A 72,089-nucleotide genomic window follows, 5' to 3' on the forward strand; every position below is an offset into this window, starting at 1 on the left:
AATTTCCACACCTCCATTGGGACTCTTTTCTTGTATTTGACTTTCTTTTTACGGGAGAACCATATCGGACTCAGACCTTTGATAATAGCAATCATCCAACCATATTCTTTCTTGTACTTGTTCATTAAGGTGACCAACTCTTCCTTCTTTTCTAAACTCTTGGACATGGTTTTTGAGTAGGTGATCGGTTGGGCGTCTTCTTTCTTGTGATACGTATCCTTTGAAGAGTCCGACAAATTTATCGCTTCTGGCTCTTGTGGTTGGTCTACCAATGGAGTTAGTTTCTCAATGGTAGTGGGCGGCTCAACCTCTCTTTCATTAACCCATATCACTTCCTCTATAGTTTCATTGTCAGCTTTTTCAATTTCTTCTTCTTCTTTAACAACCTCTTCCACTTCTACTTCTTCTTCCTCTTCTTCATATAACACTCTTGGGCCATCAAAAATTTTCTCATCATTCAAAGGAATGGAACATGCGCTATGCGATGGGCTCTTTTCAGATGGTATTTTTTCTTGAGCTTCCATTATACTAATTGATTGAGCAATTTGTGTTATTTGTTGCTCTAAGCTTTTGAGGCTAGCTTGAGTTGTTTCCTGGAAAATTTGGGTAGAAGTGGCAATGCTTTTCACAATGTCCTCTAAGGACATGCTTGGCGTTTCAGTTTGTTGAGGAGGGTAAGGATAGGGTTCTTGGAACAGTGGAGTTGGTTGGTATTGGTTATTTCCCCATGTTTGGTATGGGTTTTGGTAATGGTTATTTTCCCAAACTTGGTTGTTGTCCCACCATTGATCATGTTGAGGCTGATCATAACTCCATTGGTTTGACCAGTAGTAGCTTCCTTTCTCTTGCACTTCTTCCCATTCTCCTTGTAAATATGGACACATGTTAGAATGATGTCCATTTTGGGCGCAAAAATCACGAAGAAGAGGTGTGGGCTGTACACTTTGGTTACTTTCAATCATCATAACTAACTGAGCTAGCTCAGAAAGTTGGTCTTCGGTGCAAGGAGTGTTCATTTCCAAACCATACTTCTTTTTTCTTTAATTTCGGGATTTTAAATTTGAGTACCTGCACAATGAGATCTAGGCATAGAGAAACAAATTGATTAAAAATAAACCAATCCCCGGCAACGGCGCCAAAAATTTGGTGGTTGTCGAGGCCAACACAAATAATAACCCTAAATATTACACACTAAAATAGTGTATAGTGGTAAAGGGATCGAATCCACGGAGATTGGTTCAATTTATAACTCTATGAAAAATCGCTTTGTAAAAATACTTGTAAAATGACAATTAAAATAAAATGGGGGGTTTTGGTGTTTTGAAATACTTGAAACAAACTAGAATTAACTATGATTTAAATAGACAAATGCAACAAAAATAAGAGTTTGATGTAAAATCAATAAGGGAGAGATGGTTGACTTAAAGTTTCCTCACTTTGACTTTTGATGAACATATCATTAGAATCCAATGGTGCAATACTTTGATTTAAATCCTTAATTTGGCTATAGTAATCCAAGGAGCTTGAGATTACCTAGACTTTTCTTAATTGTTGAAATGGCTAGAGAAGCTCATAACAATTTCCTTAGTCAAAGTCACTAATTCCAAATAGCATGTAATTAGTGAAAGTCAACTAGCATTAAGAACCAAAAAGTCACCAAATCCAAGAGGGGTCAAATGCTTTCCCCACCATGTTGGAGGAAATGTTTTTATGATTGTGTGAAGCAAAAACAACACAAAAATCATTTGTTGCTTGCTAATTTGAGGATCCTTTACTTAATCAAGAAATTAGCCAACTAATCACCACAAACACATTTAAACTCATGAACTAAAACATACAAGTAGTGATAAGATGTTAAAACACAAAACATTCCCATAAAGATTTAAGAACATGTTCATGGATTCTTCAACATTCAACAAAAGTTCAAAGGATTAACCATAAGTCAACCAAGATTAGTTTAGCCAAGCATGGCTAAACCCAAAGAAACAAAGTAAGAGAAAATTGTACCAAACATTAAGCAAGAATCAAGAGGTAAAAATATGATGTTCTTCAAGTGTTCTTGGCCTTCAAAAGTCTTCAAAACTCCAGAGAGAATCTCCAAAAATCGGATGTCCAAGAGTCTCCAAAAGATGGGCACCAACCTTCCTCAAATAGCCTTCCAAATGGATTTCCGAAATTGCCCCTGCAAGAGGTTGCGCGACCCGCGTGCTGTTGCGCGGGTGGGTTGCGCGGGTGGTCCCTGAATGTAGCATCTTTGAGGTTTTGGGCCTCCATAGCTTAGCCCACTTGGCCCAGTGCGAGCCCAATCAGCTCCTAGCCCATTTTTCTTCAAGTTTTCTTCAATTTAAGCCCAATTTGGCTTCTCCAAATGATTCATAGCTCGCAAACTCGCCCGATTAATAATCTATGCATGCTTGAATATACTCCCGCATCTTGCAAATTTAAATGTTTATTTCTCTCCAAGCCTTCAAATAATCATCAAGCTCGCTCCATGCATCATCTCCACCACCCATCAAGCCTAAGATCCTTGTTTTCCACCAATTGCCATCGCTTTCCATACGTCCCAAACATTCCCGCTCCACTAGTCTCCATGAAATCTGCAATAAAGCTCACGAAACTAGAAAGTGCCCGAAATAGTCATAAAATAACAAAAAGTAAAATATGCATGAAAATTAACTAGATTATGGATGAAATATGCTAAAATAAACTATAAAAAGAAGTAAATAAAATGAAACTATCAGGGGATCATTGAGCTGATGGAGGATCGCCTCCGAGCTTTCAGGAGTGATTTGGCGTCTGGCCAGGCAAGTACGCGCACACTGTCCTTCAAGGACTTCAGAGGGTGTGGTGCGCCGGATTTTCACGGGGTGAAGAACCCCGTTGCTTCCAGGAGATGGATCGCAGACATTGAGTCTGCACAGTTGACGAGCTTCTACCCGGATGGGTCAAAGGTCCGCTTTGCGGCGGCATGTTTGAGAGACAGAGCTAGAGATTGGTGGGAGTCAGTTGGAGACTCAATGGGAGCCTCGGTCGTCGAGGCTATGACCTCGTCAGACTTCGTGACCAGGTTTAAGGCGGATTTTGCACCGGCAGTGGAGCTTCAGCAGCTGGCCAGAGAATTCCTAGACACGAGACACACGACATAGTCGGTGGAGGAGATTACCGCCAAGTTTTGGGAGAGGGCCCTATTATTTCCTCAGTATGCAGGGGATGATGAGATGCAGAGGACCCGCTATCATGACATGTTGAGAGTGGAGATTCGGGAGCATGTCAGCTTCTCGGCATGCCCGACCCTGGACTCTATGATTGCCAGAGCTAGGGAGAGGGAGATCGATCTGGAGCACATTGCGAAGAGGAAGTCAGATCAGACATTCACTTTGGAGGGTCCCGGGAAGAGACCCAAGACTTCAGATCAGCGATTAGTGGGTCGGCAGGGCTGAAGTCAGTGCAGCACGTACGGGAAACCGCACGAGGGAGTGTGTCGTTCCAGGGGTTCCGGCTGCTACAAGTGTGGCAGTGATGGTCACGTCAGCAAGGACTGCCCACGGGGGGCAAGCCCATTATGTTTTCACTGCAATCAGGTAGGCCACAAGAGGACCGACTGCCCGACGATGAGGGGAGGAGCAGGGAGTGCGCCTGCCCCCAACGACTATGAGGTTTACGGATGGGCGAGAGGGTAGTGCCTTGCAGTGACATATGCGGAACATCTGGATTACATCAAGGAATGTTGCGGGTATGTATCTATGGCTATTTTCATTCCTATGTGAATTATGGAAGTTTTTACCCTGGACTCAGGCGATTTTATGTATGATTTGTCTCTCTGCTTGTATTTGGATTGTATTTTGGATTTGTCATATGCCAATTGCATACCAGGAGCTATTAGTAGCTAGTGTAGGTCATCTTCCACTTCGGGTTCGAAGTGTCCAGTATCATCTCGGTTACGGTTGAAAATGGTTCGGGAGTGGTCAGCCACCATCATCAGGGTTTGATGGTTCTAATCTGGGCGTTCGGGATGGCTTTCGGAAGCATCAAGGAAAGTGGCTTATCACCAAGGAGTCTGTGCCCAGTTATTCGGACTATAAGGACAGTAGTCAGAGCTTAGGGGATTTTTTTAGCATCAGGGATGCGGGAGGTGTTCATCTAGTATTCGGTAATCATACGGTAGTTGGAGTGGGCTAGAGACGGATCGCTAGCAGGGATAGGGAGATGGTGGTTATCATGCTTATCGTGTAAGGAAGGAAGGAATGGAAATCTTCGGGTTTTCGCAGGCAGTAAAGACTTAGCTGAGGCTAAGTGGGGGGAGAAACAATCAGGTTATGGGAGTAGAAGGGGTTTTGAAACTAGGTTAAGTTTCGCTCGCCTGTTAGGAAGAAAGACGGCTCAAGTGACTGTATGGTTGGAGGATAGTGTAAATTGGAAGTTGGGAAAACTTGTCAATTGTGAGACCTCATTCTCGAAATTGCTGGTCGCGGATAACATAGGAATCGGTTGGGAGTTCCATTTGGGACATGAGTACCACTTGGGGGTACTCGATTGTGTTGTATGATCGACTATGGGTTAGTCGTAGCATCCACTAGCAGCTAGTCGGTGTGGAAAGGTGTTGTCAGACTACCAGATGGCCGTAGCATTCACCAGTGGCTAGATAGTAAGAGAAGTATATTAAGATTGCGGTGTGGTCCGTAGCAATCGTATGTGAGGATAATTAGTAAGACTGCGGTGTGGCCCGTAGCATTAGATTAGTAAGACTGTGGTGTGGTCCGTAGCATTAGATTAGCAAGACTGCGGTGTGGCCCGCAGCAATTGTATGTGAGTATGGTTAGGCTACGGTGTGGCCCGTAGCACTGGTTTAGCAAGACTGTGGGGCGGACCGTAGCTTTGGTTGGCTGGCAGCGTAGAAGTGTTGTAAGACTACGGGGTGGCCCGTAGCATTCATCGGTCCCTATTCCTTAGAGCGAATGTATCAGGTGTATGATTTAGTGGCAGAGTGGATTGAGCGGTTATTGGTGAAGTTTCTTCAAAAGTCGCTGGGAGCGACTAGGAGTTGAGTTGGGGCTAGCGACCGGTGGGAGCCGGTAATCCAAATATTGGTAGATTGGTAGGGACCAGGGTGGTCTCAGTTCATCCGGAAGACAGATAAGGAATAGCAGAAATTTCCAGCCAGTAGCAGTGCTGGTAAGCAGTCTATGGTGAAATTCAGATAGTTGGTCGTGGGGTGCTCGACACCAATTATAGTAGAAAGAATGCCCAGTGGATACTGGCGATAATGACCCGTACTGGAAGTAGCGGGAGTAATGGATTTGGAGAAGATAGGATCTTCCCAGTGGCAGGGGAGATAGTTGTTTTGGGGCATCGCCTTGGGAAGGCAAGGGAATCACGTGAGGAAAGAAGGGGTAAATCCCTATGGGTTCAGTTACGGTACTCGGAGAGTACTAGAAGGTTGTCGGCTAAGTAAGTTGTGTTTCCAGAATGATCAGGGTCAGAATTGACCCGAAATGATTATCCGCAAGGATTTGTGTTAGTCGGAATGACCGAGCGGAAGGCCAACGAAGGTAGGCAACTGGTGTTGGATTAATTGGTGAGTTATTGGAGGCAGATCGCAGGCGGTGGGCCATAGCAAACTTCGAGGACGAAGTTTAGTTTAAGTGGGGGAGAGTTGTAACACCAAAAGTTTTGAAAGCCAAGAAAGGAAAGAAAACCCTAATTTTTAGGGGCGACTCGGCGAGTCCAAGGAGGAACTCGGCGAGTCCGAGCGGGATCCGGGTCGAGGTGTAAGTGACCAACTCGGCGAGTCGGCCAAGTGGACTCGGCGAGTCTGGTCTGTGCGAGGAAAACCCTAAATCCGAGACTTTGGGTGCTATTTAAGCTCCTTATTCTCTCCATTAGGGTTCCTTAGAGCCTCCCTCATTTAGAAAGCGAATCCTAAGCCTCCATTATTGTACATTCAAGCTTCCAAGCCATTTTTGGGTGGATTAAAGGAAGAAGAAAGAGGGGAATCAGTGAAGCTTCAAGGATTGGCTTCAGATCTAGAGTTTGTGGAGCCTTTCTGAGATATTGAAGGTAATAAGTCGTTTCTCTCCTTTAGATCTTCCATGGTTGTGAGATTTGGGGCTTTTAAGCCATGGTTTATCACCCATTTGAGTTAGAAGCCGGATCTGGAGTTGCTACTTCAGATCCAAGTGTGTTGTGGACTAGAGAAGCATAAAGTATCAGCCCTTGAGTCAATTTTTGAAGCCCCTTGGCCTTAAACCCTATTTTATGGTGTATTTTGCCTAGATCTCCATCTCTACACGTAAAGTTTGCAACTTTACGTGAGGAATAGGCATGGGAAGGGTGGATCTACAGTTTGGAGTCCATGCATGACTAAAAAGTCCTCTGCATGTTGGAAGATATGAATGGAATCGGCGAGTCCTTTGAGTGGACTCGACGAGTAGCATGAAGACGAGGAGGAACTCGACGAGTGGGATGAACAGCTCGTCGAGTCAGATGATGTTGGGCAGGAACTCGGCGAGTTGGATGAACAACTCGGCGAGTCTGTTGAAGGTTGTCCTGGACTCGGCGATTCTGTTCTTGGACTCGGCGAGTCAGGTCGCGAAACCCCAAACCCTTCGATTTGAGACTCGAAACAGTGAGTCGAATGGAGACTCGGTGAGTTGGACAGGTCAGGACTCGATTATCGGTAGACTCGGCGAGTCGAGTCGCTAAGAGGAGGACTCTGAACATATGAACTCGGCGAGTCAATAGGGTGACTCGGCGAGTAGGGTTGACCTGGAAGGTTGACTTTTGACCAGGACTTTGACCTTGACCAGAGTTGACTTAGTTAACTTTCGGGAGATAGTTAGACTAAGTGTTGCATTGATATTGGTAGCTCGGGGAGCTAGTGGAGCAGGAGTTCAGAGAGCTGTCGGTCAGCAGCCAGAGGATTATCATCAGAGTTCAGCAGTGCGAGGTGAGTCTCCTCACTGTTTGTATGGGTCTAAGGCACCAATGTGGGCCCATTTAGAATATGCATGAAAGACCAGGGGTGGCTCCTGGCACACAGTATGTTATTATGTATGGTAGGAAGACCCGGGGTTAGCCCTAGGTAATATGCATGAAAGACCAGGGGGAGGCTCCTGGCACACAATATGTTATTATGGATGATAGGATGACCCGGGGGTTAGCCCTAGGCAATATGTATGAAAGACCAGGAGGTGGCTCCTGGCGCATTGTATGCTATTATATATGAAAGACCAGGAGGTGGCTTCTGGCACACTGTATGCTGTTTAGCTAAGTAGAGTAGTATGTACGGTTGTCTTTGTGATACTTGCATAAAAGACTAGGGGGTGGCCCTTGCCACATGTCTGTAAGACCAGGGGGTGGCCCTTGGCACTTGTCTGTAAGACCCAAGGAGCGGCCCAGGCTTGACCAGGAAGACCACGTGCGGCCCGTGGCATAATGGCAAGACTATGTTTGGCACATAGCACCTTACATGATTATGGATAAGTCGGTTATGTATGGTTCTTGGCCATGAATGTTTGTATGGTATGTGGTATCTGGGGAAATCACTAAGCTTCGTGCTTACGGTTTTCAATTTTGGTTTCAGGTACTTCTGGTAGCGGAGGGGAGAGCTCGGGGTGATCGCATGGCACACACCATAGACTAGACAGCTTGGGAATGTTTTACTCTGATAATGAACATGTGTTTTGGGAGTTAATACTCTGATTATGTTTTGGATTGAAGTTTTTGCTCTAAGTAATGTTTTATTAAAAGAAATCTTTAGTCTTGAATTTTGGGTCGTTACAACGGAAGGAGGGCAGATGTTCGACTGAAGGATGAAGACATTGACCGAAGGAATAAGGTGGCGATCTTGCAGTGATTGAACCTGTCGAAGGGGAGAAGAGATGAGGCTGCCATTTTTCTTTTTAGGTCACCAAGAGAAGAATATACTGAGGGTAGGGATGTCTTTTTTCCCAGTCAGATGGACCTTGCAAGCTGACCTATTCAGCCAATTCACCCAGACCTACTGACCGAATCAGCACACATCAAACAACTTCCCAGCTGACCAAGTCAGCCAAAATCGCTGACTCAGCCCGGTCAGACGGGTTTCAAACGGGGCCTTAATGTTCTTTAAATAAGGTGAAAACCCTAAAAATTAGGGTTTCATCTCCCAGCTCGTACTCGTCGAGTCCGGGTCCTCTGACTCGTCGAGTAGATCCAATAATCCACACGGGCTAACCTGCCTTTAAACGACGAGTCGGGGGCAACCAACTCGTCGAGTAGGTCCATTAATATGTATATAATTATTTAAAACTTGTACCTGGGAGTCGGGGTGTTACAATAATGGAAGCTCAATACAAATTACCATCTAAAGAGAGTCCATGGCATAGCGCATGTTCCATTCCTTTGAAAGATGAGAAAAGTTACGATGGCCCAATAGTGTTATATGAAGAAGAGGAAAAAGAAGTAGAAGTGAAAGAGGTTGTCAAGGAGGAAGAATACATTGAGAAATCTCACAATGAAACAATAGAGGAAGTGTTGGGGCTTAAAAAAAGAGAGGTTGATCCACCCACTACCATTGAGAAACTAACTCCAGTAGTAGAACAACCACAAGATCTAGAAACGATAAATCTGTCAGACCCTTCAAAGGATACGTATCCCGAGAAAGAAGACGCCCAACTGGTAACCTACTCAGCCACCATGTCAAAGAGGGATGAGTTGGTCACCATACTGAACAAGTACATGAAAGAATGTGGTTGGATGATTCCTATTATTAAAGGTCTAAGTCTGATATGGTTCTCCCGTAAAAAGAAAGTTAAATACAAGAAAAGAGTCCTAATGGAGGTGTGGAAATTAAAAAATGTCGACACGGGGCAAATTTGCAAGGTTAATGGTCATCGATTGAATCCGTTCTATGAAGGTTTTGATTCAAATGCCCTAGATGTCGTCCATCTGGACGCCCCGAAGTGCTAGAGTGAAGTTTGGAGGCATCTCGCCAAAGACGTTAAAGAAGGGCGCTTTTGGAAAAGCATTGTGCTTTCGTTCTCTTTCACGTTTAGAATAAATGTTTTGGTTAAAACCATTTTTTCCGTTTTTAAAAGCTTTGATTTTTTTAAAATCCAAGCTCTCGTTCCTTTTCAAGTCAAGTTCTGTTCAATTTTGAAGTCTCGGGGTTCATTCTAGTCAAATGCGGAAGCTTTGAAACTTGTCCCAAAAGAGCCTACAAATGGTCCGCGTCTGATTCTTTTGTCCGCATGAGCCTGATCGCATGAACATAAAGATTCAGCAACTTCTCAGCGTGATTCATGTGGTCCGTGTGTGCTCAAGAACTTGTCTGCGTGTACTGCGAATGGTATGCATGTACTCCATAAACTGTCCGCGTGGATTTGTTGACCAACTTTGACCTCCATTGACTTTTTGACCAAATAACTTAAGTGACATGCAACCCTTCTTCTTCATTAGCATGTCGGTTGTTTCCCTCTATCTATGTATTATTTCTCTCTCAAGAAACCATTAACCCAAATCGTCCCCCCGCTCATCCTTATCCCCCAACACCTTACCCTTACCCCTACCCTCCTCCCGACCCTCCGATTTAGGTACGTTCTCCTTGCCCCAAGCATTGAGCAAAATGCTTATTTCTAATATTGGGGTGGGATATTCCATTTTATTTTTGATTTCTCGTGCACTTTAGTTAGGTTGCATAACGTTTTAGCCTGAATTTGCATTTATTTTTTTATTTTATAAAATTCCAAAAAGATTTTATTTTCTTCTGTTTCACATTTTTATTTTTGCATAACATTTAACTTAGGGCATTATCATTCATGCATTTTTGTTGTCTGTTTATTCTCACCCCCCCTCCAATGCCATGGAATAGGTTCATAATTATTGTATCATTATTAGTCCAGAATCTTGTTGTTATCACACAAATCGAATCGGGACCTTTAGCCACAGTTTGGGACTTCATACTTGGGATCAACTGCTGGAGCTAAAAGGGGTAAGTGATCATGGTCATGTAGTTTTCATGAAGAATTATGCATGCAATACTAACAACTGTAGGATATACTATAGGAATAGATGTTTTTAGCCCTGTGGTCCATGCCGCTGAGAGGATCACTCTTGATCATGTTAGAATCGTTAGGATGAAGCATTGGTGCTTGTCCCTGGGTAGAATCCATATCCGGTCTCTTTACATCACCATTTTTTTGCGATTTCCTTAGGTTTTTAGAGAGTCTTTTAGCCCACGCTTGGGCATTTTCATTATATTTGGAAAATCACAAGTTTAAAAATGAGCCTACATCTCTATGCTCCATACATGGTCATTTTCACACTTAGACCATGGTTGTCAAAATCACGATCCTGATCGTAGGATTGTACGTTCCTTCGATCCTAGGTATGAAAAATGATCCGGATCGTAAAAGGATCGTATTTGGGGTAGGATTGCAGGTAGGATCGTAAGATCGTAGGTAGGATCATAGGATGAGATCCGATCCGATCCTACCTTCCCTTGATTTTTTTTTTTGCAAATGAATTTTTTTTCCACTTTATGTCTTTTACCCTTTACCAATTTACCATTTATCATTTTGTATTGTGGCTTATGACTGATATTTTGAAGTTTTTATAACTTTTGAACGAAAAATTGAATGTTTGAAATATTTTTCATGATTAAAAATTAAAAATTAAAATTATATTTTAATTTGTGGGATCTTAGGATCCCGATCCTGATCTTGCAAACCCAAAAAACGATCCTAGGTAGGATCCCGATCTTGACAATCTTGACTTAGACCATTCATATTATTATTATTACCTTTCGGTTCCACTTAGATACTTTTGGTAACCAAATTTCGAGTCAAAAATTTTCTTGATAAAAATTTCGATATGTTAGCACATTACCTTCAAGTATCCCCCTCTTAAAAATAAAAGAAAAAAAAACGAGAAGCTCAACAAGAAAATTCCAAGCAGCATTTATCCTAGATGGGTGACCGGTTCAAATATTGAACATAATTTTCTTATATTTTGGTGGCGTTTGATTACCCATTTACTTAGGAATGTTTTATTGTATATAGATCGAGTTTTTTTCGCAAATTGGTGATGTTAGAGAGACTGTCGATTCGGATGCTACGGGAGCTTTATGCCAACACTAAGTGAACTAATTCCCACAACAATGCCAGAGCGATGAAACCCAATCACACCTGAGAGTAGCCGGCAGACATGAGATCATGAAACTTTTGTGATAACAGTGTATACTTAAATAAGAGATCCACACAAGCATGTTCATCTGCTTTCTCCCTGCTACAAATGTTCTTCATTGTATGCATGTTCCATTGGGGTCGCGACTGACTGTCCCTCCTTACTCAACTAGAGGAGTTGTCTTGGTTGTGGTTTATGGTTCCATTGTCATCGGATGAAAAAATCTTGGGATAACAGCGAGTTCAATTCTGTCCATGTTGACTAACGATGATCAAGTTATATGGTTCTATCCATTCTTTTTTATTTTCCTTACAATAGTTCATTTAGTCTTGTCTTACTTGAGGACAAGTAAGGTTTTAGCTTGGGGTGATTTGATAGCTTCATTTTAGTACTTATTTTCCTAGTTTATTTTAGTTTATCCCATCTCAATTTAGTTAATCTTCATGCATATTATCTCTTTTTGTTATTTTTCTCCTTTATCGGGTGCTTTTCTAATCTTTTGAGCTTAGCGAAGACTATTCGACTTGGAGGTATGTAAGGAGTGTGAGACCTTTGGAAGCTTGTGGACTTGAAGTGGTGTGATTGGGCCTGTTGTCAACATAATCAAAGGAGCAAGTTGGTCTTAATTTTATATGAAGATTGATGATGATGTGAAGAGAATTTTGAGCTATAGAAGATCAAGTAAGCAATGGCCCATATTGGGAGCGTCAAGAAGACACAATTGGGCTATCAAGAACCTTTACATGCGGGCTGGACCAAGAAATAAAGGATCAAACTAGAAGGCCAATCAAATAGGCCAAATGGCCCACTCAGCAGAATCCACGCCGTCTGCATGGATTTACAAATGGTCTGCGTGGATCCCACTATGAAGAATCCGGATTTTAGCCTTTTTCCTCTATTTGGAGAAAGTTGGTGGAATACTTTTGGGTAACTTTTGGATCCGATTTTTGACCACTTTTACTGAAGTTTTGAAGCAAGAAGGAAGGGAAGAACACATCGAAGAACAACTCTTTTTACTCTCAAGAAGGTTTTGGAAGAAATTAAATATTTTGAAGATTGGTGTAATTTTCTTTCATCCTGCAACTTGAATCATGTTTGGTACCTCTAAACTATATTGTATTTCTTTTATTTTGGCCATGAATGGCTAGACTTATATTTGGTTGATTAGGGTTTAGCCCATGGATGATTGGTTGTTTTGAAGACTTGATGTTATCTTGTGTTTGAAGTTTATGGAAATGTTTTCTAGCCAAATATATTGTTGTGTTTGTTTATCTTTGATCATGAGCTTGGATGAATGAATGCTTATTTTGTTGACTAGTTTCCTGGTTAAGTAATGGACTTTGAAATTGGTAAGCAACAAATGGTTTCTATGCTTGTTTTCATTTCATATTAAACCATGGAAATATTTCCTCCATAATGATAATGTAAGCAATTGATTATCTTTTGGACTTGGTAACTCTTAAAACTTAAAGCTAGTTCATTTTCACAAGATTATATGCTTCATTAGTTTTGTGACTTCAATTAAGGGAATGTGTTAAGAGCTCCTCTAACCATTTCAATAACAAAGAACAGTCAATGTAATTCGTGCTTATGAATTGCTATAGCCAAGTTAGATTGATTCACAAGTGTTGTCCCATTGAGTCTAATGATAAGTGAATTATATCATCCATGTGGTATATCCCAAAGTCAACCAATTTCACTACATTAAATTTAATCAAATCATCTACCTGTTTACTTGTCATATTCACATTCTAGCTTAGTTCTAATTTTCCCAAACAATCAAAAAGATTTAACCCCCCCCCCCCCTCTTTATTTTTACTATTGTTTTACAACTACTTGAACAACTGATTTACATAGAGATTTAAATTGAACCAATCTCCGTGGATGCAATCCCTTTACCACTATACACTATTTTTGTGTAAAAGATTTAGGGTTATTAATTTTGTTGGCCTCGACAACCACCATATACCAAATGACAATAGAACTGAAAATTTGAGCGGTAGTTTAAAGAAAGAATAAATTGATTATCCTCAATTGGAAGGGCAAAGCCAAAATTACACATAGATGTTTTGAGCGGGAAAAATAATTAAGGGGGTGTTCAGCTATTGTCACATGGAAACCGGGTATTGTTTTATTAGGATAGAGGATATTAAGTATGACTTATGGTGTGTTTCTTTTTTACTTAATTCACTTGATGTTTAGAAAACTTAATGGGTTAAGTTATATATATATATATATATATATATATATATATATAACTTGATCTTAAGAAAATATCTTAATAAATTAAATTAGAAAAATGATAGCATTAGCATTAAGTGGTAGTTTTATATCCATTTTTCCAAAAATATGTTCCTAAAAAATCGCATTTTGTGTGTATAATCCTTGTACTTTTATGTATTTTTTTAAATGAGGGTAAAATAGTTGTTTTTTCAGATTTAGGTAGCATCCAGTTCAAAAAAAGAAACATTTATATCAGCAAAACTTTATCAGTTCAGATATCATTATCAATTCAACGACTTATAAATTCAGGACTTAACGAAGAAAAAAAAAGAAACGGGGCCTTAATGAGGTTTGTTAAGTTACTAAGATACATATAACTGCTTGTTCACCAAAAGAATATCATAATGAACTTTTTGTTATTCATCTACTTCAGTTAGTATAGATCTGGCAATTCATGTCTATGTGCCATATCGTCATACATGAATTTTATTGGATACAAAATTTAAAATATGTCTATTTATAATAACGCAAACACGACAGGAAATTAATGTGTGTAACACATGGAACGATATGAACACAACACATTTTTAATCGTATTACATGAAAACACAAATTTATATGAATTTACAAATGCGTTTACATAAATATTTATACATGAAGCAAAAACTAACATGTAAAAAGATATTAATTAATGTCTTATGTGTGTCTTATTGGTGGTTGTCAAGGCCAACAAAAATAATAACCCTAAATATTACACACTAAAATAGTGTATAGTGGTAAAGGGGTCGAATCCACGGAGATTAGTTCAATTTATAACTCTGTGAAAAATCTCTTTGTAAAAATACTTGTAAAATAACAATAAGAATAAAATGGGGGGTTTTGGTGTTTTGAAATACTTGAAACAAACTAGAATTAACTATGATTTAAATGGACAATTTCAACAAAAATTAGGGTTTGATGTAAAATCAATAAGGGAGAGAGGGTTTTAAAGTTTCCTCACTTTGACTTTTGATGAACATATCATTAGAATCCAAATGTGCAATACTTTGATTTAAATCCTTAATTTGGCTATAGTAATCCAAGGAGCTTGATATTACCTAGACCTTTCTTAATTGTTGAAATGGCTAGAGAAGCTCATAACAATTTCCTTAGTCAAAGTCACTAATTCCAAATAGCATGTAATTAGTGAAAGTCAACTAGCATTAAAATCCAAAAAGTCACCAAATCCAAGAGGGGTCAAATGCTTTCACCACCATGTTGGAAGAAATGTTTTTATGATTGTGTGAAGCAAAAACAACACAAAAATCATTTGTTGCTTGCTAATTTGAGGATCATTTACTTAATCAAGAAATTAAGCCAACTAATCACCACAAACACATTTAAACTCATGAATAAAAACATACTAGTAGTGATAATATGATAAAACACAAAACATTTCCATAAAGATTTAAGAACAAGTTCATGGATTCTTCAACACCCAACAAAAGTTCAAAGGATTCAACAAAAAGTCAACCAAGATTAGTTTAGCCAAGCATAACTAAACTCAAAGAAACAAAGTTAGTTAAGATTGTACCAAACATTTGACAAGACTCAAGAGATGAAAAGAACATATTCTTTAAGTGTTCTTGGCCTCCAAAAGTGCTCCAAACTCCAGAGAGAAAGTATCAAAATCGGACCTCCAAGATAAGGCTGAAGAGGCACACCAACCTTCCCAATATAGAGCTCTAAGTAAAATCCCGAAATTGACCTTGTCAGGAATTCACGCGGGCCGCGGGGAATCTTAAGTGGGTCGCGTGACTGCGACGGAATTTTTGGGCTTCTTCAAGTCTTGGGCCCCCACAGCTAATCCATTGGCCCAGTTCGAATCCCATCAACTTCTAGCCCATTTTTCTTCAATATTTCTTCAATTAAAGCCCAATTTGTCTTTCCACATCACTCAAAACTTCCGCAAACTCCTAAACATTGATCTTGCACACTCAAGAATTCTCCCGCGCCCTTTCAAATTTAAAGTTCAACACTTCTACGCCTTCAAGCAATCGACAAGCCTACTCCCCGAATCACCTCCACAGCTATCAAGCATGAAATCCCCACTGCTCTTCAAGTCCAATCGCCTTCCAAAAGATCCCGCACACTCCCGCTCCTCTAGTTTCCTTAAAATCTGCAATAATGCTCAAGAAACTAGAAAGTACCCGAAATGGTCATAAAAATAACAAAAAGGAAAATATGCATGGAAATTAACTAAAATGTGAATGGAATATGCTAAAAAACTATAAAAAGAAGTAAATAAAATGAAGTCATCACTTATACAGGTTTATAAGGTTTGAATGTCACACAAATTTTATGTTTCTTACACTTGTTTAAATGGGTAAACTAATGATTTTCATGTTTAAAACACAAAACACTAATACATATGTTTTATAAATGGGAATTTTACATCCATTAAAGTTTTATTAATAGATAAAAAACAATATAATAGTATGTTAGGGACTCCTCAGTTGTGGACATGAGAGGGCCTATGGTACAAGCCATAGGAACCATAAGCATGGAGAAAACTAGGAAAACAAAATCAATGAGGCCCAAACAAGCTCTAAGACCAATGCATATACATAAGGAAACATATACAACATAAACAAAAGATAAAGCACAAAGAGAAGGGAAGAGATAAACATTTGGACGAAGGGTCTAAGCGAGTGTTTTATGGCAATAAATTCATTATGCAAAGGAAGTCTTCAAATGACCTTAACTTTAGCGACATTAGGGGATGGGTTTAAAATAAGGCTCATAAGTCTCAAAAGAACATCATTAGTAATAGTCTTAACCATCATTTCATATGATCTTTCTCTTATTAGAGAAGATAATATCATTTATTTCAATCCATAGGTGGTAGACAGTACCTGCAATCACTAAAAGAAAAATAATAGACGAATGGTCATACTTTTTTTTGTCTTGCTTGAGGATGGCGATGAAGTCGATCTACTTGCCAAGAACATTGCTAATATTCATTTTGGATTCATCATTTGTCAAACATAAGAAGGGTAGATGCATTTGAAGAAGATGTGGTTAAGAGAAATGGGGCAAAGGTGACAAAAACTACAAATGAAATTTTGATAGGGCACCCATATATGGATCTAATCATGTGTTTTGAGACGGTCTTACAGGGCCACCATAAGACGTACGCATGATAGAAAGGCCTTTTGAGAGACCCACACAAGATGATGTCAATCGGTAACAAATTCCCAGAAAACGGATACAAAGTCTACCGCCTTCACATAGAAAGAAGAGGAAACTCCAACCTTATTTCTACACTTGAGTTTATTAGGGGGAGGGGGATAGAATATGACAGGAGTGGACACAAAGAGCGTCATGGGAGTCACTATAGAGGTGAGGGATATCCCTGATCTCATTCCTGACAATGTCTTTGACTATAACATCAAAGGATAAAATCAGTGGAAAGAACAATGGATCAAAAGTTTGTAAAGGGGACCAATATGGGATCATATATCATACACTACATATCGTTCTTCTATCACCAAGCTATAAAATAATGAAATATCTAATCTTATGTCGATATCACTCTCAACCGTGACATCCCAGGAATTACATTTGGTGAGATGATATGAGTGGATCCATTTTACCTAAAGGAAATCTTATTTATATGGATACCCCAATTATAAGCAGACATGAGAGCGGTGTTTTGAGAAGTAAGGCTCTTTATGCCAAGACCTCCTTGAGTCTTTGTGAATCACCTTGATAGAGGCTAAGCTCTCAAATCACATGCAAAGCATTAGGGTTTTTGTTTTTTTCATCTCACTTTGTGTAATTTTAATCGATATAAGAAGCTTTTGGTTGTTTGTCCTTGGTTTGATTTTATCTTTAAAAAGTCACTTCATAGCATTTTTACTTATGCATGCTCGATTTACATCTTCTTTTTTCGGATAAGTATATCGGCCCAAAGAAAACTCCAAACTCACATAATACCTTGCAAACCATGTGAACCAAGCAATCGTGTCCCAAATGGAGGCAAATGTCACCCAGATTCTTTTGATGCAAATTCATGGTTACCTTTTATCTCATTATCTCAAATATTAATTTGTTTTTATTTTTATTATTTTTTACCTTTTTAGTATAACAACAATTATTATTATCAAGTACTATTGTAATTCCACTTTTACTTTTAGTTTAAATGTTGAATCTTTGTTTATACAATGATATTTTACATCCTCCCCCTCCCCTCCCGGCGAATTTAAGCGAAAAATGTTTCTTTAAACGAAATATACAACCAAATTTTATAGAACTCATCTAACCGATTGTAGCATAAGCACAACTTGTGTCCAAAACCACGTCTTGCATAAATCCTTATAAAATAAAACATTGTTTGCATCAATCATCAATAAGCATTTAACCAGTGTCATGTCACATCCTGAGAAAACTAGATTTTGGTTACAATGTTATTACAGATGTGACATTGCCCTTCATTTTCACACACACACACACACATAAACACACAAACTATGTGCTCCATACCACAAAACTTTAAGTAAGAATCTTTTGAATTTATTTGGGCAATGATTATGGCCCATAAGTTGTCACATAACACATGAAAATTTGTATTTCTAAGTAGACTATCTTATTATATCATAAAAAAGCAAAGCATAGGCAAAAAAGCTAACCTTGATTGTAGGAAATGGATTTAAACATAGTAACCAGTAATAGTAAATCCTCTTCCCACAATCTCTCCAGCACAATACCAAGCAAAACATTCCAACCCAAAAAGAGCAGCAATTCCCATATCTTCAGTTTTAAGCTCATGCCTTGTCTTTACCAGTTGCTTCACATACTCAAGCTCTTTCCAGAATGCATCATAGCGACTTGGAATACTGATTCAACAAGATAGGTGTTCATCAACAGAACATTCAGGATGACGAGGAATTTATGTCTTTTTGCCTAGTTCATAAACAAAACAAGATATACATATATTGTGGGAAAGTTGGGAACCTGGCAAGACGAGTGTAAAGTAGCTGATTTGATAACTGCTGACATTTTTCTATAGTTGGTGGATCTTGAATGTATTTCTTGTTTTGCTCTAGTGTGTGTTTGTAGTAGGTGTTTCCATTCTTGGACAAAAACTTTGAGGCTTCAGCTACCTTTGAACGTAAGACATTCAACTTTGATGCCATAACTTCTACATTATAATTGTGTATAAAAAGAATCAAATCATTTGAACATACAAAAGAAAATGCTAAACATAGGTTGCAACTTGCAACCAGAAATTAAGAGACGTCGATGGTTGTATTTAGCCGGTAAGATAAAGGATCAAGAAATTCAGAGTGTTTAGCTTTCATTATTTCTAAAAGATTACAATTGGAAAGCATAGATAAAATTACTCGAGATAAAGAGTGTTTGAATTACAATTAATCCACATAATCATCCATTTTAACAATAGATAAATATACTCACTGAAAAATGAACCATACATGTAAAACCATGTGAATATTGAGCGTAGGCTTGATGAATTAAGAAGATCGAAGCAGTTGCATACCAATTGGCGATCAAAAGAACGATTTTAAAGAACACGTTCGCAAATATTTCAAATATTACCCAAAAAACGAATCGTTTTACAGTCTCTGAGACATTTTACGCATACAACCATCCATTACAAAGAAAAATCGAAATGGAATATATTGAACGTAAGATCCGATATGATTAGGAATTGATCGAAAATGTTATATAATAAATAAAGAGAAATTCAATTTACCTTGTTCTTAAATTTGGTGTTGTTACGGAGATGGTCGAGAGTGTGGTGAAAAGGGTTTTGAGCGTCCATGGATGAGGGTTATATACCAATAAATTTCACCCTTACTTTTTTAATAAATGACAACAAGGTCCATGATTCTTTTTCTCTAATACTAGGCTAAATTATACAAATGGTTCCCATCAGTTTTGTCCATTCGCATATTTAGTCCCTTTGGTATTTCTGTTAGGTGGAAGCTCACTAGTTGTTTCTTTCCCCCCCCCCCCCCCCCCCCCCCCCCTGAATGGTGATAGGTGCGAGTTGCCTAATTACATTAGGTTGTGACGGAATTAAACCAAGTTATATGACAAGTTTTTAGAATTGTTTGATAATATGATAAAGATGTCATTTGTATATTTTATGAAGACAAAAGTTTGATAGCGGGTTACAAGTTTTTTTTGTATGGAACAAAAAATTACAAGTGTTATACTATTAACATACGTCTTAGTCCCGATCTAATACGAGTAATATGAATTACATGTATCAATATTCAGTCATGTTTTATGTAACAAGTATCGCATTATAATTTCTAAAAGCTATGGATGGCAATGATACACATCGGATCTAACAATTCTATTCACCATCTTGTCTCGATCTTCAATCCTTGGAATGAGTTTATATCGTCATCTGATGAAAATTTAAGGATTTTTTTTTCAAGTGTTAATCTTTTAGATATGTTAAAAACATAAATTTAATCAGTCAGTATTATTATATACATCTTCTCATTTCTTATGTAATTTGATAATTTGTATTAAAAAAAAGTTACATAACTAATATAAGTGTTAATATATACATCTTCTAAGTTCTTATCAAATCATATTTGTCTCATTAAGCTTTTGAACGAGTGCATTGTATTCATTTGCGTTGTGTGTGAATTGTGATGCTTTATTTATTTTTGTGCAGTTGAGTTTTGTAGAACAAGATGTATGATTTCATAATTTCATATTTACTTGCTTTTAAAATTATGTACTTTATTATATGATAATTATAGTCATAAGCCTTAGCATTAAGTTCCAAAATCGAGTTTAATGCACGGATAATATGTAATCCCATTCCAATCTGGGGCCAGTTCCGGTTTTTTTCAAGTTCGGATCAAATGGCCACCCCTAAATTCTTCATCAAAGTTTTTGACACCCAAAGGTAAATTTGCTTTATTAGTCACATTTACTTGGGGATCTTTCGCTTAATTACCCTTCTTATTTTAGCCTTATATTAATCTCCTTATTGTATATTTTATTGTTCTCATGTTTTAAATATGATATAAATTCTATCTACGATAATTATTTTCTTCACCTCCATAGCTAAGAATTCACTAAAATCCATGCCATTATCGATCATAAAAGGGGAAACAAGTTGCAAAACCAGGTTACTTGTCAACGATTAACTTAAACAATCACCAAACATGACTCAATCATATGATGATCATTATGTTAGAAAATCACAATAAGAAAACTGTATCCAGCATTGCAATATGGAATATGGAACATGTGAAATGTCTAAAAAGGGCATATCCAAGTATCCAACAAAAACATGAAAAAATATTCAATTAACATGGAAAGAAAAGATCATCTGAGTTACCACTTACCACAATATTATAACCAACATTCTACTCTTCTTACCTGATCATCAACTTTGCTGAGGTGAAGCTTTAGCAACCGCACCACCACCACTGCTACCCTGACTTGCTTGGGTTGCCGGAGCAGCTGCATCGCCGGCATATGCAGGAGGTTGCTGGGGGTAACCACCGCCATACGAGCCTCCATATGCTGCTGCTGCTGGCTGCTGCCCATATGCTGCTTGTCCATACCCAGCAGCAGCACCACCATAAGGAGGACGTTGACCGCTTGCATCCGCCTGCCCATAACCACTATAAGGAGCTGGTTGGGCATAGCCACCACCTTGCGGGGCAGCATTCGGAGACTGCTGTGGCGGCGGCTGCCCGTAAGCCGGTGGAGTAACAGGAGGCTTCTGTCCATACCCACCATATCCAGAAGGCGGCTGAGCCCCATAGGAACCATATGAAGCAGCAGCAGGCGGAGGAGGCTGAACATAACCAGATTGAGCTCCAGATGCAGGTGGTGGAGCTTGAGCAGCAGTGGTATCACCTTGTCCACCATATGAACCAGTTTGACCATCAGCGGTTTCATTATATCCAGCTGCCGGATTACCATAGCCTTGTTGATCGTATCCTTGCGCATAACCAGATTGCGAGTACCCACCATACCCATCTTGACCGTAACCTTGACCTTGCTGACTGTACCCGTAACCAGACCCGTCTGCTGCCGCCACGGTGCCGCCAGGTGGTTGGGTTTGGGGAGCTTGTTGCTGGTTGTAGTAATCATAACCACCACCAGCACCACCACCAGCAGCAGCTCCCGGTGCGGTTTGCTGACCGGACTGGTCCCAGCCAGCAGCATATCCGCCTGAACGAGGGTAGCCGCCGTATTGGGGCTGGGAGTATTGAGCGGGCTGACCGGGGTATGCACCAGGTTGCATGTAACCATAGCCTTGTTGTTGCATTTGGGGTGCGGGTGGGGCCCAGGTGTTTGTCTGGGGTCGAGCTTGGTAGCCTTGCTGTGAATATCCTCCTCCACCGCTTCCCATTGAGTTTCTCGGACGATTCTGCATAAAAAAAAGTCATCATCTCAAATTAGCCAAAAAAACATTTTTATAAACATGCATGGTAAAAACTAATTAACAAGCATATACATTCATATAGATATGGTAAGCAGAAAAAAGCATGGAAAGCAATTACATATTACAAGTAAGTAGTAGCACAGATATTAATATTATTATTATTCTTAAAGCACATTAATTATATATCAAGACGGGGTTTAGTGGCCTACATACCGTACTGGTCGGGTGGTATTACCAAGCTTACTCCAGCAGAAGAGAAGTGAGAAGAAGACCATCCTCTCCCTATTCGAAGTGAATGGGTATAACAACAGCAACAAAAAAAAAAAGGAGGCAAAAAACTATACAATATATGATAGCAGTGTATCATTCTTGTCCAAAGAAATACTTATGGTTTATAAAAATGGTGAATAACACCTATAAATAGTGTGTTAGGAATTAGGCAATTAATATCATCCTCAATCAAACCCCAATCAATCAATATGTATGCAGAAATCTCTATAGCAATCATATATTTGCAGTTCTTCTGGAAAGAGATTTAGAGCCATACCAGTTTCAAGTTGGTGTCACCAAAACTCCAACTACCCCAACACCCACTGAATCATCCTAACAGCAATATCAGCAACAACACATATATTCGAGTCCTTAAACCCTTTGTATGCTTAATAACTATATCAGATATCCATATAAACCCTAGATTTATCATATTCATAACCAGGTATGTAAAATAGATATATATACATATATTTCATTGTTAGAACCCCAATAAGACACAGTCATCAGTTGATTCTAACAGCTGTAAGTATAGATGACAAAGTTCCAACTTCCAACAGCCCTGCAGAGGCAATCCAATCCAATATACAAATATGCTCTCTTCTTTTCATTATGCAATATATGTATCTGCATGCATTTACCATTCAGACAGCTGTTCATTCCAAAGAGCAGCACCAACAGAAATCTGCAACCTCAGATTGTACATGTAGAGAATATAGCGAATAGAAGCAGGTGGTGGCAATTTATCAAGCTTATGGATTATGGTATAAGATGACCTCAAAAAATATATATTCTACAATAACAGACCAAATAAGAAGGGCAGAAATGGGAGGTATAAGAACCTTTAACTAAAAGATACCCAATTTGTCCTAAATTAGCAGAAAAATCTTAATAAAAAGCCCATTTTAAAGAGTTTCAATTTGAATCATGCAACCATTGGATTCACATATTGAGCAATCAAAGTATACTATGTTATCCAGGTATGAATAAAGATGCGATGTATACTGAAAAGCAAGTGCAATCTAGCATACAGTTTCTGAAACCAAGCTGATGCTTGGTCTCCTTGTATAACTGCACATACCTCACTGATTACTTCATTAACCAACTGTTTTGCAGCCTCAATCTGTTCACTGGATCCATCTATCTGTACTGTCCTCTCTGTTGAAGTATCACCAGGGGGTGGGTGTAGTGGTATCACCTGATAACAGGTACAATAATCTTTTCAGCTATAATCATTTCTCTTGTCAAGTGTAGTCCTCAAAAGAGAGACTTTAAAACTCAATATAGAAGATAGGCTCATAGAGAACAGAGAAACTTAAATAGACCTGAATACGAGCTCCTGTACTAGCTTGCATATTCTTTATGGTCTCCCCCCCTTTACCAATAATAAGACCAACCTAGAAGCATGAACAAAGATGGAATAGTTAAAGACCAGTTGCAACAAATGACTAGTAAACTTAAACCAGCTTTAACCATAAAATACCTTGTTGTTAGGTACTTTCATCACAAATTGTTCAGCACCACCCGACTCACCAGGCATTCTTCTAGAAACTATGCCAGAACCTCCTGACTCGGCCTGAATAACAAAATCAAGAATTATGATCATCTAAATGTATACATGTTAGTCAAAGCATGTCACAACTAAATGGAAAGCATATTATGTTGATATCAACTATACCTCAGCAAGCACATCCTTAATCAACTGCTCAGCCTTTGCTATTGATTCTGAAGTACCTGTTAGCTCTACAGTTCGGGTGAGTGAATGAGGATCTGAATCCATGTCTCTGGTAACTTGGATCTTTGCTCCAGATTGCATCTGAAGATATTTTATAGTCTCTCCACCTTTACCAATTATCACACCTACCCTTCCATTTGGGATGTCGATCTTTTTACTTGGGTTGCCATAACCATAGGCGGAAGATACAGCAGTGGTCGAATAAGTCTTTTGTCCATAATCTGCACTTACAGAAAAGTAAACCATAAACAGGTGATCTGAGGACGTATATAAATCATTATTGATTTCAAACCACAAAACACATCTGTTTTCAAATCTTGTACACATTAAGTACTTCACACATTTCGTGCACGTGTATCTGTGAGTGAAAGCACAAATTAAACCTAAACTGTTTGTTACAATTTATTCAACCCACGTAATCATAAAACAGAATTCTTCCTAGTCCTATAATAATCCCTTTCTAATTGCTCTGAAACAATTAGAAGATTCATTTTTCAGTATTACCCAACTTCAGTCAAATTCACTCAAATGACATGCTCGTCTTAGAGATCAAGACGATGTTACCAAAGCAATAATCACAGTCACAAACCCTACAGCGGAAAGGTAGATGAAAAATGAGATTAGAGCAAAGAATCGAACCCGGAGGACCGGAGCTGAACCCCTTGCTATCATTGGAATCATATCCGCCGCCGCCTCCGCCATTATCGAACTTCGGGCGTTTGGCCTCGGCGCTGCTGAAGATACGAGCAGCGATCTCCTGTGCTCTCTGTTTAGCCAGCTCGATCTCATCTACGGGTGGAGGTACGCTGTTGTAAGCCGGGGCGGAGTCGGGAGACTGTGAAGGGATTATGGGAGCGGAAAATCCAGTGGCTCGACGGGTGGATGAAGGCGGAGGTGGTGTAGTTGAGTCATCATACTTGCGTTTCGTGGTGGCGTAGTCCGCTCCGGACGAATACTGTGCTTCCTCAGCCATCGAATGGTGCAGCGATAAAGAGACGCGAAGGGTTACGAAAACCCTAAAAAGTGAGGATTGAGAGAATGAAATCGTGGGGCTGGAGTGGAAATAGTATATATTTGGAACAAAGAGGTGCGAGCTAAGCATCTATTTACCAAAATACCCTCGCGGAATCTAAATACAACACCATTTTCTCATTAAAAGATAAAGAGTAAATTACAATTTTGGTGCCTATGGTTTACATGAAATAGCAGCTTTGGTCATACTTTTGGAAAAGTAATATCACTGGTCACTATAGAGGGTTTTGGTAACACCGGTAGTCCTCCCCTCCAACAGCCAGGGGATGTTGAACTTTTTAAAAAAGATGAAATTGCCATTTTACCATTGCTTCTACCACTACTCGCCCACCATCACCACCACCTACATGTCACCATCAGCAACATCATTATCACCAATCACCACTATCTCTAACCACCACTATCATCACCATCATCCCCTACACCGCCAATCCATTCTCATCTTCTCCAAGTCTTAGATTCTTCAACCAACATCTTTAATTAAAACAAAGATAAAAAAAAAATCTTTAACCAAAATAAAGAATCAAACATATATGAATAAATTCTATAAAATGGAATTAACAAGAAGATATGGAAAAAAAAAAAAAAAAAAAAAAAAAAAAAAAAAACCACATAGATGCTAACCAAAGGCATTTGACAAGAACACTTTCACTTCAAGTAATAAGCACCAAAATTTAATATGAATTGTATAATTTTCATAAAAACCAATCAACACAAAAAGATTCTCACAAAAATCAATCAAAATAGTACAATTGCAACATCAAAATCTTGATCCCTAAATCTTTATTAGCATCAAATTCAGGGACATCGACTTTATAGTCTCGTCTAATTTGAACCTATTTCTAGGGGAATCGTTCAGTAAAGAGGATGGAAACATAGGCTTCTGGTGAAGTTTGATCTAGAAAAGAAAAATGATGTAGTCTCTGGTAAAACCCACCACCACAATCATCTCTACAACTTGAATCAAGAAAAAAATTATGATTGTAATATCTGGTCCATGTATGAATCATCTTTCTTGTATTTATTTTAAAATAATGGTCATGACGTGATGGAGCATCACCACGACGTGGCGTATCAGTTTGGATCGCGTGATTTTAATGATCCACCACGGCGTGGTCTTGAGGCACCACGACGTGGCGAGTGCTTTTTAGTGACAACTCTAATTTTCGGGTGTTGTACCCTATTTAAGAAACATTAAGGCTAGGGTTTCAACCTCCATTTTCCTTCCAACCTCAAAAACCCTAACTTTAGCCTCCATTGAAGTTGTGAGCTCATTCTTGGTGCATTTTGGTGATTTTAGAAGGAGAATGAAGCTTTTGGTGAGGTAGTTTCGTGGAAAGCATCGTTTCTTCAGCTAAGCTCATCTTTTTTACCTTGGTGAGTGCCCAAGACTCAACCTTTTCTTGCCATGTTGCTAGATCTCTTGTTTTGTCCATTTTTCCATGATTTAGACGAGCTTAAGTAATGGGATCTCATAAAGTTTGCAACTTTATAAATATGCAGGTCAATGTGAGTAAGTAATGTCTTGGATCTGGATTATAATCAAGTTTTGATGTCATGCATGGGATTTTAGTCATTAAACCCTATTTTTGCCCTAAAATGGAAAATTGATGTTTTGGACATGCAAGTCCCTAAAAGCCGCAATTTTCAAGGTCGCTTTGGAATTTGAAACCATTCTGGAAACATTAGAGGTGCAACTCTAAGGATTTGGTGCTTAATGAGAATCTTGAAGCATTAAGTCACCATTAATGGTTAGGTTTGAGAGTTTGGCTTATGGAAGGGTTTGAGGGATAAAGTTGGAAACTTTACCCATCAAGACCATGGGAAGGACCAGATCTGAGCCTTGGAGTTTTTGGTAGTTGAAGGAAAAATGACTTAATGGTTTAAACTGTCCAGACGCATCACCACGACGTGGTTGAGGTCGCAACGGTGTAGTGACTTGGTCCAGACCCGTATGTTTTGGTGGTTTGCAACCACAACGTGGCAAATGAGGCCACGACGTGGTGGCTAGTTGGGTTGAATTTTAACATTTGATTTTGGCCTGGATTTTGACCAAAGTTTGACCTAGGGGTATTTAGGGTATTATGATTTGTATTTTGAGTTTTGGTCACTGTATTTATAAAGTTAACCAGTAGAGTTCATTCTGAAGCAACGTGTTGTTTCATTTTTTCATCTATTTATAAAGTGAGTATTCTCTCTGTATCCATGGGTTGAAGGCACCAATGTCGGACCATTATTGTGTTATCTAGGGTGATAGTTGTTATGTGGCCTATATAAGTTTGTATGATGGGTTGAAATCAACCATATGACGGGGCCTACTATTATATGTTTGGGTTGTAAGATACCCCATGGCGGGGCCCCAAGATAGGGCCCATGTTTATTGATCCGATTGAAATACACCCCAAGGCGGGGTCCATATGTATATATCAGATTGGTTTATACCTCAGGGTTAAGCCCAGTTGTATGTTTTGGTATGTGGTACTTTGGGGAAATTACTAAGATTTGTGCTTACAGTTTATGTTTATGGTTTCATGTACTTTCGGTTCGAAAGGGAAGGGCTCGGTGTGATGGCACAACATCCTCCCCTCATGATTTCCGCATTTTGAATAATTGTACCCTGATGTTTTGAATATTACATTGGCGGTGGTTTTTGGAACAATTAATGAATGAAATTGATAGCCTTTAAATGAAGAAAAAATTATCATCATTTTTTTACTGTTACAAGTTGGTATCATAGCCTTGGTTTGAGGGATTCGGGAACACTTTCGGGTGTGTCAGAACTCAAATTGAGGATATGATAATCTTTTTAAAAGAGAAACGAAACTGAATTTCTAAAAAGACTTTTACTAAGTAAAAAGGGGTGTGATGTGTGCAATCAGTCGAGCTCAAGTAAGTGGTTCCCAAATTACCTATACTTATGTGTTTTGAGTAGTATGCTTAATATGTGAATTGCATGCTAGGGTAAGGCTAAGGATACTTTCAGGAAGCATATGATAGAATTTCCTGATTTGTGTGCGGCCTTATAGAATATAACCTATGGAAATTTAGTGTTATATATTACTTGGAATTGATATTGGCGTAGTTAATTGCTAAGTGTATGCTTCCAAAGTTGTATACAACTAGGATCATATAGCCTTAGAATGATTGACTTAGCCTCATTTCATGTTCCTTGTTTGGTTGTGGACTTAGGGTAGAATCATCATTTGATACTCTATGTGATTCCATTTGTGTATAACTTGTATGCATAAGGCAACCAGCAGTGTTGATTGAGGTTCTTGGTACTACGAGCGGTGGGAGTTGTGGATTCTTAAGAAAGCCTAGGATATGTATGTTGTTCAGCATAGGAATGGTGTATATTTTTAGTGTGGTGTAGCACCTGATTCCTGGTACGTAAAATTTATCTGAGAATTTGCTTTTTAGCCTGGGACTCAGCGAGTTGTAGGTCCGACTCGCCGAGTAGGGGCGGGGTCCCGGGGCACGTTTAAGTTGGCGACTCGGCGAGTCCATATTCTGGACTCGGCGAGTCACCGCTGTTTGATGAAACCCTAAATTTCAGGGGTTTGCACCCTATTTAAACCCTCACTTCCGCCCCAAGCTCGCCCCCATTCACCCTCAGAGCTCCCAACATCGTTTTACCCTTATTCCTTGTGAGATTGAAGTGTTTTGGTGTGTTCTTGAAGCTTTTGAGGAGAAAGAATAGTAGATCAAGAAGAGGAGAAGGAGGCCAAGCATCTCTGTGTCATCCCAACGTTTTCCTTGAGGTATAGCTTGTTTCCCCTCTGCTTTCAAGCTTGTAGTCTCTATTAGCTTCATGAAAGTCCTTCTTGAGCCATTCCCCAAGCTTGTTTGTGCATTGTGGGTTGTGTTAAGTGGATAGCCTTTAGATATAGGCACTATTTAGTCCCTGGAGCTTGGATCTACTGCCTTTATGGAGTCTTATTGCATGAAAGTCATAGATCTCCCCCTTTTGGTGCACTTTGAGCCCTACAACCTTCATCGGTGATCATCTACACGTAAAGTTGGAAACTTTACGTGTAAACCATGCCCTAGGAACCCAGATCTATGAATGGCATGGACTGGATTCAAGCAAAATCGCGTGTATAGTTTTTGCATGAGGCAGACTCGGCAAGTCGAGTCGCGAGTCCCCGAGTTTTTCCCTTTTTCGTTGTGCCTAGTAGAGTAGTGAGTCCTGAGTAGACTCAGTGAGTTGGAAGCCGAACTCACCCATGAAGGAACTCGGCGAGTCAATGCCCTGACTCGGCGAGTTCAAGGCAATCTTCTTAGATCAAGAACAGACTCGACGAGTTGTTCATACAACTCGGCAAGTCACAACATAAAGTATTCATTGGATGAAGATGAACTCGGCGAGTTGTTCATACAACTCGGCGAGTAGGATGAAGGTCTTGGACATCAGTTTAGAAGGAGAACTCGTCGAGTCAACGCCTAACTCGACGAGTAGAGTCGGGATTCAGGACAATCGATTGGATAGGGACTCGGCGAGTTGGAGAGCCAACTCGGTGAGTCGGGTCAACTGAAAGTTAACTCTGACTTTGGCTTATGACTTGGCTAGGGGTAAAATGGTCATTTTACCCAAAGGTCAGTTAGCAGTGATTGATTGAGTGTTTTGTGGGAATTATAGCCGAAGGATTTCCGGAGCAGCAGCAGCAGCAGACAATCCATTCCCACACAGATCAGCAGCTTTTTCGAGGTGAGTTTCCTTCTAGTAGGAACGGGTCTAAGGCACCAAGGTCGGCCCATATAGACGAGATGTTAGTATTAGAGTGTGGGCCGAGCCCGTATCTCTTGGTTGAGTTGATTATGATATATGCCAGTATGATAGAGTTGTCTATAGTTGTTGTCTGTGTGATACTTGTATATTATGGGTTAGCAGTTGAGTGTTGGCAAGGCCCGTATCTCTCCGAGAGTGGAGTGTGGGCGAGGCCCGTATCTCCCAGATAGTGGAGTGTGGGCGAGGCTCATATCTCCCGGCTAGCGGAGTGTGGGCAAGGCTCGTATCTTCATGAGTGTGGGCAAGGCCCGTATCTCCTAGCTGTATGTTGTATGCTTGCATGGTATGAGGTATCATGGGGGAGCATACTAAGCTTCGTGCTTACAGTTTTCAGTTTTGGTTTCAGGTACCTCTTCAGCTAAGGGAAAGGAGCCGGCGCGGTAGCGGCATATCACACACTCTTCTTTTCCGCACTATGGATTTTCTGGGATGTACTCTGAAATATTACGATGATATTACCGGTTTTCAGACATGGAGTATTATTATGAATGTTTGGTAATGATGTTTTATGTATTAACCTAAATTAAAAATGAAATTTTTAGCCGGTATTTTTGGGGCGTTACATGTGGTGACTTAGAGGAATCAGGACGAATCTTGAGGAGGGTACATATATGTGTGAAAGTTAGTATTGGGCCCGTACTGCTGGAAACACGGGATCTATACCTGATACGAGAGCAAACCTGGAGACTATAAGGAGACTTGTGTAAGGAGGTTCCTACCTCGAGTATTATATTGATTGTTTATATGTTTGTATTTCAATTCGAGCATGGTGATGATTACTCGAGGAGATTATGGCTCTGGTTCTGGTTCAGGTTTTGGCTCAGGCACAAAACCGATTGATGAGAGGTTGCACGAGTTCATTTCGGCTGATGTTACTCGTGGTATCTTGGATGTTACTCCTGCGATTTTCGGTACCGTTAAGGAAGGGATTATGAAGTTGATGGATGAGAGGCTCATGTATTTTTGAGTTGAGATTGATGCGGGTCAGATAGGAGCTTGAACTCCCTCATTCATGGAGTTTAAGGCCTGTCGAGCTCTTGAGTTATTTGGAGCTAAGGACCTCATTAGTAGCCGACATTGGATCGCTGACATGGAGAATGGTCAACATACGAGTTTTTCCCTGGGGGGAAAGGTGGGATTTGCATCCTACGTGTTGAGGGACCAAGCACGAGACTGATAGGAGGAGGTTAGCCGAGTTGTAGGGTCAACGGAAGTGGTAGTCACGACATGGGAGGATTTTGTTTCGAGGTTTTCAGAGGGGGTTTACACCAGCTATTGAGGTGAAGCAGTTGGCGAGGGAGTTTCAGGACCTTCGCCAGACTACTGAGATTGTGGCGGAGATTACCACCAAATTCAAGGAGAGGGTTTGTTGGTTCCACAGTACATCGCAGATGAGGAAGATGAGATACCATGATATGTTGAGAGAGGATATCAGGGAGTTTGTGAGCTTCTCAGGGTGCAATACCCTGAATGATATGATCGAGAAGGCCCGCGAGCGGGAGATTGAGTTGGAGCTTCGGACGAAGAGGAAGCCGGAGCAGGTACAGATAGCGTTAGGCCAAGCTAAGAGGCCCACGACTTCCAATTCACGCATAAAATGCTCGCAAGGTCGGAGCCGTTGTGACAAGACACAAGATGGGGCGTATCGATTGATGGGTTCAGTATGTTTCGATTGTGGTCAGTTGGGCCACATGAGTAGGTATTGCCCCAGGGGTGCTCTGATTTGCTTTCATTGCAATTAGACCGGTCATAAAAAGGCTGATTGTCCAAGATTGTAAGGGAGGGTAATGGCGGCGCCTACACCAGCCACTTTGAGGATTACTGATGGCCACCAGGGCAAGGCGGAGGCTCCTGTGGTGAAGAGCAAGGCATTTCAGCTGACCACCGGTGAGGCTTGTGCAACACCGGACGTGGTTACTGGTATGTGATTTATCCTTATCTTTATTTTTTTCCTTATTTATGTTGGTGATTATATGTGATCTTGTATAGGGACCTTTATGGTCAATGGTATGGTTGCTCATGTTCTGTTTTGATTTAGGTGCTATTCGATCCTTTGTAGCTTTTGCACTTAACAAGAAGTTTTGTGATGCTCCCAGGACTCTGGATTTCTCGTTAGAGGTTGAGATTACGGATGAACGTACTATGAGTGCGTTGATGGTTTATCATGGGTGTGTCTTGAATCTGTTTAGTGAGAGATACTCTATTGATCTGGTGTTGATTCCTCTGTGAGGATCGAAGGTTATCATCGGGATGGATTGGTTGGGACCCAATGGGGCCATGTTGACTGTGAGCGATATCTAGTGAGAGTTTGAACCCCAAGTGAGGGGAATTGTTCATTCTATTTGAGGGAGCTCTGCATGGGTTTTCAGTTGTGAGGGTTAGGAGATATCTTCAGCAGGGTTGTTTTGGGTTCCTAGCTTATGTTGCAGACACTCGAGTTGAGGGCACGACGGAATTGAGTGGGGTGCCCATCGTTCGAGATTTCCTCGATGTATTTCCTAAGGATTTTCTAGGAGTGCCTCCCGAGAGGCAGGTTGAGTTTTTGATTGATCTGATTCCTGGAGCGGCTCCAATAGCCAAGGCACCATATCGCTTGGCTCTACCAGAGATGCAGAAGTTGTCTACACAACTTCAGGAGATGCTAGACAAATGGATTTATTCGACCGAGCAGTTCTCCATGGGTAGCATCGATCCTATTCATGAAAAAGAATGACGGTTCAGATAGGATGTGCATTGACTACTAGGATTTGAATAAGCTAACGGTGAAGAACCGTTACCAGCTCCCGAGGATTGACGATTTATTTGACCAACTCCATGGTGTATCTTGGTTTTCCAAGATTGATTTGTGATCGAGGTACCATCATATGAGGGTCAGGGATGATGATGTGCATAAGACAACATTCAGGACTCGATATGTTCATTACGAGTTCGTGATGATGCCTTTTGGGTTCATCGATGCACCGACAACGTTCATGGATCTGGTGAAACGGGTTTGTAGGCCGATGTTGGATTGGTCCGTGATAGTATTCATAGATGATATCTTGGTCTACTCCGAGACCAAGGATCAACATGAGGAACACTTATGATAGGTGTTGGAGACCCTGAGGATGGAGGGATTTTTTCCAAATTCTCCAAAGTGAGTTCTAGTTGCGCGAGGTGTAGTTCGTAGGGCACATCGTCAATCAGAAGTGCATATTGGTCGACCCGACCAAAATCAAGGTTGTGATGTGATGGGAGGTTCCGAGGACCCCATATGAGGTTCGGATTTTCCTGGTCTCATGGGGTATTATTGGATATTTATCCAAGATTGTAGTGCCCTTGACCAGTTTGATGAAAAAGAATGTGACTTTTTGATGGGGGTCAAATCAGCAGTTGGCTTTGAGACTCTGAGGCAAAGATTGTGTGAGGCCCTAATTCTCGCATTTCATGAGGAATTTGATGATTTTGTGGTTTATTGTGATGCCCCTGTTTCATGTTTCGGAATTGTCTTTATGCAGAAGGGTCATGTGATTGCTTACGCATGATCAGTCGAATTTGAATATGCGGCAACGAATGTGGTTGGATGTGGTTAAGGACTATGAAAGTGAAATTTTGTACCACCATGGGAAGGCCAATGTGATGTCTGATGCTCTGAGCCTTCAGGCGATGGGTGATCCTATCAAGGATATTTGTTTGAGGATGGTTATTACTTCGTCTTTGTTGGATTTGATCATAAAGGCTCATGTGGGGGGATTGAAAAAAAAAGTTGGAAAGTCGAGTGAATAAGGGGTCAGATTCCTTTATTCGTCAAAGATAGTTGATGGTTGTTGACTCAGTGTGGTAGATTCTGGGTTCCGACTACTAGTGGGGTGAAACAAATAGTTATGGAGGAGGCACATAAGTTAAAGTTCTCAATCCATCAGGGGACCACAAAGATGTGTCAAGATATGAAGTTGAGTTATTGGTGGCCATGTATGAAAAGGGAGATAACATGGTTTGTCGAGCGGTGCCCGAGCTACAAGAAAGTCAAGGTCGAACATCAGAGACCCCACGACAAGATGCAGTCGTTACCTAATCTCATGTGGAAGTGGGAAGAGATTACCATGGATTTCAACACAAAACTGCCAAGGACGACACATGGAGTTGATTCTATCTAGGTTATTGTGGATAGGTTGACCAAGAGTGCTCATTTCATACTGATTGCTGAGAGTATATCTACTGAGAAGCTAGCTGACATATATATATTCGGGAGGTAGTAGTTATGCATGGAGTGCCAGTTTTAGTGGTTTCATATCGGGATGTTTGTTTTACTTCTAGGTTTAGAGGGAAGTTTCATGAGGAGTTTGGTACTCAGTTGCATTTTAGTATAACATATCACTCGCAGACCGAAGGTCAGAGCGAGCGGACGATTCAGATGCTTAAAGATATGCTTTGTGCATGTGTTTTAGATTTTGGAGGAAGTTAGGATACTTTTATCCCACTGCCCGGGTTCTCATACAATAACAGTTATCATGCCAATATTAACCGACCACCGTTTGAGATATTGTATGGGAGGAGGATCAGAACCCCGATTTTGTTGGGGTGAGGTCGAGCATTGGGTCATGAGGAGTATTGAGGTAGTACTCAAGACTACAGAGTTGATTCAGCAGGTGTGCGACAGGTTGCGATTCGCACAAAGCCGACATAAGAGTTATGCTGACCGACGACGTTTGGACCTCAAGTTTCAGGTAGGAGACTTGGTGCTTCTGAAGGTGTCACCTTGGAAAGGTGTCATTCGATTTTGGAAGTGGGGCAATGATTATTGCTCCCTTCAGGATTTCCATCCAAGTGGGCAAGGTTGTGTATCGGATGGATTTACCTAACGAGCTCAGCCATATCCACAACACTTTCCATGTTTCTCAGCTTCGAAAGTGTGTGGCCGACGAGTCCACAGTTGTTCCCTTGGATAACATTCAGGTTAATGATTGCATGAATTATGTGGAAGACGAAGGCCTTACACAACAGGGTGGTATTTTTGGTCAAGGTCCAATGGCAACATCAGAAAGGTTCCGAATGGATTTGGGAGCATGAGGCAAAATGTAAGAACAATACTCTGAGTTATTTGTAGACGGGGACTTCTAGGATGATGTCTAATTCAAGTTGGGGAAATTTGTAACATTCGGTTTAGATATGAATCATCTTTCTTGCATTTATTTTAAAAGAGTGGCCACAACGCGGTGGAGCATCACCACCATGTGGCATATCAGTTTAGATCGCGAGATTTTAATGACCCAACATGGTGTGTTCTTGAGGCACCACGATGTGTGTAACATCCGGATTTCCAGGTATATTATTTTATTTAATTAATTTTGGAGTTTGTGGAGGAACTCGGCGAGTTGGAGCCAAGACTCGCCGAGTAGGGTCGCGGATGTTCATCCGGGTTCACGTCCGGACTCGGCGAGTCCATTTATGGACTCGGCGAGTCGAAATGGACTCGCCGAGTCCACGCTGTTTAATGAAACCCTAATCCCCCGGGTTTGGAGCCTATTTAAGGGCACTTATAGCCTCCCATTGCGGCTACCAGTCCCTTGAGAGAACCCTAAGTGAGCCAAATCGTTGTGAGGAAGAAGAAGTCACTTTTGATCCTTGTTCCTTTGGTTTAGCAAGAAGGAGGTGACCAAGAGCAAAGAGGAGGTGCGATTCTAGTAGTTCCAGAGTTCAGAGACTTCATTTTGAGGTAATAGTTCGAACCTCCTTCAGTTTTGGTGTTGATCATTAGAGTTAGGGTTTTCTAACCCCTTTGGATAGTGATTATGTGGAGCAAATGGTCCCTCTTCGAGTTTGTGCCTTGGATCTGGACTCAAAGAGGTCCAGAGACCTTAACCCTTGGAGCTTTATGGATCAGTTTGGGGTTATTGGACTTAGGTTGCCCTTTTTGGGACTAAATCTCCTTTTGATGCCTTGTTGTTGTTATACAAGCATCAAGTTTCGGACTTTACGTGACATTCATGCTTGGGAAGGCCAGATCTATGGTTTAGGGAAATAAATCTAACCTCAGGAGGCTAGGAGAGTTTGTGCATGGCATGAACTCGCCGAGTTGTTCTTGGGACTCGGCGAGTAGGGTTAGGGTTTCACGTAAATTGCTCAGTGAGTAGACTTGTCGAGTTGGGGGCTGACTCAGTGAGTCAGAAGGGGGTTAGAGGACTGGAGTTCAAGGCGGTACTCGCCGAGTTGTTCTTGAGACTCGGCGAGTTGAGTCAGGGTGGCCCCGCGATTCATGCCTGGTATGACTCGTCGAGCATAGGGAGGGACTGGGCGTGCCAAGCGGGACAAAGTGTTAGAGAACATGTGTGAACTCGCCAAGTCACCAGGGTGCACTCGGCGAGTAAGGTCAAAGTGTGACCGTTGACTTTTATTGACTTTTAGGGTTTGGTCAACAATGGAGTACTTGTGTCGAGAGGGGGGTAAAATAGTCTTTTACCCTTCTGAGGGTGCCAATGGCAGGTTGAGTCTAGTCTCGAGAGTTATATTTATAAGAGTATTTACTTTATGTGAATAGGCGGAGACTAGGCAATATTTCCACCGAGTCAGAGATTTACCAAGACGCCTGAGGTGAGTCTTTTCACTATACTTTACCTTGAGTAGGTAATCGGAGTTATGTGATACAGTGTTTGTATGCTATATTTGTGTTATGTGTTGCACTGCATTATTCTATGTGATTTATGCTATGCATGTTTACAGAGTTAGAACCGGAAGGTTCACAGAGATAGAACCTGAGGGTTCACAGAGTTTGGGTGCACGGACCCACAAAGTTATAGCCTCGAGTGGCTAATATGTGTTATATATGGTATTTTGGGGAACTCACTAAGCTTTGTGCTTACAGTGTTTAATGTTATGTGTTTCAGGTACTAGTGAGGATCGCGGGAAGGCGCCGACTTGATCAGTACACACACACGGGATTTTTATGTTATGAGATCTTGGGATTGATATATGTTATGAATTGAGTTTTAAACAATTATGTTTTTATAAATAATGAATGAATTATGTTTTTATAAAATGCGAAAAATTGTTTTGAAATTTACGATGTTACAAGTTGGTATCAGAGCCTTGGTTCGAGGGATTCGAGTACACCTTCGTGCGTATTTGAACTCAAACTGAGGATTTGAGAAATATTTTCAAAAGAGAACCAAGTTTTCTAAAAAGAGTAAAGGATTTTTGGAAAACGCAGAGCAGAGTCGTGTGTACGATCAGTCAGCACCCGAACGGTGATTTCCCAAAATACCCTTATGTTATATGCTTATGAGATTGATATGATGTATTCTCGTGCTAGAGTGGGCTAGGTATTCCTATTAGGACTAGAGTGGCCTGATTTGTGATGCCTTAGCCTAGGAGGAGGTGAGCTGCTATGAGATGCTTAAGAGTGAGTAGGTAGCAGTGAGGAGCTTATGAGAGATCTGTTAGAGAGTGGATTATGCATAATAGAGTACTTGGGACTTGGGATCCTAGGAGGAGGACTTGGGGTGTATGTTGACGCGGTGCGGACGGTAGTATTGGGCCCGTACTACTGAAAACACCGGGACGGTGTATAGTTCAAGTAAGAATCTTCGGGATGCCAGGGATCAAGGAGAGATGAGTTATCGAGTGAGTTTCTAATTTATTATATGTTGTATTTCAGAGGTAGATCATGGTGAGGACATGTCATGCGCTAGAGAGTAGCGAGACTAGTGATGAGGAGATCCGCCGGATCATCCATGAGGAGGTGGCTGCGGCCATCAGGGCAGAGATACTAGAGATGTTCGGGTCTATTAAGACCACGCTGATTGACACTTTTGACGAGCGTTATGCCGCTCTTTCTGAGGCTGCTGTTGCAGCGGCCAACGCAGTCGTCGCTGCTGCTAGGCCGCAGGGGGGTTACTCGTTGTTGTTCAGGGAGTTCAGCAACACGAAGCCACCAGAGTTTGATGGGACGCAAGATCCGATTGCAGCGATGAGATGGGTATCTGACATTAAGGGGTGTTTCTATAAATGCTCGTGCCCGGAGCACTTGAGGTTTCGGTTTGCGCTGAACCATCTTTGCCTGGGGGCGAAGGACTGGTGGAAGTTCGCGACAGCACACTGTTATCCAGCAGAGCTTGCTGCGGTGACCTGGGAGAGGTTCACCACCATGTTTCGTGATGAGTACATTCCCTCGGTGGAACAGGATCGGTTGGCATAGGAGTTTTTGACCCTCAAGCAGGGTACGAAGTCTGTTTCGGTTATTACCAGGATGTTTCATGAGAGGGCGATGTTCTGCCCTGAACATGTGTCTACTGAGCAGGCACGTATGAGCCGTTATTTGAGTATTTTGAGGAGAGATATTCGGGAGTTTGTGGCGAACTCCTCGTACCGGACATTTTCCGAGCTTCAGAAAAATGCCCAGAAGAGGGAGATCGAGCTAGAGACTCAGGCTAGGGAGGAGGCGGAATCTCAGGGGAGGGATCGGCGACCGACACAGTCCCAGCCGGCAGCCAAGCGGGCCAAGCCCACTGATTCCAGAGCAGGGAACCAGAAGAGCCGCACTTGTGGAAAGTGCGACAAGGGTCATGATGGAGTTTGTAGAGCTGGATCTTACTACAAGTGTGGCAAGGAGGGGCATATGGCCAAGGATTGCCCCAAGGGGTTTGCGGTGTGTTTTCACTGCAACTAGACCGGACACCGGAAGGCCGAGTGTCCGCTACTGCGAGGATCAGCACAGGGAGCTTCTCAGGGGTCTGCCCTTGCTGCTGTTAGAGCTTCTAATAGTCGTTCGGTGAAGACCGAGACGCCGAAGGCTCGGGGGAGAGCCTTCCAGTTGACTGCGGAAAAGGTCCGCGCAGCGCCCGATGTCGTGGCTGGTATGTATTCTTTCATGTATTTATTTTAATGTTTGAGGTTTTGTGCTTATATTATGATATGCGTAGGTACTTTTCTTGTGAGTTCTGTACCTGCTTTGGTGTTATTTGACTCGGGTGCGAGTCGGTCTTTTATATCGTTGGCTTTTAGTCAGCACATCAGTATTAGTCGAGAGGCATTGAGTCGACCTCTGAGAGTCTCCATCGCTGATGAGAGAGCAGTGTATGCCACGGAGGTGATTCGAGGATGTGTACTCGAGATTTTCGGTGTAGGGTTTCCTATTGATTTGGTCCCGATTGTGATGGGGGACGTCTGTGTCATCGTAGGCATAGATTGGTTGAGCAGATTTGGAGCAGTTATCGATTGCGAGCGGCAGCTGGTGACTATATGAGACCCAAGTGGGGGAGTTTTTATGGTGTACGGCGAGGGTACCCGTCCCGATTCAGCGTTTTGTTCGGCTGCTAGAGCGAGGCATAGTCTACAGCAGGGCTGTAGTAGTTTTGTAGCGTATGTTATGGATAAGAGAGTTGGTGCAGGGAGGCCGAGTACGGTTGAGGAGGTTCCGATAGTGCGTGAATTCCCGGATGTCTTTCCCGAAGAGTTACTGGGTGTGCCTCCCAAGAGGCAGGTTGAGTTTCGCATTGATTTGATTCCAGGGGCAACACCTATTGCCAAGGCGCCCTATCGCCTTGCACCTCCAGAGATGCATGAGTTATCCTCGCAGCTTCAGGAGCTGCTGGGGAAGGGGTTTATATGGCCGAGCAGCTCGCCGTGGGGAGCACCGATCCTTTTTGTGAAGAAAAAGGATGGTTCGCACCGAATGTGCATAGATTATCGAGAGCTGAACAAGTTAACGGTCAAGAACCGTTATCCTTTGCCGAGGATCGACGATTTGTTCGATCAGCTGCAGGGAGCGTCTTGGTTTTCCAAGATTGATTTGAGATCTGGATATCATCAGATGAGGGTGCGCGAGGAGGATATCCAGAAGACCGCATTTAGGACTCGTTATGGGCATTACGAGTTCGTGGTGATGCCATTCAGACTCACCAATGCGCCTGCAGCGTTCATGGATCTCATGAACAGGGTATGCAGACCGATGCTGGATCGATCAGTGATTGTGTTCATTGACGACATTTTGGTGTATTCGAGATCCAGGGAGCAACATGAGGAGCATTTGCGAGAAATCCTCAGTATGCTGAGATCGGAGAGGCTTTACACCAAATTCTCCAAGTGCAATTTTTGGTTACGATAGGTGCAGTTCCTTGGTCACCTCGTTAACCAAAAGGGGATTTTGGTCGATCCGGCCAAGATCGAGGCGGTGATGAGTTGGGAAGTGCCGAAATATCCTTCTGAGATCAGAAGTTTTCTAGGGTTGGCAGGCTATTATCGGAGGTTCATCAGGGATTTCTCCAAGATTGCTGTTCCTCTCACCAGGTTGACCCGGAAGGGTGTAGTGCTCAGCTGGGGCCCAGAGCAGTAGGCCTCATTTGAGACTCTTTGCCAGAGATTGTGCGAAGCCCCGATGTTGGCTCTTCCAGAGGGAATGGAGGACTTCATGGTGTATTGTGGCGCATCGATATCTGGGTTGGGCGTGGTGTTGATGCAGAGGGGGCATGTGATCGCGTACGCATCAAGGCAGCTGAAGCCCCATGAGGCAAGGTATCCCACCCACGATCTAAATTTGGGGGCTGTGGTGTTCGCCCTAAAGATTTGGCGCCATTATTTGTATGGGGTTCGGTGTACGATATACACGGACCACAAGAGTTTGAAGTATTTGATGGATTAGCCAAACCTGAACATGTGTCAGAGGAGATGATTGGACGTAGTAAAAGATTACGACTGCGAGATCCTTTACCACCCGGGTAAGGCTAATGTTGTAGCCGATGCATTAAGTCCAAGCGCGGAGAGCGCCCCGATGTGAGATGTTTGTTTGAGATTGACCGTGATGGCTCCAGTGTTGGATACCATTAGTGGGGCCCAGGCTGAGGCCGTGAGATCAGAAAACCAGAAGAGAGAACGAGTTGTCGGGTTGGTATTAGAGTTCATTACCGATAGCCGGGGGCTTATGACATTCCAGGGTCGTATCTGGGTACCGTTTGTGGGCGGGACGCGTACCATTTTGATGGAAGAGGCTCATCGATCGAAGTTCTCGATCCATCCTGGGGCCACTAAGATGTATTTGGACCTAAAGAGAGAGTATTGGCGGCCCTGTATGAAGAGGGATGTCGCGTGGTTTGTTGAGAGGTGCTTAAGCTGTCGTAAGGTTAAGGCCGAGCACCAGAGACCGCATGGTAAGTTGCAGCCGTTGGAGGTTCCCGAGTGGAAGTGGGAACAGATTACCATGGATTTTATCACCAAATTGTCGAGGACTACTAAGGGAGTCGATGCAATTTGGGTGATTGTGGACAAGTTGACGAAGAGCGCCCACTTCCTTGTTATTAGTGAGAGCTCTTCCGCTGAGAGGTTGGCAGAGTTGTACGTGAGAGAGGTGGTATCACAGCATGGAATACCAATCTCGATCGTCTCAGATCGAGATGTGCATTTCACTTCCAGATTCTGGAAGAAATTTCATGAGCAATTGGGTACGAGGCTGCATTTTAGTACCACATACCACCCACAGACTGACGGGCAAAGCGAGCGGACGATTCAGACGCTCGAGGACATGCTTCGGGCATGTGTATTGGACTTCGGAGGGAGTTGGGACACGTACCTACCTTTGGCAGAATTTTCATATAACAACAGCCATCATTCGAGCATCGGTATGTCGCCATTTGAGCTGTTGTATGGGAGGAGGTGTCGGACTCCCATCTGCTGGGGAGAGGTAGGGCAACGTGTGATGGGTAGTACGGAGATACTACTTCAGACGATGGATCAGATTCAGCAGGTCAGACAGAGGTTGTTGACCGCTCAGAGTCGCCAGAAGAGTTATGCGGATAGGCGTCGGTCCGAGCTTGAGTTTCAGGTCAGAGATTTTGTGCTCCTAAAGGTATCTCCTTGGAAAGGAGTGATCCGATTCAGGAAGAGGGGCAAGCTAGTGCCCCGGTATATTGGTCCGTTTAGAGTGATAGCGAGGGTGGGCAGGGTAGCATATCGTTTGGAGCTACCTGAGGAGTTGGGGCAGATTCATGACACTTTCCACATGTCACAGTTGCGGAAGTGTATAGTCAATGAGTCGGCAGTGGTGCCATTAAAGGATATTCAGGTGGATGCGAGTCTGAATTATGCTGAGAGACCGGTGGTGATCAGGGATCGGAAGATCAAGGTTTTGAGGAACAAGGAAGTGCCTCTGGTTTTGGTTCAGTGGCAATATCGGAAAGGGTCCGAGATGACTTGGGAGTCAGAGTCGGAGATGCGTGAGCAGCATCCAGAGTTGTTTCCAGAATGAGACTTCGAGGGCGAAGACTGATTCAAGTGGGGGAGAATTGTAACATCCGGATTTCCAAGTATATTATTTTTTTAAAGTAATTTTGGAGTTTGTGGAGGAACTCGGCGAGTTGGAGCCAAGACTCGCCGAGTAGGGTCACGGATGTTCATCCGGGTTCACGTCCGGACTCGGCGAGTCCATTTATGGACTCGGCGAGTCCACGCTGTTTAGTGAAACCCTAATCCCCCGGGTTTGGAGCCTATTTAAGGGCACTTATAGCCTCCCATTGCGGCTACCAGTCCCTTGAGAGAACCCTAAGTGAGCCAAATCGCTGTGAGGAAGAAGAAGTCACTTTTGATCCTTGTTCCTTTGGTTTAGCAAGAAGGAGGTGACCAAGAGCAAAGAGGAGGTGCGATTCTAGTAGTTCCAGAGTTCAGAGACTTCATTTTGAGGTAATAGTTCGAACCTCCTTCAGTTTTGGTGTTGATCATTAGAGTTAGGGTTTTCTAACCCCTTTGGAGAGTGATTATGTGGAGCAAATGGTCCCTCTTCGAGTTTGTGCCTTGGATCTGGACTCAAAGAGGTCCAGAGACCTTAACCCTTGGAGCTTTATGGATCAGTTTGGGGTTATTGGACTTAGGTTGCCCTTTTTGGGACTAAATCTCCTTTTGATGCCTTGTTGTTGTTATACAAGCATCAAGTTTCGGACTTTACGTGACATTCATGCTTGGGAAGGCCAAATCTATGGTTTACGGAAACAGATCTGACCTCAGGAGGCTAGGAGAGTTTGTGCATGGCATGAACTCGCCGATTTGTTCTTGGGACTCGGCGAGTAGGGTTAGGGTTTCACGTAAATTGCTCAGTGAGTAGACTTGCCGAGTTGGGGGCTGACTCAGTGAGTCAGAAGGGGGTTAGAGGACTGGAGTTCAAGGCGGTACTCGCCGAGTTGTTCTTGAGACTCGGCGAGTTGAGTCGGGGTGGCCCTGCGATTCATGCCTGGTATGACTCGTCGAGCATAGGGAGGGACTGGGCGTGCCAAACGGGACAAAGTGTTAGAGAACATGTGTGAACTCGCCGAGTCACCAGGGTGCACTCGGCGAGTAAGGTCAAAGTGTGACCGTTGACTTTTATTGACTTTTAGGGTTTGGTCAACAATGGAGTACTTGTGTCGAGAGGGGGGTAAAATAGTCTTTTACCCTTCTGAGGGTGCCAATGGCAGGTTGAGTCTAGTCTCGAGAGTTATATTTATAAGAGTATTTACTTTATGTGAATAGGCGGAGACTAGGCAATATTTCCACCGAGTCAGAGATTTACCGAGATGCCTGAGGTGAGTCTTCTCACTATACTTTACCTTGAGTAGGTAATCGGAGTTATGTGATACAGTGTTTGTATGCTATATTTGTGTTATGTGTTGCACTGCATTATTCTATGTGATTTATGCTGTGCATGTTTACAGAGTTAGAACCGGAAGGTTCACAGAGATAGAACCTGAGGGTTCACAGAGTTTGGGTGCATGGACCCACAAAGTTATAGCCTCGAGTGGCTAATATGTGTTATATATGGTATTTTGGGGAACTCACTAAGCTTTGTGCTTACAGTGTTTCATGTTATGTGTTTCAGGTACTAGTGAGGATCGCGGGAAGGCGCCGACTTGATCAGTACACACACGGGATTTTTATGTTATGAGATCTTGGGATTGATATATGTTATAAATTAAGTTTTAAACAATGATGTTTTTATAAATAATGAATGAATTATGTTTTTATAAAAATGCGAAAAATTGTTTTGAAATTTACGGTGTTACAATGTGGAGGGTGATTTTTAGTGAAAACCCTATTTTCCGGGTCTTGGACCCTATTTAAGGAACATTAAGGCTTAGGTTTCAGCCTCTATCTTCCTTCCAACCTCAAAACCCTAACCCTATCCTTCATTGAAGTTGTGAGCTCATTCTTGGTGCATTTTGGTGATTTTAAAAAGAGAAGGAAACTTTTGGTGAGGTGGTTTTGTGGAAAGCATCGTTACTCTAGCTAAGCTCATCGCTTGGACCTTCGTGAGTGCCCAAGAGTCAACCTTTTTTTGCCATGTTGTTATATGTATTGTTTTATCCCCTTCTTCCATGATTTAGATGGACTTAAGTGATGGGATCTCATAAAGTTCGCAACTTTATGAATCTATAGGTCAATGTGAGCAAGTAGTGTCTTGGAACTGGACTATAATCAAGTTTTGATGTCATGCATGGGATTTTAGTCATTAAACCCTATTTTTGCCCTAAAGTGGAAAAGGGGTGTTATGGACATGCAATTCCATAAAGCCACAAACTTTAAGGTCACTTTAGAGTGTCAAACCATTCTAGAAAATTTAGAGGTGCAACTCTAAGGATTTGGTGCTTAATGATAATCTTGATGCATTAAGTTGCCATTAGTGGTTTGGTTTGGGAGTTTGGCTTATGGAAGGGTTTGAGGGATAAAGCTGGAAACTTTACCATCAAGACCATGGGAAGGACCAGATCTGAGCCATGATGGTTTTGGTAGTTGAAGGAAAAAGGACTTAATGGTTTAAGTTGTCCAGAAGCATCACACAGCGTGGTGATTTGATCCAGACCCATATGTTTTGGCGATTTGCGACCACGACGTGGCAAAGGAGGCCACAACGTGGTGGCTAGTCGGGTTCACTTTTGATTTTGGTCTGGATTTTGACCAAAGTTTAACCTAAGGGTATTTAGGGTATTGTGATATGTATTATGAGTTGTGGTCACTATATTTATAAAGGTGACCAGTAGAGTCGATTTCGGAGCAACGTTTTGTTTTGGTTTCTCATATGTTTATGAGGTAAGACTTCTCTCTGTATCCATGGGTCGAAGGCAACAATGTTGAACCATTATTGTGTTATTTAGGGTGATAGTTGTTATGTGGCTCATATGAGTTTGTATGATGGGTTGAAATAAATCTGAGTGTGAGGCCCACTATTGCATGTTTGGATTGAAAGATACCTTTGGGCAGGGCCCAAGTATGTTGATCAGGTTGATATACACCCCAAGGTGGGGCCCATATGTGTATATCGGATTGGTTTATACCCCAATGTTAAGCACAATTGTATGTTTTGGTATGTGGTACTTTTGGGAACTCACTAAGCTTTGTGCTTACATCTTACGCTTATGGTTTCAGGTAATTCCGATTCAAAAGGGAAGGGCCCGACGTGATGGCACAACATCATTCCCTCATGATTTTCGGATTTTGAATCATTGTACTTTGATGTTTTGAATATTACATTAATAGTGGTTTTTGGAAAAATTAATGAATGAAGTTGATAGCCTTTGAATGAAAAGGTTTCATCACTGTTTTGGGACTGTTACAATGATGTTCTGGTGAATCTGTGTTGGGAATCAGTTACATCTTTCAGATATATAGGAACTATTGCAGTTATAATATTTTCACGTAAATCATAATTTCATTATATATATATATATATATATATATATATATATATATATATATATTACATGCATACAATGGGTGTAACCTAAAAGGATTATATCAAATACGATACATGGTTATCAAATATCATATCAAAATATCAGAGTAAAACTCCCAGGCTGCAGACTGTGGTGTGTGTCATGCAATCATCCTGAGTTATTCCCTTTGCTACCGGAAGTACCTGAAACCAAAACCAAAACTGTAAGCACGAAGCTTAGTGATCTCCCCCAAACTACCACATACCATACAAAGCACATATAACAAATAACATAACTTTGGGGCTACTCCCAACTGCATCGGGACTAATCCCGACATCGGCTTACCCGAAATCGGACTCCTGTCCGACATTGGGCTCACCCCAACATCCGACTGTATCGGGCATTGGGCTCACCCTGATACATACATAACATAAACACATAATTTGCATCGGGCTTGCCCCGACATCGGACCAAAGCCCGGAAAAAATAACAAACACATAAACTAGCATACATCGGGCTTGCCCCAAAATACATGACATGGCATAATGAGTAACATACATCGGGCTTGCCCAAGCATCAGGCTTACCCCGGAACACTTACCACATAACATATAACATAATCACATATACAACATCGAGCTTGCCCGACATCGGACCAAAGTTCGGGACACATAACACATAGCACATATACATGCATGAATCACAAAGACATCAAGCATACTTAACTACTTCTCGGGACCGCCCCGGCATCGAACCAAAGTACGAAAACATATAAACCGCATCGGGCTAACCCCAACATCAGGCTCGCCCCGACATACTCTACTACTTAAACAGGCTGACATTGGTGCCTTAGACCCGTTCCTACTGGAGGAAAAACTCACCTTGTGTGACTGACTGTTGCAACTCTGGGTGAGGAATCTTTGTCTGCTGCTCCGGCGACTCTCCGGCTATAAATTTCCATAAAGTTACTTAGTCAGAAATTGATAACTACTCTTAGGGTAAAATGACCATTTTACCCCTGGCTAAAGTCAACATCCTGGTCAAAGTCAACACCCACTTGACCTCACTCGCTGAGTTGACCAACTCGTGGAGTCCCTATTCTTTCATTTGTTCCCAACCCCGACTCTACTCGTCGAGTCTAGCAAGAACTCGACGAGTTTCCTTTAAACATAACATCAAGACTATCTTCATCTGGCTCGCCGAGTTCATCCTTGAACTCATCGAGTTCATCTTCATCATATGAGTGTGACTAGTCTGTGACTCGCCGAGTTGTATGAACAACTCGTCGAGTCCATCTTCATGGGTTGGGAGATTGCCTGGGACTCGCCGAGTGTGTTCATCCACTCACTGAGTCCTATGGTTTCCAGGTCCATAACTACGTTTATTTTGTTGAGTCCCCCTTCTGGACTCATCTAGATCCCTTATAGACTCAACTAGATCCCTTCGAATCAGAAAAGGTTGGGAAATCAAACCCCCGACTCGTCGAGTCCCATGAACGACTCGCCGAGTCAACTAATGCCCATGCCCATAACTCGATTTCTGTTGTGCTAATCTCATCCAAAGGGTAGATCTGGGCTCATAAGGTCGATATAACACGTAAAGTCGTGAACTTTACGTCCATGCATGGGACTTTTAAGCTCAAAAGACCAAAATTAGGGTTTATTACAAGCATGGGGTTCTCATGGCCATAGAGTTGGCACCTTTATGCCACGAGAACCCTCTAAGGTTCCAGATCTAAAGCATTTACCCTATATACATTCTACACTCTGAAATGGCTTGGAAATGCCCCCCCCCCCCCCAGATATGTCAACATTCAAGCCTCAAAGTAGATCTAACAAATAAGGAGTCAAGGTATGAGCTCTTTACCTCAAATAACTGGAAGTATAACCACAACTCTGGATCCACCGACTTGCTTCTTGATTCACCAAGCTTTCCCTTCCTTCTTCTAACTTCAAATCACAAAGAAAGGCACAAATTGCTCAAGAATGCTCACAATTAATTAGGGTTTTGAGGACAGAGCTTGAAGGTGATGGATGCTGGGGTGGAAGCCTCATAAGATGTTTAAATAGGGTGCAAACCCTCCAATTTAGGGTTTCACTCGGACATCTCCTACTCGCCGAGTCGGTCCTCTGACTCGTCGAGTAGGCCACTTAATCCCCGGACCCAGAGTCGATCCTACTCGACGAGTTGGGCCTCCAACTCACCAAGTCCAAGGGTAAAATATGAAGTTTGGCTTGAATTTAAATGCATACGTAAGACCGGGTGTTACAATTCTCCCCCACTTGTCTTAGACTTCGTCCTCGAAGTTTTTTTGTCTCTAAAAACAACTCTGGGTAGTGATCCCTCATTTCCTCCTCGGGTTCCCACGTCCACTCTGAACCCTTGCGGTGATGCCACTGCACCTTCACTAACTCTACCCTCTTGTTCCTCGGCTTCTTCGACTTGCGATCCAAAATCGCCATGGGTCTCTCGATGTAGTTTAGGCTATCGTCAACCTGAATGTTCTCAAGGTGTACCAATGTTGAATCATCCACTAAGAACTTCTACAACTGAGAAACACGGAAAGTGTTGTGGATCTGGCTGAGCTCTGCTGTAAGATCTAACCGATATGCAACCCGACCCACCCAAGCCAAAACCCTAAATGGACCAATGAACATGGGGCCCCGCTTACCCTGCTTCTGAAACCTGATAACACCCTTCTAGGGTGACACTTTCAGGAGGACCATATCGCCTACTTGAAACTCCAAGTCCGAACGCCGCTTGTCGGCGTAACTCTTCTGCCGACTCTGAGCAGTTTGGAGCCTGCTTCGGACTTGTTAAATTTGCTCCGTGGTCTTGAGTACTACCTCCGTACTCCCCATGACTCTCTGACCGACCTCACCCTAATAGATTGGGGTCCTACACTTCCTCCCGTAAAAGCATATCGAAGGGAGTCCGGTCTATACTAGAGTCATAGTTGTTGTTATATGAAAATTTTGCTAACGGAAGATATGTATCCCAACTGCCACCAAAATCCAGCACACATGCCCGAAGCATGTTCTCGAGAGTCTGAATCGTCCTCTCGCTCTACCCGTCCATCTGAGGGTGGAAAGCGGTGCTGAAATGGAGACGAGTACCCATCTCTTCATGAAACTGCTTCCAAAACTGGAAGTAAATTGGACATCTCGGTCTGACACCACCGAGACAGGAACTCCATGACGTGCAACTACCTCTCGCACATAAATCTTGGCCAACTTATCAGCCGAGATGCTCTCATGGATCGGTATAAAATGGGCGCTCTTGGTCAACCGATCCACGATGACCCATATCGAATCAACCCCACGTGCGGTCCTGGGAAGCTTAGTAATGAAGTCCACAGTGATATCCTCCTATTTCCACATGGGAATGTCTAATGGTTGCATCTTGCCGTGGGGCCTCTGGTGCTCTGCCTTGACCTTCCTGCAGGTCAGGCATCTCTCCACATACCAAGCTACGTCTCGCTTCATGCAGGGCCACCAGTAATCGGGTCGAAGATCTCTATACATCTTCGTCGCTCCTTGATGGATGGAGAACCGAGACTTATGGGCCTCATCCATCAACACATGTCATACACCACCCCAGTACGGTACCCGAACCCTCCCATGAAAGGTCAACAATCCTTGGCTATCATAATCAAACGAACCTACTCAGCCCACTATCCTCTCGCACTTCTGACACTCCTCCTTCAGTCCCTCAACCTGCGCCTCCCTAATCTGCTACAACAATGGAGTAATCACTATGATCCTCAGACAAATATCTCAGATCGGAGCCGCTACCACCTTGCAGCTCAGGGCGTTGGCCACTACATTGGCCTTGCCCGGTGGTAAAGGATCTCACAGTCGTAATCCTTTACCACATTTAACCACCGACGTTGCCTCATGTTCAGATTCGGCTGATCCATGAGGTACCTCAAACTCTTGTGGTCCGTGTAGATAGTACACCGGACCTCGTCGAGGTAATGCTGCCAAATCTTGAGGGCGAACACCACCGTCCCCACCTCCAAATCATGTGTCGGGTAGTTAGCCTCGTGAGGCTTCAACTGTCTCGAGGCATAAGCTATCACATGCCCCCGCTACATCAAGACTACTCCCATACCTTTGATAAAAGTGTCACAGTAGACTACAAAGTCATCTACTCCCTATGTCAGGGTAAGAATCGGCGCCTCGCACAATCGCTGCCTGAGCGTCTCAAAGGTTGTCTGATGCTCAGGACCCCAACGAAAACACCACCGACTTATTGGTCAGTCGGGTCAACGAAACTGCTATCTTGGAGAAGTCCTGGATAAATCTCATGTAATACCCTACCAAACCCAGGAAGCTCCGAATCTCGGATGGAGACCTCGGGACCTCCCACTGCATGACGACCTCTATCTTGGCCGGATCAACTAATATACCCTTCTGGTTGACGAGGTGCCCCAGAAACTGCACCTCGCGCAACCAGAACTCGCACTTGGAGAACTTTGCGAAAAGTCTCTCCTTCCTCAAGGTCTCTAGCACCTCCCTCAGGTGATCCTCATGCTGCTCCCGAGTTTTGGAATAAACGAAGATGTCATCAATGAATATTATTACAGACCGATCCATCATCGGTCTGCACGCTCGATTCATGAGATCCATGAGCGTGGCTGGAGCATTGGTGATCCCAAACGGCATCACCACAAACTCATAATGACCATAGTCGGTCCTAAAAGCGGTCTTTTTTTTTATGGATAAGAAAATTATTATTACTATTATTTAAAAATAGGTGTAAAAATAATGTGGTAAATGTTTTTTTTGTTCTTATGGATAAGAAAATTATTATTATTATTATTTAAAAAACAAAATTGTTTTGTTTTAATAAGAAAAATATGTTAACATATAAGAGGAAGCCATTTTTGATCATTTAACTCATATAAGCTGTTTTGTTTGCCAAACATTTAAAAATATTTATTGCTTATTGATTATTCCCACTGCAATAAGCTAATCAAACACTTTTGTAAAAACTGCTTATTCCCACCGCAATAAGCTAATAAGCTACAAACTAATTTATCCAAACACTCCCTTAGACTACTATTGAGAAATGATGTAAGAAAGTAGTGATAGTACGCTAAAATCGAAGGAGCAAGCTTAGGATAACTAAAATAACTAAACAACCACAACACATTTTATAATAATAAAACCTATGAACTTACAAACATTATGTTCACTTTCAAACCACATGTATTCTCAAGAGAATGAGCCCGGAAGATGAGGGAGGTAACTATTAGACTATGATTTATATATTGTCATGTTTATAATAGTTGAGGTACCAAAACTGTAATATTTGTGTGTATATATATATATATATATATATATATATATATATATACATCTCATGTTAATAAAAGGATGGCGACCATATTCCGTTGTGTTATCAGAGCGTATCATCTGATTAACCTAAACCCCTAGCCGCTACCTTCACTGAATCGGTAATTCTATTTCTCTTTCTATTCTTCTTCTATTCTCTTGCAATGGCTTCTATTCATCATGCGATGACGATTACCAATATCATAAACTTTATTCCCATCATATTGGAGATGGAAGTCGGTCAATACATATCATGGGTTGAATTGTTTAAGGTTCACTGTCGTGCTCGTGATGTGATACAACACATTCTTCTATTAGAAATCTCTCCTTCTAAAACAACAACAAATAAAGACAAAGACAAGATAGATGACAAAGCTCTCTGGAAAATACTGTACTTCATAGTTCTCTAATGGATATATGGTACGATTTCAAAGGACTTGCTAATTACAATTCTGCAACCTAACTCCAGTGCAGAACAAGTATGGAATTCTCTGGCACAAATTTTCATTGATAACAAACCTTCCCATGCACTTTACTTAGAAAACATATTTTCTAATGTTAAGTTGGACTCCTTCTCTAACATGTCTGCTTATTGCCAAGAGCTCAAAACATTATCTGATCAATTAAGTAATGTTGATGCACCGGTCTCCAATGACCGTTTAGTATTGCATTTGATCGCTGGACTTGGTGAGAAATACGAAAACATAGAAACCCATCTTCAACACTCTACTCCTCTACATGATTTCTATACCGCAAGATCTAAGTTGATTTTAGAGGAAACACGCAAAGCCCACAGTGTTGCAAACTCAACCGCCTCCTTACATGTTGTTGCCGATAAACAAACTACTAATCAGTCTGCAGTTGCGCTTAACACCCAAACCGGAAGCAGTGAACAACAACAACTACATCGCGGTGGCAGTGGCAGTCGTGGCCAACCCTACCGTGGCAGTAGTAACTCCAACAGAGGCGGACGTGGTCATGGTCGGGGACGCGGCCGCGGGCGCGGAAATAACATTGGATATAATCAAAACTATAGGCACAATTATGTGTAAAATCATAACTGGAATGGTTTGAATGCTCCATGGTAGCCCCAACAGTGGAATTGTGACATCCCCAATTTCACGGCCAGAAAAAACCGGTTTAATTTATGCTTTTAAAATGATTTCAGAGTAATCCTTTGATTTAAAGAGTTGCGGAATTTGTTCCCAAACAAAATATGATAAAATTTATCAAAACGATTCTCAAAGAGAACGTATTTTCATTAAATAATAAAACCTTGGGATGTCATGTTCCGATACAGACCAAAAGCATAAACAGTATAAAATAGACCTTACAACAATTATTTCTAACTACTGATCTATATTCCAAAATCTTTCGTCAAGTCCACCAACTTATACTCTTGTGTCATTACATGTAATGCAAAGAAAACTGAGTGGGTCAGACTAAGGAGTCTGGTGAGCATATAGGGTTTTCAACCCACAATAAATAATTAACTTAATTTCATCAACCAATAATAACCCAATTATCCATTCCCGTTATTCTCACCTTACGTCCCTAAGACAACTAACACAAGGGGACCTAGTATAAGAATATTTCATCGGGGCGACAACACATGCTTCGGGGGTTCCTCAGGAATATAAGTCAAATAAGGAAACCATCAGGGGGATGGAATACAGTGAATAAACACCCAAGTTCATTAACACCTACAGGTTATGAGTGTGCTAGCGTTCCACCGGACTGTCTAGAAAAGTCCATGGTCGTCATCTAAATTCCGCTAGATGACTGGATTACAATGACATCGATGCCTCTCGTCCTTTTATCACAAGACAACTATCTACCCATGTTCTACCCAACATTTTATTAGATAAAATATACATTTTTAGACATAGTTTAAAACCTGTATAGTATGTTCATTCAAAACACATTCCAGATAAAAGATGAGGCACATAAACATAACACATATTTCATAGAGAATAAATCATATCTATGAGATTAGAAGATAACATTGATACACTCACATAACACATATACTTAGTACGTTAAATCGATACTTGTATAAAATCGTGCATTTGAAAGAGATTAGGTACCCCCTTCAAATCAAGACCAATATATAAACACATAACACGTATTTCATAGTAAATACTTAATATTTATGCGTTAGAAGAAAGTAACTACACACTCACTTGATCAGAAGATGATCGGACAGCACTACGGCTTGTAAAAGTAGTATTCTTCGGTAGATATGGAAGATCTTCACAAAAATCGGCTTCTCGCGGGCAGAGCTTCGGCTCGGGAATCGCACTTCTCGGGATCTTCGGGGCCTCGGGACTTGCTTCGGTGCTCGGGAATGATACCGGGGCTTCGGGATAATTCTTGCACGAAAAACGATGCAAAAACATGAGAGAAAGAAGAGAAATGAGCAAATGAATCGGATGCACTCGACTCCCTTTTATAGGGTATGGAACTTTGAATTACGCTGGGCGTAATCTTAGGTTACGTTGGGCGTAACCTGGATAAGCCCGGTGACTCCCACCCATTGGATAATATCGAAAATTTATAATTAAATTTAATATCGAAAATATTTAATAAACTTCAAAAAATCATATCTTCCTCATACGAACTCCATTTTCGATGTTCTTTATATCCACGTGTAGGTGAGACTACGCTCTACAACTTTCGTTTAGACTCCATCGGCTAATTTTGACTTTATTTTTATTATATTATTTTAGTAGGCCGGGACAGGAAAACTCCGTTATAAATTCATAAATTCTTCATCCGACGTCCGTTTTCGCCTATCTTTTTATCGTTTCACTACAATTAACGAGATCTTTGATTCTCATTAGATTGTTTCGGCTAAAAACCGTTCGATCTCAAATCGAGTATTCGGGCTGCATACCTCTAAGTCGAAACTTAGAAAAATCATAACTTCCTCATACGAAGTCAGATTTGGACGTTCTTTTTATGCACGCTCATGGTTTAACATTTTCTACGACTTTCATTTAGATTGCTAAGGCTAGATATCGCTCTAACATAAATTCACTTTTTACGTCGCGCTGTGTCGTGCCGGTTTTGTTGCGAAACTTCGACAGGTCATAACTTCTTCGTTATAACTCGGATTTTGGCGTTCTTTATATGTACGGAATCCTTGTAACATATAGTACAACTTGGTTAAGATTATTCATTCTAAATAATCTTCTATCAAAAATTCATTTTTGATGCTATCGTCTATAAATTGACTAGCCCTAATCTACGGGCGTTACAGGAATGCTCCTCTGTCTCCTTACCCGAATCAACCCAGAAATAGGTACCCTAAAAGGAACAATTATGTAGGTGTTATTGTATCCCCACCACTTGGTTTTTTAGGCTATGAGAACTCTTACACTACTAGATACATAGAACAGGCTATGCATACGATGACTCTCAATCCTGATCAAAATTGGTACCTTGATTCTGGAGCAACCAACCACATGTTTAACACAACAGGTAATATTTCTAGTTATTTTAATAATGGCATACAAAACAATATAGTCGTTGGCAATGGTTTCAAAATTCCAATTCTTTGAACCGGTTACACAACCCTACAACCACCATACCCACCCATAAAACTTAACAACATTCTTCATGCCCCTAAGCTTATTAAAAACTTACTTTCTGTCTGTCGTCTAACCACCGATAATTTAATTTCCATAGAATTTGACCCATTTGGTTTTCTCATGAAGGATTATCAGACGCGGATTCCTATCCTCAGATGTAACAACATCGGAGAACTTTATCCTCTTACCATGCCCTCTGCTCGAGTCACTCATCCTTCCACCTTTGTTGTTTTGTCTCAAGATCTCTGGCACAGACGTTTGGGTCATTCGAGTTCTTATTTATTTCGTGTTTTGAATAGACATAATTTCATTTATGTTGATAGATTTTCTGACAAACATTTATGTCAGTCGTGTGTTTTTGGCAAACATGTAAAACTACCTTTCTATGATTCTTTATCTCATACTTCAATGCCATTTGATATTCTTCACAGTGATGTATGGACATCCCCGATCACCAGTTTGGGAGGTCACCGTTATTATGTATTGTTCCTAGATGATTACACTAATTATTTATGGACATATCCCTTAACCAGTAAATCACATATGTATCCCACCTTTCTTGATTTTTACAAGCTCATTAACACCCAATTTGAACGTCCAATCAAATGCTTTCAATGCGACAACGAAACAGAGTACAATAATAAATATTTTCTTGAATTTTGTACCAAACACGAGATGGTTTCCGTTTCTCTTGTCCTTACACCTCTTCCCAAAACGGTAAGGCCGAATGAAACATCAGATCCATTAACAACATCGTTCGTACCCTACTTACCCATGCATGTCTTCCACCCACCTTTTGGCACCATGCTCTTTAGATGGCCACGTATCTTTTAAATGCACTTCCTTCTAAAACTAAACACAACTTCACTCCCACGTTTCTTCTCTATAAGAAACATCCCACTTACACCCACTCACGGACTTTCGGGTGCCTATGTTATCCTCTCATTCCTTCCACCTCTATTCATAAACTAGAAAATCGTTCAACCCCATGTGTATTCTTGTGTTACCCATCCAACCACAGGGGTTACAAATGTTATGAGCTTTCTACTCGTAAGATCATCGTATCTCGACATGTTGTCTTCGACGAACATGTCTTCCCTTTTTCTAAGCTACACTCTTCTCCTCCGTCTTATGATTTCCTTCATTCCACCCCATCCACCGATCTACACCCATCTATTTGGTATTATGTTGCAACAACCTCATCTACCACGCAACCACCATCTACCACCATATCGCATACCTTAACCGAAACCACACCATCCACCCTACCCCAAACATTATCTCCGCAGCCAACCCACAAGATGCCTACCTCACCTATTGCCACAACCAAACACTCTAGTCATCTCAAAACCTATAGCCGCCGATCCAAAACTACCACTACTACTATTCCTATCCCATTTTTGGCCTCTAGTACCCCACCACAACCTACTGCATCATCACCATCATCCATACCAACTCCACCTCCCCCACCGGCCAGAACCATGAAAACCCGCAATATGACGGGTAATTCTAAACCCAAACACCCAATAAACCTCCACACTACCGTTCCTTTTGAGCCTATTCCTCAAAACCCAATAGAAGCCCTACATAATCCTGTTTGGAACCATGCCATGACTGATGAGTTTAATGCCCTTATTGATAATAACATATGGGAATTAATGCCTCATCATCCCCATATGAACTTAATAAGGTGTATGTGGATTTTTAAACATAAAACCAAGTCTGATGGGTCGCTTGAATGCTATAAATCACACTTGGTTTGTGATGGTAGATCTCAACAAAAAAAGGGTGGATTGTAACGAAAAATTTAGCCCAGTTGTTAAACCAACAACAATTCTTACAGTGCTTAGCATCACTTTATTTCACGGGTGGGAGATTAACCAATTAGATGTCAAAAAAGCATTCTTACATGAACATCTAGCTGAAACAGTTTATGTAACGCCCGTGTTTCTAGGCTAGGCATTAATATTGACATAATGGTCTAGGTTAACCTTTGTAACTCATTTAGAAGAAATGAAAAGGAATTATGTGAATATTATGTGAATTATGTGTTTTCTGCTTAATTATTAGGGCTTAATTAATTAAGAATAAAAATAAGCATCAAAATTAAAGTGTGAGATAAGCCCAATATCTTTACATAAAGTTGTAGTGGTCGAAACAAGGATTTTGGGGATATAAACGAAAGTCGTAGTATTCGTCAAATCGAGAAGTTTGATAAAAAGAACGCCCAAATCTGACTTCGTATGAGGAAGTTATGATTTTTCGAAGTTTCAGCTTAGCAGCAGACAGCTAAAAACTCGAATTTTAGATCGAGCGGTTTTTAGCCGACACAACCTAAACGAGAATTGAAGGTCTCGTCATTAGGAGCACAACGGTAAAAAGTCTGACGAAAACGGACGTCGGATGAAGAAGTTATGAATTTTTAACGGATTTCCTGTCCCGGTCTGTTAAAAATAATAATATAAAATTTAAAGTCAAAATTAGCCGACGAAGTCTAAACGGAAGTTGTAAAGCGTAATTTTAGTTACGCGTGCATATAAAGAACGTCAAAAACGGAGCTCGTATGCGAAAGTTATGGATTTTAGAAGTTTTGGCGCGAAAAACGAGAAAAATCCCTAAAACCGAGGAATTTCGCACACGTGGACTTCGGCCACGTCACCCTCGCTTCGCATCCGACACGTGTCCAGAAATTGCTGAGTCACCGAAGCCACCTGGCGAGGTGTGTCATGATCTTCTCAAGTCCGAGGTTCGGTCCAGTAGAAATGCGACGCGTGCCTCTTCCCTCGTGCGTCTGAACCCTCTCAGGTGCCACGAACCCCCCTCATCGGATCCAGACTTCGGTCCAATCACAAGCTGCCAGCGAGGCCTTCGCACGCACAGACCATGTGCGAGCCACCTCCCTGCGAGCCTTCGGATCTTCGCCACCCGGAAGCTTCTCAGCCGTCCGATCAGAAGCTCGCTCCTATAAATAGGAGGGTACGAACCCTCCCGGCTATAATTTAGAAATTGGCAATTTTGGCCCCTTTTTCACCGTTTTGGCTATTTTCACATCCCCCGAAGCCCCGGTATTTATTCCAAAGCCCGGAATACGCCACGAAGTTCCCGAGAAGCCCGTAAAATTTATCTTTTCGGTTTCGAAGCCCGACTTTTGCAAAGTCCGGTTTCTCAATAAAACTCCCGGTTTTATTAGAAACGATCGTTTTAGGAAACGAATTGTTGCCCGATTATCACTAAATCATGTGAGTGTATAGTCACTTTCATTTTACACATAGATATGAAGTATTTACCTTATAATACGTGCTATTGTAAATATATTAATTGTTTATTTGGGGTGAATGTTGTGTTGATGTTTTATACAAGTTTTAAACTGTATAAGTATTTTTATCTACATATATGTTGGGTAGAACATGGGTAGATAGTGATGTGTGATAAAAATAAAATTGATGAGAGGCCTCGATGTGTTTTGAGATCTAGTCATCTAGCGGAGTTTGGATGACGACCACAGACTTCCTAGACAGTCTAGTGGGAAACATTAGCAGGTCCGCAACCTGTAGGTGTTAATGAACTGAGAGTGTTTATTCACTGTACTCCATCCCCCTCATGGTTGCCTTTAGGACATGTATGGCTGGGGAAACCCCTTAGCAGTAGTGTCCATACCGATGATATTCTTTAGGCTAGGTCCCTTGTGATAAGTATTTAGGGACATAAAGTAAGGATAACGGGAACGGGTAATCAGGGTTATTGTTGATTGATGAACTTAGTAAGTTTATTATTATTGTGGGTTGAAAACCCTATATGCTCACCGGGCTCCCAAGCCTGACCCACTCAGCTTTTTATATTACAGGTAGTGGACCCCGAGCATAGTCGGAGGACAACGAGAGATTTTCGGATTATAGGCCAGTAGTTGTAAATAACTGTTGAAAGGCTTATAATGTCTTGTTTATGCTTTTGATTTGTATCGGAACATGACATCCCGAGGTTTTGATATATATATATGGAAAACATATACCTTCTTAATGAAGGGTTTTGATAAACTTTTATCATATGTTGTTTGGGGACCAATTCCGCAACATCTTTTAAAAAGATTTCTCTGGTTTTATTTTAAAAAGCATAAATTAAATCGGTCTTTTCTGGCCGAGAAATTAGAGGATGTCACAGTTTATATGCATCAGCCTGCAGGATTTCGACACCCATCTTATCCCCGTCACGTATGTCGCTTGAAAAGATCTTTATATGGTCTTAAACAGGCACCCAGAGCGTGGTACCAACGTTTCACTGATTTTGTCACCACCCTCGGATTTCATCATAGTGCTTGTGACCATTCATTATTCGTCTACAGACAGGGACATGACACTGCATATCTATTGCTTTATGTTGATGACATCATCCTTATCACATCGTCATCGAATTTAAAACAGAACATTATGACTCAACTATCCCGTGAGTTTGCAACAAAAGATTTAGGCCCGTTACATTACTTCTTGGGAATCTCTATCACTCGATATATATATATATATATATATATATATATATATATATATATATATATATAGGGTGAGGAGTGCATGTAAAGGACACAACCAAGGAGCTTAAGTGTGTGTATTCTAAGGTGTGAGAGAAACAAGCGAGAAGAGTGTGCGTGAACTATGTGTATGGAGCTTCAATTATTTCATTAATACATCATAGATTCATCTTCTTCTTCTTCTCATTCTCTTCTATTTTTATCTGATATCATCCAATTGATTGAGATTCCGCACCATCAATTGGACTTGATTGATACACAAACAGATTTGAGGACTTACAATATATATATATATATATATATATATATATATATATATATATATATATATATATATATATATATATATATAGGTAGGTAGGTTCAAATGTTTTTCACATCTATTATGTGCTAGAATGCACCAATAAAAATTTAGTATTAATTATATGTATATTAAATGATATCCATACTTATAACTCATTTTTATGAAAACTAATTAAATTCGTCATTAATGTCAACAATAATATTATTTCAGAATGAATTCATATCCAGCAGAATGAGAGTATATTGTATTAGAATAAACTCTCGTTCTTCATATTTCATTCAACTTTATTGTAGTTTAAGTTAGTGAGACCTGAAACAAAATACGAACTCGTATATAAACACCTAGATGCGAATTCATTATGAAAGAATGTTTTTGTTGAGATTAATGACGAATTTAATTAGTTTCCATAAAAAGAAATTTATAATTATGGAAATCATTTAATATCTATATTTATTTAATTAAATAATTATTTAATTTACTAAATTCCTATTGGTGCATTGTAGAATACAATAAATGTAAGAAACAAAATAACCCAGCCGTGTGTATATATATATATATATATATATATATATATATATATATATATATATAAGCCTATTTTGTTTTTTTGGTTTTAACCGAAACAATTAAAATTTAATCAAAGTCAGACCAATTAAAGTATCATAATCCGGTTAACGAAAACGAATTATCCGAAAACCAAATAAACCAAACATCATTTGATTCAATTTGGTTATTCGATTTTGTTTTTTTTATCACACTCCTAATTATAAGGGCTACCTGTAACGTTGGAGTGTAAACCATTTATGTATGGAAAATATATTTTTGATTAAAAGTGCTTCTGATTCAAATATTTCAAACCTATAAACTCACGTACATTAGGTTGATATTTTTCAAAATCAACATGTAAGTGAAATTTTACCCTTTCGAAATAATCATGAGATTGCACTCTACTTAGTCTAGTATCTTAAATATTACTAAAAGAGAAACCTTATGACATCATCTTAAATAATCTGAACCATTGATTGTATTTTAATCTTATTTTTTCCACCTTTAGATCAAATTGCTGACATCATCTTCCTCATATGGAATGTATTTAATTCTAATAAATGTTTTCCAATCATCAATCAATAATTACATTCGTTGAAATGGAATGTATTTAATTCCAATAAAAGTTTTCCATATTTTACATATTGAATTTTCAGTTATGAAGATTTTAATATGGTTAATTTTAAAAAACATATTACTAACAAATCATTTCAATCAAGGCCTTAATATCAACCATTAATATAAATTTGTTTATATTAGTAAACCATCAATATAAAATCTTTTTTTATTATCATTAATACCGAAAAATCATATTCAAATTATCACATATATATACGATTCATCATTAAATCCGCAACTCATATTTATTTTCAATCGTTTCTTTTCTTCAAACATTCTCCTACAACATCGTTAATATTGCTTATAACTTCCATCATCATTCTCTGCTATAAACATTTGCTCTTGTGCGCTAGAAGGTCAGTACCTTCTTTCGCTTTTTATATTTTTTTCGATTATTTTTTGTTCCTATATCAAATGTATGTATTCATATATTTCGATTTTCTTTGTCACAAATTACATGAAATCAGTTAATTACTTTCCTGAAACTTTTCAAATAAACATGAAAAGATATTAGGTACCTTTAACACAACAAAAATTAACTATCTTGGGAACTGACATTAATTACGAAAATGTTACTTTTATATATTAGAGATGATTATGATTTTTTTTAATTTTTATGTCATAAGAATCCGGTTAATTTTGTCATGATTTTAAAATATCATTGAAATTATTATGTTTTTGTATATCATATCAACTTATTTTTTTATCTTTGTATAGTAACAATAAAATTTATTAATTTACACAACAAATATAGATATTTCAAATTTTGTAATATTATTATACCTTACAAAATACAACTCCCTCCAAAATAAATTTTCGCCAGTAATTTCATCCATAATTTCAACAAATTTAAATTTGTATTTTCTTTATATAAATTTTTTTTAATGATCCTGATTTTTTTTTCTCCAAAAATATATCAAACATTTACGTCTTAGATAATGCTCCCCTATTATAATTATTATTTTCCAAAAGTATATCCGTTTAATGAGGAATTTGATATAATAAAGGAAGTGAATGTTAATTAAAATGAGATATATATTCCATAATTATTACATGAGTTTATTAAAAAAATTAATATCAAGGTGTAAACATTAAGCATTTTTAAAGTGAAGTTTCAGAATACATACAAACGATGATGTTGTACAATGAAATATAAAATTGAATAGACTGAAAAAAAAAAACACTATTAAAGCAGTCAATCTTGAAAATAACATAGTTATGAAAAATTATAAAGTAAGATAAAAATTATAAGATATTAGGAGATTTGTAAAAAGTACATTTAGTAAAAGCGTTACGGTTATTAGAGAAAATAAAACCGTTAAGATTAGTGAAAATATAATATATAAACTAAATTATCACAATAATAATGAAATGTCATTATTTGATATTTCATATAATTGACAGATATATCAAATTACATTGATGATATACTAAAATTATTCAAAGTTGCGCCAAAATTAATGCAAAGTTCTTGCGAACACTAAATAAATAAGAACAAACATAAAAGCTATCATTTATATTTATAATCAATTTAAAATAAACCAATCATGATTTAAAAAAGAATATCCATTGATGATATACTAAAATTAAATCTATATAACATTTAACATTTTATAAATTATATTACATAACTTTATTTGAATAAATGAAATAGTTGTCAATATTTAATGCAATAGAAAAAACGGTATATTGGTTGTCAATATATGTTTAAATTAGGTAACATTATTATGCAAGGAACGTCTAATTAAAATGCTTATAAATATATAAATATCATAACTATATGAGACGAGGAAAATCGTTTAACTAATAAAACAAAAAATGATGTCTACAAAAAGATCTTTCAATGATTATATATATTTATCGTTTTCAATGTATTTTCTACACATTTCAATAATACCAATAACCATATATTTTTTTATAATCATTATACAATATCTATAAAGGACTTATGTTTTTTTATGCGTTTCCCGCGTTTAACGCGGGCTATAATCTAGTATTAGTTTATTAGAAATGCGTTTGAGGCCCGGTCATGTACTTTCAACTTTTGTGTACCACTAGAATAGTACAGATGTAATTTACTTTTGTAATAAAAGTTTCCACTTTTATGTAAATTGTTGTATTTGAGCGTCAAGGCCTGTTTTCGCGTTCAACCCAAAGATACCTATGACTTCTTTGTTTTCGTTGATATATGATTTGAAAGACAATTGCATGAACATATCCTCTTTACGTTTAGAAAACTCCCCAAAAAGCGTTACATAATCTCTCATATAAAAATAAAATTCTAATAGTTTTTTTAAATAATTAACATATATTGTTTTAAATAAAAAGCAACCATAAATACTTTAATACAATTCATATATATCTCATTCAATAATTAGAGTAAATTACAATTTACAAAATGACCCATGTGGTTATATTTTTTTAACAAGTCCTAAGTTTTAATTTGAACAGGGACAATCCTGAATCTTTGTTTTAATCATAATTGTGGTCCTTTTTATTATGTCCTTTTGAAAATGTATTAAAAAATTGAAAATTATAATAGAAAAAAACTAAAAATTAAAAGGGTGTAACAATCATTTCATATTTTCATGTCTATGAAATTTGTGACAAAAGCAAAGATTCAGACTGTGTGTTAAAACTGAAACTCGGGACTTAATTCAAAAAAAATATATAACCAGATGGATTATTTTTGTAATTTACCCTAGTAATTATTGTTAAAGTGTTTGAATTTTTTTGGTAAAAATTATAATATCAGGTGGTGCTTTACATCGCTTTCTTTGTACGTGTTGAATCAACATCATAACCTTTGTTACGTGTTGGTGCTTTTCCCAAAAGTATATAATCCATTATATAAAATCATATTTATATAATAAATACTTATTTTCATAAATTTTTTTTAGGATTCAGAAAACATTTTGGTAAGGAATCCATTTGTTGCATGAGACAACGGAGGCCCTTCTCCATTTTGACCGGCCCAACAACGTTAACACCCACTAAAATAAATAAATAAATGAAACTTAATATTTTAGTATAGAACTTGATTCCCAATACTAACATCTAAAATTTCATCCTTCTAATCTCCACTAAAATTACACCCCAAATACTTAGTGTTAATGACGTTCATTCATAACCTTTTCTTTTCCAATGTTGATTTCAACCTACCAACCTAACATTCAACTCAAATAATTAAATATCATTCAATAACAATAAAGATAGTCATTCAAAATAGAAGTCAAAGATCATAGAATTTATTTCATTTGTTAAGTTTTTATGACATTATAATATGTTTGATAAAATTTAGTTGTAGCTAGTGGTTGTAATCTGGGAAGGTGTAAGCTTTTTTTATAGGTTTGCTTATTTAAAACTCTTTATTAGATTTTATTATTTTTTTTTCCTTCTTTCAAATTAAACATTATAGTATATATCACGACCTTTTTCTTACTTTTCCAGTTTTCCTTTCACACATTTCTTTCTTCACGTCGCAAAGGTTGCGACATCCTTCTTCAATTTTTGTTAGCGATATTTTTTAATATTATTGGTATTCAAGGTTTTATATTTTATAGATAATATTTTTTAAGGAATTTTTATGAAACTAATCATAATTGCGATATATATATATATATATATATATATATATATATATATATATATATATATATATATATATATATATATATATATATATATATATATATGGGACGGTTCCATTGAGATTAAAAAAAAAAAATTAAAGATCTTGAGATTGAACCTCAGCCACGTATTTCTTACTTGCCGCTCTAACGCTCCAGCGTACCGGCAGCAGCGGACTATGCCTAATCATAAATGATTATATGGCAGAAAGTTATAATCATATATGATTATGTATGTTTATACATATATGTTTAATCATAAATGATTATACATATATGTCTGTTCACAGACTGAGTAATCATATATGATTACGACAGTTGGTGGCAGAAAAGATAGCGGTGATATAACTAACGGAGGTGACAGTGGTGGAGTCAGCAGGTGCCAGGGGTGGTGGTAGGGGTGGTGGCAGTGACGGTTATGGTGGTGGGGATGGTGGCGGAGGATAAAGGAATGGGAGGCGCTGTGTAATCGTTTATGATTATTCCAGACCTGTCGCGCCGGTACGCCGGAAGGTTATTGCGGCAGATGTGAAATACGAGGCTGAGGTTGAATCTCGAGATCTCTATTTTATTTTTAATCTCAACGGAACCTACCTATATATATATATATATATATATATATATATATATATATATATATATTCAAAAAAATCATTATTTTAAATATAAACTTTATATTTAAATAGACAAAAAATTAATAATATGTAAGATAATTTTTTGTTATTGTAAACGATTATTAAAATTTGTCAAACACTAAAAAAGAATTACCAAATAAACTAATTCAAATATCTTTTTAAAAAGTCTGTCATAAAATTAAAAAGCTTAATAAACATTTTTTCAGAAAAAACGTTGTTAAATTATTTAAATAAACACTTTGAAATAATCATCAACAATATAGATACACCTTCCCAGATTACAACAGCTAGTTACAAATAACTTTTAACAAACATATTATAATGTCATAAAAAACATAATAAATAAAATAAATTCTATGATCTTTGACTTCTATTTTGAATGACTATCTTTATCCTTCTTAATAAATCCTTCTTAATAAATTAAGGCTTGTCAATTTTTGATTTGTTTTAATTTTTAAAATTAAAGTTATATACTTATATATATAAAGTATTAAATTAAATTGCAATAAATACATTTCTAATTTTTTTTATTTTACAGTTATATATTAAAAAATATTTTTTTTTACACTTTAATATTTATTTTTTTTTTCAAAATCAACCCGTATAATATAGAGATTCACATATAGTTATTATTGAATGATATTTAATTATTTATTGTAATCGCATGCAATTTTAAATATAAAGCCATAAAAAAGGAAAAATCTTTATTTTTGGGATGAAAGGAGTGTCACACAATGTCAGATGTCGATGTGTGTCGATGTATTAGAGTGGACAGCACCAAGGGTTTTTTAGTAAATTCAGCCAAAACTTGTCGGTCTCTAACTTTAGTTAATTCCTTAACTACAGTATCCGGTTAAATAGGGTTTAGGTCGTTGAGAGAGAAATATAGAGAGAATGGTGGGTCACTCCCATTCGTGAGCTGGACCAATAAAAGTGATACAAATTTGTAGCAAGCGTCGGTGACTCAGTGGGTTGTAACCATGATTTAAGTTTAGACTTTAGAGAAAGACAAAATTTATTATATCGGAACAAATTGCAATTTTCGCCAATAATGTTTCCGGATTTTCAATAATCCACACCAACGTTTTACTTTTTATAAGTCCTTCACAACTAACAAATCTCACATAAATTACAATAGATAATGTCTTAAAATAGCAATCTTCTTTATAATTTATCTAGAGGCCTATTAAAACCGCTTTATCTCTTTATATATATATATATATATATATATATATATATATATATATATATATATATATATATTGACGATTCACTTAAGATTTAATAAAAAAAGTAAAGATCTAAAGATTAAACCTCAGAGACATATTTCTCATTGCCGTTCGAGCATACCGGTAGCAGCGCAATATGCTTAATCATAAATGATTATATCGCGAATATGCATAATCATATATGATTATCCATGTTTATATATGGTAGAGAAATTTGATTGCAATTTATTTAAACTATGTAATTTTTTGTGGTTATATATATATATATATATATATATATATATATATATATATATATATATATATCGTAAATGGTCGATATGGTTTACCAAAGTCACAACTTCAATCTCTGCTAATATTTTTTTTAAACAAACATGGTCCATTCGGTTTCTAAAACTTACATGGTTGGTCCTTAAGCCATATAAAGTTACATTTTTTTCCTTTTATTATTTCTTTTAACCTTTTCTTTAACTAAATTTAACCTAATAAGAAAATAAAATAAAAAACACCCCACCCACCACACTTCATCCCCATCGTACCAGTACCCAAATTCACCAACCCCTTTTCGTTCATCTCTTCACCACCAAAAGCTCCTGCTATTGGTAAAATCTCTTCACCACATAATATCGATCTTTATGCCTCCCTTCACCACAGACGATCTACTGGTAGCAACATTTGGGTTGCATGTATGTATATAAAGATCAAGAACATGAGTGTGGGTCTTTTTACTTTTGTACGTGTCAAGACTAGGGGTGTATCTACGCATATTCTTTTGTGTTTGTTTGCAACCACCAGAAACAAAATAACCCCCCCCCCTTTTCTCAGTCGGTTTAAGGTATGTATCATTTAACGGTGATGAAAACATTATAAAAGGCTAAATGCTTGAAGCATAAGTGAAGGAAAAAAGTTGCCATAATATCTACTCTCACTATATCATTTGAACATGTCAACCATGAAAAGGAAAAAAGACAACGAAAGTAGAGTTAGCAGAGGCTGGGAAGGATAGAGCTTGGAAATGGAGTTGGTTCAACTCGGAACTGCCCTAGTTTAGAACCAAGTTAACTTCTTATTAAATTAGTATCATTTTAGTGTAAAAAGAGGATCCCCAACTAGAAATTAGCACCAATAAAGCGAACCTTGATGACTTATTATTTTTTTCATAAATGTTGGTTTAATATCTATATACTTTGATGAATTTTGTAAGGGATCTATGGAATTTTTTAGCACATAAACACACATAGACATGCAACTAAACATACACATACATCTATCTATCACTGATAAAGAACATGTGACATTTTTGAAACATTAAAAATCCAGAAAGCATGGAACGAATGTTTAATCTGACCAACCAATTCGAGTAATCAATTAGAAAAGACCCATCAAGGAATTGGCAGTAGTAGAGGGTTTGGCGCCGCTAGATGGTGGTGCAATGGTTTAGTGTTGCTGGGTTAACTTTGTCTCAGACTGTCACCGATAGATGGTGGTGAGATAAGGAATTAAGCATGTTAAGTTTATTAGTATTTTTTTTATTAAAATAAATAAAAGAAAAGATAAAATAAATTTAAAAATGGCAAATAAGTCATTTCATGTGTTCAAGGACCACCATGAAAGTTTTAGAAACCACAAAGATCATACATGTAACACATAGACTACACTTGCGAATCTGGGAAACCACAATGATCATTTATGTAATTACATACATACATATATACACACACACACACACACACACACATATATATATATATATATATATATATATATATATATATAATCACTTACAACATATAAACAAAAAAATATTTGTATAGATAGATGTCACAACCTTGGGGTTATATTCAGGGGTTATATTGTTTAGCAGATCAAGCATGCATCCTAAACATAACTTGAAGATAAACAGACAGAAAAAAAAACTCCAGCAGGCTTCTTTGACGACATCATCATCTATCTGGCTTTCCTCCTCACTCATCTCCCTGAGAATATATGTATTTTGAAAACGTCGATATAATATTGGTAAGTTCACAAGTTTTTTGTAACGACCTGAAAATTTCAACAACTTTAAACTTTTCAAAACGATCATTTTTCTAATAAAATGTTTACAAAATAGTGTTCTCAAGCATTATTTGAAAATCAGAGTTTCCCAAGATCCAATATGTTGTAAAACCGAGGATGTGTATGGTCATGCCTTCGCCTTGCCAAAATCATCAGAAGCACCTGAAACAATAAACTAAAACCGTAAGCATAAAACTTAGTGAGTTTCCCCCAAAATACCACCACGCAAAACAAACATAAACACAAATACTCATGTCTGACCCAATTAGCCTTGGACTGGAATACTAATATGTCGGGTCCAATCAACCATCAGGTTGGTATACCTAGGGTTTGTTGGCCAACCGCCTCAACCCTACCGCTCCTCCCGAGCCTCCGTGCCTACAGCTTACTGCCGCCCGCACCAGGTATCTTGGCCTACTGCACAAAGCAGGACCGCCTCAACCCAACCAAACACAATATGTCAACGTATAAACAATCATGATCAAGTAGGCACATAATATAGACAAACAACAATCATACAACTCACTACTGCCTACTAATCCTCTCACAACATACCGTCCCGCTACCAGCTAATCCCCATAGAATGCGTAACCATAAGTAACTAGAGGTGAGATAGCCACCCGAATAGGTAGTCCTACTCTAGAGCCACAACCAAACAAGGAACATGCAAGAGAGCCTAGACCAAGAGTTCTCAGATTATCCTACATAACCAATGACAATCCCTAAAGGCACTCCATAAATGATAACCAACAAGAACAAATAACATACAGTTCTACAAGTTATTACCACAAAGCAACATACTCAATACCAAGAGACAGATCCAACTGATCACTACAGCATATCAACATACTCAATACCAGAACATAGATCTAGCAGATCACTACAACATAACAACATACCCAATACCAGAACATAGATCTAATAGATCACTACAGCATAACAACATACTAAATATCAACAACCCAAGGAATGCCTAATCGTATATACTCAGAGGTGAGATAGTCACTTGGACAGGTGATCCTACTCTAAAACCACAACCAAACAAGGAACACGTAAGAGAGCTTAGATCAAGAGTCCTCAGTCTATCCTACATGACTATATATAGTCCCTAGGGAATTCCTCTACTAGCAGATAATCAATACTAGTGGGTCGGCTTTGGTTTCTTCGACTCACGGGTACAGTGAGGCGAAACTCACCTCGATGTGCACGCAAAAACCACTGTAGCAACGAAAGACTCTACCAGCTTCAACTCACTTCCAATCACCTTCAGGAAGATACTTGAGTTAATACCCGATCATAGGTCATAGTCACTTGCAATAGTGACCACCTCATATGAAATGACGATTAAGGTTAAGTAAGAACACTTAACCCATTAGGACTTAATCGCTTAAGGGTATGATTGATTAAGGTTTGACTTAGTCATTTTCGGGTGAAATAATAAACTAGTTAACAACCCAATTACGCGCCCGATTATTGCCCAAAATAGAGCTCCTCGAATTCTAGGGTTTTCACATATAATGATAACTAGGATTAGTGTTCCTCACTTAACCTATTAAGGACCTAATCCATTAAGTCCACTATTGCATTGAGTTAATTGTAGGGAATTATTAAGTTATTATTTTAGGTTTAATTAATAGTTTTAATGCGGGTCCCGGCCAACTCCAAAAATTAGGGTTTTCTTTATATTAAGGTTTACTAAACCCTAATTAAAGTTTCCAACTCCTAAAATTGAATGATTATTTAATTAAATAAATATATAATTAATAAATTGGGCACCACCCACTGCCACCTCGGGCAGTGGTGATCGGTGACGGTCCATGGCGGCAACCACCTGCACATAACGACAGTTTGAGTAATAGTTCCAACAATCCAACACATATACAATATATTACAACACACACACACACACTAGAACCAAAAGAATTAGAAAAGGCCCAACACAACCACCAAAAATGGTGGCCAACGGCGGCAGGAGGTGGCAGCCACCACTTCACAGTGGTGGTAGTGGGTTATCTTTTGGTTCTAGGTCAAACAAACACACCAATACATGAACAACAACACAACACACCCATACACATGACACACATACGATGGTGGCAGAAAAATGGAAATGGCGGCAGACCAGTGGTGGCCACCATGGTTGGCTGCCATGGTGGTCTTTCTACTTGATTTTCCAGCCAACAACTTGCCTACCACGGGCAACAACACTGAAACACATGCACAACGCATCCACAACAACCCTCTTCGGGGGTGGTATGATGACCAGAGCAATAGGAGAAGATCTGTACGAGCGACGGAGACAGCGGTATTTGTCGGGTATACCGTTGCTTAACAGAAAAAAGTGGAGGAGGGTGATTCGTGGTTGCCTTACCGAGAACAAATGCAACCTCCAGTTGTTCACAGTCTCCCTTTTCGGTCTGGAAATCCTCTCCCGGCAGCCCTCGACTTCACCGACAGTAGGAACAGTAGCGACGGACGTTTGCTGAGGCGTAGCGGTCTTCGCCAACAACAGAATAATGACGATGACTACTTGGTGGTTCTCCGGCTTTGAAGTCAGCGGTGCAACAACGACGACACTTGGCTTTGTGGTTTCCGACCTCAACAATTGAGGTGGCGGCGGATGGAGGTTGGGGAAACAAGGGTGTCGGATGGGAGGATTATTAGGGTTTGGGTTTGGTGCTATGCAAGGCCAAAGAGAGGTGACAGGTATTAGACCCCGTCCAAAACAAACTTCATGCTGTATTGACAATTCCGACCCCTCCCCTCTATTCCTTTCATTTCTAGTCCAATATTTACACTCTAGCCCCTGACTCTTAAAATCCTTTCAACACAAGTCCAAAAACAAATTACCAATTAGCCCCTAGCATCAGAATTCTTATTCATAATTGGTCCAGAAGTTACACTTTAACCCCCATTTCCAGAATTTAATACATTTAAGTCCCGGTAGCGAACACTCCTAACAACTTACTACCACCTTAGGGCTAAATTAAAATAATATATACAATACATCTCGGGGTTTTAGGGCTATTATTATTCATTTTATTTATTTTATTTTATTTATTTATTTATTTTATTATGATTATTATTTTCTTATTTTTAACGGAACGTTACATTTTTATAGTTTTTTGCTTTATTCGATTGTTTAATTAAGAATTTTTTTTATAAAAACATTTGTTTCCTTGTTTAAGGTATTTTTACCAATCACAACTTAAATAATATCTAGGATATTTTACTAATTCTAATTTATTATAATATATTTTAGGATATTTTATTGATCCTAGTGTATAATAATTTTAAACTACTTGAAGGTGTCCCTCTAGTTAGTTGACCACTTAAGGTTTTCGGTTTGTATTACCATGAGCCTCCATAATCGTTGCTATAGACTAATAATTCTGCCACACAAAGCTTCATTAGACATCGAATAACGCTTGTATATATAAATAAAGTTATCATGTCGGGATTGTAGCTAGCAATTGCAGATAGGGTTGTCTGTCCCGTATAGATCTATACATATCTTTCTGGCTCTTGCAAGATTAATGATTATAGGTTCGGGGTAGCCATATTCAAGCAAGGCTATTGGATGAATAATAAAAGCTCATTAACACATTTAACCTTGGGTGTTTTATGTTTTCATTAACTCTTTTACTTAATAACTCCTATAACTATCACTATATAATCCTTCTAGTTTATATTTGATAATTGTAATCTATAGGCCTCATAATTATCTTTATATATATATATATATATATATATATATATATATATGCACCCTAATTATGGTTGATTGGGAAACAAGATATTTGGGCAGAGTAACAACTAGGTACAATGCATATCCCTATAATTGATCAGCATTACTTCTAAGTACTATGTTACCCTAGTAAATTAGCCATTACAACATCTACGTAAAATCCTTTCCTACATTATCGGGCATCATAACTCTTAGGCATAATATTATAACTTACAACTATAGGTACTTTCTCCTAAAGTTTTCATGCTTTATATACCTACTGATATATATATATATATATATATATATATATATATATATATATATATGATAATTGATAAAGTAATTTGATAAGCATGTATCCCCCCCTCAAAACTTTGAAAATAGTAAAATGGGGTCGTGAACTCGCCAACATTATGTTGACGTTTTCAAAATACATGTATTCTCATGGAGATGAGTGAGGAGGATTTCCATATAGAGGAGGATGTCTTCAAAGAAGCTTGCTGGAGTTTATTTCTATCTGTTTATTTTCTGGTTATGTTTAGGATGCGTGCTTGAACTACCAAACAATGTAACCCCTGAATAAATTATAATGAATAAAAGTATTGT

The 72,089-nt window shown here is 39.5% G+C and overlaps 2 protein-coding genes across 2 annotated transcripts; both read right to left on the minus strand.

Annotated features, from left to right (window-relative positions):
• Positions 1–17,777: 17,777 nt before the first annotated feature.
• LOC145058724 (uncharacterized) lies at positions 17,778–19,259 on the minus strand. Its single transcript, XM_079006624.1, has 3 exons — positions 19,142–19,259; positions 18,382–18,568; positions 17,778–18,263 (listed from the first exon to the last, which is right to left on the minus strand). Exons 2-3 carry the CDS (start codon positions 18,561–18,563, stop codon positions 18,077–18,079), a joined length of 369 nt encoding a protein of 122 aa, XP_078862750.1. The 5' UTR covers positions 18,564–18,568; positions 19,142–19,259; the 3' UTR covers positions 17,778–18,076.
• Positions 19,260–20,621: 1,362 nt separating this feature from the next.
• LOC145059336 (KH domain-containing protein) lies at positions 20,622–24,871 on the minus strand. The gene is made up of 6 exons (XM_079007196.1): positions 24,459–24,871; positions 23,763–24,040; positions 23,568–23,660; positions 23,410–23,481; positions 23,166–23,282; positions 20,622–21,799 (listed from the first exon to the last, which is right to left on the minus strand). The coding sequence occupies exons 1-6, from the start codon at positions 24,790–24,792 to the stop codon at positions 20,804–20,806; spliced, it is 1,890 nt and encodes a 629-aa protein (XP_078863322.1). The 5' UTR covers positions 24,793–24,871; the 3' UTR covers positions 20,622–20,803.
• Between the last annotated feature and the right edge of the window lie 47,218 nt (positions 24,872–72,089).

This window comes from Lactuca serriola, chromosome 6, assembly GCF_051521515.1.
Source record: "Lactuca serriola cultivar US96UC23 chromosome 6, Lser_US96UC23_V15, whole genome shotgun sequence".
Classification (NCBI taxonomy): Eukaryota; Viridiplantae; Streptophyta; class Magnoliopsida; order Asterales; family Asteraceae; genus Lactuca; species Lactuca serriola.

Excerpts from the sequence above, each read along its gene's own strand:
- LOC145058724 (XM_079006624.1), bottom strand. The coding sequence starts at position 18,563 with ATGGCATCAAAGTTGAATGTCTTACGTTCAAAGGTAGCTGAAGCCTCA. Across the intron at positions 18,264-18,381 it reads CTTTACACTCGTCTTGCCAG|TATTCCAAGTCGCTATGATG; the intron begins GTTCCCAACTTT and ends TTGTTGAATCAG.
- LOC145059336 (XM_079007196.1), bottom strand. The coding sequence starts at position 24,792 with ATGGCTGAGGAAGCACAGTATTCGTCCGGAGCGGACTACGCCACCACG. Across the intron at positions 23,482-23,567 it reads TGAAAGTACCTAACAACAAG|GTTGGTCTTATTATTGGTAA; the intron begins GTATTTTATGGT and ends TCATGCTTCTAG. Across the intron at positions 21,800-23,165 it reads TTAATGAAGTAATCAGTGAG|AATCGTCCGAGAAACTCAAT; the intron begins GTATGTGCAGTT and ends TTTTTTATGCAG.